The following is a 72,089-nucleotide window of genomic DNA, read 5'->3' as shown; positions in this document are numbered from 1 at the left end:
GTATGACATTGTTCTACATTCTGTCCATCAATTGTTCCTTTTGCAATTGTCACCCTGAGTGGGGAAGGTATCCCCAGATATGGGTCCAATGCTCTCCCTGCCACTGGAGTCAAGCTATCTTGGCTGATGAGGATTGAAAGCCCGAAATCGGTCCTACGATGCTTGTTTTCAGTCCAGGAAGGACCTGACCTGGCAGTTCGGGCTGGACTATTCCCATTCGGTGCAGGGTCAAGACTGATTTGCATATGGCTGGGTCTAAACTGGAATGGCATGATGAGCAAAAAAACAATGGATTTAGGCCCAGATCTCTGTAATGGGGTGAATGTAAGACATTGTTCTGCATTGTGTCCATCAATTGTTCCTCATCATTAGGGGAGAGACATATTTACGAATCCACCATGATGAAAGCCCAGGACCTTTTTAGGCTGTGAATATAGGGCTGAAGCATGTTTGCAATTTAGGGTCATAGGACCATTGCATCCTAATACCTCTACAGAGTTTCTGTTTTTTACCTTCCCATCCACCCCACTCATAAAGGGACACTTTCGAAGTGGATGAAAATGTTTACCTTTAAAGTTATGCCCCTTGTCGAACTTTCATAAGAGCTCCCTGAAATACGGTCGGGCCCACCATGACCTTTAGGAGTCAGGGTTAACCCAATGAATAAGCACGCCACTATTAGAGTGAATGAGGGTTTATGTTATATGTTATATCCTGGCTTTTATGTATTCATGCAGTCTCTTGCTCTGCCAGTGGAATGTTCATTAGATGATTTGCTACAGAATGTTGGGAGCCAGAGATATCAGTTGAGAAGGGCTGAACAGCAAGCTGGCTGCTCCAGGTAGGGTCTTGTATTGGATTTAACTGAATGACTTATGACTATCTACAAATAAACATCTAAAGATCCTCTACACGTCTGGACTCAGTTACTACAGTTATGTATAAAAAAGGGTAAAAGGGTTCCTTTCCCTTCCTTGTGGAGGCACCTGAACTACAGAAGTAATGCTCTTTGGTTAGTAGTATCCCCAAGATTTCAAAGTGTTTCTTTTACAAATCAACATCAAACAACCAAAGGGGTATAAACTCTCTGGCCCTAAGCCAATGCTGTAGTCGAAAGATTTATGGGCACTTTCAAGAGGGTAGCTCAACGAACATTCATGGAAGGTATTCAGTTTGAACCAAGCTATATGCCAGGCCCTCTGGACCTATCGATCAACCCCTCACTCCACAATGGGTGAGAGCCCAGCTACTTTGTTGTTTGGGAGAAGGATCAGAACAAAAGTACCTCAATGGACATCAGATTGATCAGTGAATGCTGGCAAACCTCGTAACACTGACGCAACTCATAACGGTAAAATGAAAACTTATGCCGATCAGCTAGCCACACCCAGTAAACAGTCTTCGGCAAAGGTGACTGGTGGTAAAACAGAGATAAAAAAGAAAAATGAAGACCCCTTTCCTCACTGACCTTTTGCAGGTGGTAGCGTTCAAGGGACACATGGTGACGGCATTTCGTCCTGGGAAGTTAATCACTCGGAATACATCACACTTTAAACACCTACTTCGAAACTCCGCAGCACCTAAAACTATGTCGGAGGCAACCCCACCTACAGGTCCAGCTCTCCAGTCTGTATCTAGGTTGCCTGACAGGGGTGAACTTCAATTACCTCAGATCACCAGAGCCAGGAGACAAGTGCGAGCTCCTCGTCAACCAATTGAGGAGATTTGAGTTCAAACAATGCCTGCCACTTTTTATTTAACAAAGGAAAACATGTCGCACATTTATCCTATACGCACTTGGGCTCTTGTGGTTCAGGGCGGACTCTGAGAAGTAACTACGTGATATGCGGGGGAGGTGTTAGGGTGTGGTTATGGAAAGTATGATGTAATGGGCAGTGTGTGAATGAATGTTCGGGAAGAAAGACATGTTCAACCACTGCTCCCGTGAATAGCATAATTTCTTTGCATGCTCCATGGTTGGGGAGGGCACTACATCAACTATACTTTTGTTTTACTTTTTCTGTAGCATAGCTCTAAAAGTCTAAACGTTTTTAAAATACCAGCTTGTTTTTCAGTAAGTAGTTATCACATGAACAAACACTGGGAGCAAAGCCAAGAAGAGGAACATGTCGAGCCTAAAAGGAGTTAGCAAATTGATGTGCTGAAATTCTCCACAGGTAGTAAGTATATGCCAGGACCCTCTAAGCCCTTAGTTGCTAAATAGGCTTTTACTGAAAATATCATTCGGTCTGCAGTTTCTGTTTCAGCAGGGTTTCTCACCACAAAATAAATCAAAAATCCAAGACTTACAAGTTTAGGCTGTTTACTACAAACTGGTCTACACACCCGGTACTGGGAATGAGTATTGATAAGGATGAGGAAAGGAATGTACTATGTAGTCACTGGTTATGGGGTGAGTACGAAATGCATGGTATTTTGTCCAAACAGAGACCTAGAATAACAGAAAAATATTTATACTTTTTTATTTTAACGTTATTGAAAGTCTTTACATGACTGCAAATACAACTATATAACACAACACACAATCAATTCAAATAGCTCATGATTAGCAGAGATGTGTAAACAATTTAATATCACACGTCTAAGAATGATTAAAAAACATTCATTAATTATACAACATTCCTTTAGATTTCCAACTGAATATTGCAGTTACTGCCTTCCTATCTGACCTCATAATTGCTGAAAATAAGTATTTAAAATTATTTTTTAATGTTTCTTATCTTATATTTGACATATTCTCCTAGTTATGGGCAATTCGGATTGCTTGTATCTTTAGCACAGAGTTGAGTTTGCTTTTTGTTAAATCTTGCATCACAACGCAAAATAAATACATTTGAATTTGAATCTAATACTGATATATGACAGAACATCAAAATGAAATGTATATAATTTGCTTGATTAAAGCTCAATGAGCTCCACTATCTTAGTTCGTATACTTAACAGGCAGAGGCAAAAGCAGTACGTTTCCCTTGTGACATCTATTGGTATTGCTTTTTTTTTTAACCAAGATAGCCTCCATGAGTGTGCACATGTATGCAGTGGCCATTTGTGAATAATCTTTCTTAAAAGGCCACTGCTCAGGTGTGGACCTTTGCATTCATCTTTGAATGATTTTTTATAAAGCAAAAATAATATTAATTACAAAATGACTGCTGTGCATGTGCACATGACCATTAAAAAATTGCCAACTTTCGATGTTTTAAAATCCTTTTAAAAATGGCCAGCCGCTGCAATATTAGTTTGAGCGCAAGGGGGTTGCGGGCAAGCGGGTGCTGGGATGGTTAATAAATAGACCAGAGACCCAAATGAAGGTGAGGAGCAGGGAAAGACACACAAAAGGAGAGTACATTGTGCACTGCAAATGAAGGATATGACATCAACAGTGGAAGGTTACCCCTCATCCAAATAAAGTATTGATGGAGCAAGGTTGCACATGTAAAGTGACTTGCTTGTATTCAACCCTCTCAAAAATATTATTAATGTACTAACTAACATGTTTTGTCATATTAAAATTGCATTACACGACATATTAGGTATCTAGGGGAAGCTTGACAATGTGTTTTTACTAAATATAATCCGCTTGAATTAAAATGGCTGCTTCTACGCGGATTGTTCTACTGACCATGCGTCTGTCCCACTCACGTGACATGCTTGGTCGGAAAACTTTTGCTTCTGCGCACTAGAACTAAAATGTCTATTCTGTGTACTAACGTGCGCGAAACTTACATCGCTGCTTTGCTAAGCTGTTTGCTTTGCCATACATCTAATGCAATAGTTAAAATAAAATAATGGGAATAGAGTAGAAAGAAGTGGCATACAGTGCAATCATTTTATTCTGTGTCTCTAAAACTGTTTCTTTTCTATTCTTGCATGTATCGTATTTGGGACTAAATGTACTGCTGAACTCCATCTTTGGAGAGACTGTGCTTGTGCGAAAGAAGCCCGAGCCACTGAAGCTGTGACATTGAACCCATGCCAATCTGACATGGATGGCAAGAACTATGAGAAGAGTGAACTTCTCACCCTGCCAGAGGACGCTGAAATTGAATAATTTGTTGAATGTCTTATTGTTACATTTCAGTACCGGGCAAAATAAAAAGTACATGGGAAGATAAAGTTATGGGAGGAAACATTTGAATACATGATTGACAAGTAACCTCATATCAATATGGTGTGATGACTTCCCCTCGTCCTTTGTCCAATAAAATTGTGGGATTCACACATTTGCAACATTTGGAGGCGGTACACTGACCTGGAAAATAGTATAACTAGGGTAGGCTTAGCTAGTTAGATTGTCCGACTTGTCCGAATAGCTGACCTGTCACTGGCCCAACGTACTCAATAGGTGATTGAGAGTAGAGTTGCTGGCGAAGCCCTCTGTCAGAGGATTGGATAACCCAATCGGGGTTCTGGGAAGGAGTTTGATGACCCAATTGTGGGTTTGTTAGCTGCAGAGAGGGTTTACAACGCTGGCGTTTGAACTTTAGCTGTGGTGCTGGTCTTAGTCTGTGGTGGTCCGGTCCTGATCCAATTTGGTCCGAAACCTGTCCTGATTCTGATCTGCACCTGTTCTTTCCTGCTGGCACCTGTACTTTGGGAGTCTTATCTTTTGACTCAGCCCGTGGCCAGGGTTGGTCACCACACCGTTCTAGGTAACTATAAAGTGTGGGTATGTCATTGTACTGTTTTCCCTTTTCTCTTCACCCACCCTTTGTCAAATTATTTTTAAGGATATTTCTTTCACAATTATTGCATATGTTGTTTTGATCTTCATCGTTCTAAAATAGAATAAGAAATTATTAATTATATGGTTTCAAACATTCAAAAGATTTTTCTTAGATAAAGAATTTAAACATTTCCCGAGTCTGTGGTTATTTATAAAATGCTAAATGTTATTTTACTGCCTATTTTCTTGCTAACTCCCTTGATCCTTTAGGACTATATTTATCGATGACTTGGATTGGTAAGACAAACGGTATGATTGAGTGTAGGTTTACCTGTTTAATATATATATATATATATATAGTTTTATGGGCCCATGTGAGTATGTTGAGCAGGTGAGCTTGCGCTCTATCAGTTATTTTGGTAGCAGAGGTAAGGTTAGGGATTAGTTAAGATAGGTAGTTAGTTATGTATTGATTATTTATCGATTATTGATTGTATTAATTTTATGTATTAACCAAAATTGTTAGTACCTGTTTTATGTTTTGTCTGGAAACCCCGGTGGCAGAATATCAGGTGGTAAATGAAAGCCACTCTGTAGTGAGGTCACTTGCCCGAGGAAGTAAGTGCATGGTTAGGTAAAACCGGAAGGGGTAGTAACAACAAATTGAGAGAGAGGGAATTGTAAAGGACACTCTCAGTCCCCCCGGTCAATCTTTTCAAACAACAAAAGAGTGTCATGAAAAACAAATGTATGAGCACAGAAAGCAGAGAAGGGAACATCAACCTGAATGAGTCACATTGGAAATCATTAGGGATTTCTAAAGAAGCCCTCACTCACCACCCTGGGTGGTGACATGCTTCATCATCGGGCCCACCAGGAGAAGCCGAATGCCTCACTGGTGTGCTACAACGCCAGATTACTGTGGAGCTGGTTATTCGTGGCAATAGTGTCAAAAGAAATGTGATTTTAAAATGTCAAAGGCTGTACCATACAAGAGATTTATTCAATGGTCAGTCCGACATAAATAAAAATATATGTGTGGAAAATTTACCAAATAATGGTTTGTATATTTCCACCTAAAGTGGGTCGACATGTTTCTGCCCATCTATGTGTAATTTTACTGGGCTTTCATCAGGACCGTAAGTAGTGTACCTCGGTGGTATGGGCGCGCTACGGCCCACCCTTCCCAGAGGACGTGAAAATTAAAATCAGGTGTGAAAATTAAAGGGTGCAAAAAACAAACCATCAAGTTGTGAGTTTTCCCTCAATTGAGAGCAACATGTATAGTCTGAAAACAAAAAGACATATACAAAGAAGACAAACAACACATAATTAGTGCAATCCATCTTTAAGGTTTTCTGCAAGAATGATCTCTGCGTGGACGTGCTAAAGGCTAGTCAATATTGGTGACTATGGTGCCATAACTGGTATGTTAGTGCAAGAAAATGCTGTTGTGAGAATCAGATACGCGTGTGAACATGCACTATGACAAGTAGAAATGGCCGTATGACAGAGAGGCTAATTATACATCACTCGTGGTTAGCGATCAAAGCGCCCGAATGTAGGGCCAATAGTGATGTAAAAAACGTCAAGGTAGTATAGATAACTGACGAATACTGGGAAGATTTCTCACTTGCAAATAAAAAGATCCACACCCCATAGGTCCCGGGAGGGGGTGGAGGTGACAATGGCACACCCTGTAGAGGGATATTAAAATTACGAAATGAGGTTTAGACACATGATATAAAGCGGACTCGCAGGTTACTTATCTCTTTGGTGGAGAGTAGGAAGGAGGATCTTACGCCCCCAACGCTGGACACCCGCTCGGCACCCAGCATCTCCTACTAGCGGACCTTGTGGATGTGGTGCCGGGGTCGGAGAGCGCTAAAGAATAGAGCCGACGGGGGCGGAGTTTGCTTGTGGGGGTGAATGGGCCAATCCAGACACGGGCATGAAAGAGAGGCTTGAAATGCAAGCCACTGACTAGAATAGACAAAACTACCCAGAATAAGACTGAATCGTTGCATGCATAATATGAACGCCTCTTACAAGTTTTTAAACAGTATAGTGGTTTAGAAAACATTGACACTAAAGACATGCCACATTTCATTTATCGGTTTGTGAATGGATTAAAACCAGAAATTTCACAATAGATTAAAGATCATAAGATCTGCTGGCAGGTCAAACCTATTGATGAAATACTCAAATATGTAAAATATTGTGAAGATGAATTGGACAATAAAAGAAAGAATTTAAAGGAAAAAGTAATGTGGGCACAAGTAAAATTAGCACAGCAACAATAACTTTAAATGAAAAATATTCAGACTCAAGGAGATGGAAATGGAGGTAAACCTAGGGGAAAATATAACCGTGATGAAGCTAAAAAGAAATTTCTTTGTCACAGGTGTGGCAAGTTGGGACATTGGAAGAACGAGTGTAAGGATGTATTAAATAATAACGTGCAAAATAATAATTTGAATTCACAGACGCAGAATGAGGTATCGAAAAAGCAGCAACAACAGGTAATACAAAACCAGTTACCATTGGCGCCTAAGCCGACCCCTGGGAGTCAGCCTACCTACAGTGTAGATACCACAAGTTGGGAAGGAAGTGGTAAGAGAGGACACAGTCACACCCCAATTTCTTTTGAGTGACTCATACTTTGATGAAGACAGTTTCTGACGGTGACTGAGGGGGGAGGACCAGGAGTGTGTACTTGGCGCATCCTTGCAGGTAGATCAGTCAGGTCCATACATTGAGGAAAAGGTTGAAGGAAATGATGTTACCTTTCTGTTGGATACTGGTGCCTGGATACTGTGAGAACAGCAGATGTTCCAAACCTACCCCTCTCGGGAGAAGTGATCCAAGTAGTGGGCATTTCTAATAAACAAATTAGTACCCCAGTTACAGAACCAATGGAAGTCAAAATAGGTAATTTTAACGAAATGCACACATTTGTTGTATGTGACTCCAGTCCGGTAAACCTGTTAGGCAAGGATTTGCTGTTCAAAATTAATTGCACTATCTTTTGTACACCAAATGGTGTTGAAATTCAAACTCCAGATGAAGATAGAATTTATAAAATTATGTTAGCAAAGCAAGAAACTGAAAAGAAAAGTTTACCATAAAAGACTTGCCAAAAGAATTACAACATATGGTAGATCCTAAAGTGTGGGATTTTACAGGAAAAGATGCAGATGTTGACCCAGTAAAAGTCACGGTAAAAGAAGGTGCAGTTTACCCAAATATTCGACAGTACAAAATGAGCCCAGAAATAAAAGCAGGTGTTGCACTAGAAATAAAACGTCTAGTTGAAGCAGGAATTTTGCAGAAAATAATGAACAATCCATGTAATTCACCAATAATTGGCATAAAGAAACCGAGCGGAAAATACAGGGTCGGACAAGACCTTCGCTAAATCAATAAAATTGTTGTCCCATGTTGTCCAGTGGTGCCAAACCCTGCTGTGATTCTGTATCAAATACCGTGGGCAGCAGGTCTGTTCACTGTAATAGATCTGTGCCACGCGTTTTTCTCCATACCATTACATCTAGATAGCAGGTATCGACTACCATATCTACGTTTGGAATTGCGTCCCTCAGGGGTACACGGAAAGTCCATCGATTTTTAATCAGATTTTGAAAAAGTGCCTTGAATCTCTAATATTGCCTGGACAATCACTCTTGGTGCAATATATAGATGACCTGTTGGTGGCATCTAGAATCGAAAAGACTGTGTTACTGATACTATCGCTTTACTGAATCATTTAGGAAAAGGGGGACACAAAGTATCATCTGAGAAATTGCAATATTGTATCACATCAGTGAAATATCTGGGGCACCAGATAGAGATAGGGTTACTTCTGAAAGAATCAGAATAATTCAAAACATGAATCTACCTCAAATGCAGAAAGAAATCAGGATGTTTCTAGGAGTTGTAGGTAATGGATTGTGTGCTTTGCAGTCCTAGCACAACCATTGATACTAATGACAAAAAAAAGAGCAAAAGACCCAGTAGAATGGGATGATAAAAGCATGTCATCTTTTCTGAAATTACGAGATTATCTGTGTTCAGCACCAGCATTAGGGATGCCTGATTATTCAAAAGATTTTGCATTGTTTTGTGATACACGAGACAATTGTGCACTTTCAGTTCTGACTCAGACCCATGGTCTGAAGAGACGTCCTGTTGCATATTTTTCTTCTACACTTGATCCAGTGGCAGCAGCATTGCCAGGATGTTTGAAAGCAGTAGCAGCAACTTGCATTAGTCTTGAGCAAAGTGAGTCCATTATTATGGGACATCCAGTAACAGTATACGTCACACATGCAGTTGGAATTTTGTTGACCAGGACTAAAACTCAGTACCTAACACCTAGTGGGCTCACTAAGTATGAACAAATTCTTGTAGGTGCAGAAAATGTAACTATTGCTAGGTGTAATATTTTAAACCCAGCAACATTGTTGCCTGCTTCACACTTTGCAGAAGTTAAAGATGAGATTGAACACAATTGCATTGATCTTACAGAATATTGTACTAAACCTCGCCCAGATATAAGAGAAGAGCCACTAATAAATTCAAAAAAATGAGCTATTTGTAGATGGTTCATGCATGCGACATGAGGAAGGAGTTTTGAGTGATGCTTATGCCGTTTGTACTCTATGGGGTCAAGTTGAAGCATCATATTTACCTGGAGTCAAATCTGCACAGGTAGCTGAACTAATTGCATTGACAAAGGGTAGGAAAATTGGAAAAAATTTGAAAGTGACTATTTATACTGATAGCCAATATGGCTATGGAGTTGTGCATGATTTTATCCAACTGTGGATGCAGAGGGAGTTTCTGACTTCATCAGGCACTCCTATTAAAAATGGAAATTTTGTGAAAGATTTGTTACAAGCAATCCAATTACCAGAAACAGTATCTGTGGTCAAGTGTGCTGCTCAAATATCTGGCAATGACAGAGTGACAGCAGGTAACTGATATGCTGACCAATTAGCTCAATATTGTGCCTAAAATAAAATGGCAATAAATAGGAAAATTGAAACAAATGGAAACAGCTGCCAACTTATGTTGCTAGAGAAAGTGAAAACTTGGGAAGAAGTGAAATACTTGCAAAATGATGCAGAACAGGACGAAAGGGAAGGATGGGTGAAAATAGGATGTCAGAGAAGGGCTGGAGATGGTGTCATTGTTTACCTTGATAGAAGGCCTGTGTTGCCAAACTGTATGCTTGTTCCTATGGCTAGGATGTACCATGGTGATTCTCATCTAGGGCGGGATGCCATGACTAGATTATTCAGACAAACTAGGTTCAATGCAAAGTTCAGGAATGTTGCAGAGAGTCTTTGCCATAGGTGTTTATTTTGCCAACAAATGAATCCTGGGAAAAAAATGTAGTGTTGCCAGGAAAGATTGGAGAGCAGAAGGTCCTTTTATTTGACTTCAGATTGATTTCATTCAGTTACCCCCATGAAGAGGAATGAAGTATGTTCTTGTCATTGTCTGCATATTTTCAAAATGGGTAGAAGCTTACACTACACGCAGGAATGATAGCATCACAATAGCAAAACTACTACTAAGAGAGCTCATACCACGTTTCGGTTTTCCAGTAACAATTGAATCAAACTAAGGAAGACATTTTAATAATGAAATAATTGGTCTAATTTGTGAAGCATTTAAAATTGAGCAAAGGCTGCACTGTGCATATCACCCAGAGGCTTCTGGAGTGGTAGAACAACTGAATGGCACAATCAGGTCAAGGTTGGGAAAAATATATGAATCAACTCGTTTAGAATGGCCAGATGCTTTACCTCTTGTTCTGATGGGACTCAGAAGCATCCCAGACAGAAAAACAGTCTTGAATCCTCATGAAATACTCATGGGAAGAGCAATGAGGCAGGCATGGGTGCCAGGACATAAGTTGATAAACATATCTGATGATTTAGTAATAGAGTACTGCAAAGAACTGGCTGATCAAGTGCGTTCTATCTCTCACCAGGTTGGAGAAGACGCTGTCACCAGGCAAACAACTCCAGCACATGATCTGATTCCAGGTGACTGGGTTGCAATACAAGAACATACACGAGAATCTTGTCTAGCTCCGAGGTGGGGAAGGCCAAAACAAGTGATATTGGTTACCACTACAGCAGTAAAATGCGAAGGAATTCAGAACTGGATCCATGCAAGTCATACTAAAAGGGTGGCTGAACCTGATGAAACTGAAGCTGAAGGTTGTGCAGCTGAGGAGTCCCAAGAAAGTGATTCCGAAGTAGTTGATGATGAACAACCGAGCAGCAGTCAGGATGAATGGATTCCAGTGATTGCCATTCCTGCACATATTGTGAGAACCAGAAGTCAGACTTATTAAGATCGACAGATTGATAGTGAGGATGAGTCAGGAATATAAGAACATACTCAGATTACAGAAATCAAAGCCAATAGTAATTCTGAGGAGGAACAGTTAAGGAGGGATCAATATACTCAGACATTCCAGATTCCTATCACAGTTCCAGAGTCTGAGGAGGGACAGATAGGTAATAGGGTGAAGGCTCAGGAAGAAGAAAAAAAAAGTTTGAGATACCTGAGCAGGATCACATAGATGTAGAAAAACGTGTTCAGGAAGGAAAAAGGGAACCAAATTAAAGTTGATTACAGAACACTCCTGAACAAGGCCAGATTAGCATCCAGGCAGAGGAAACAGAAGCAAGACCTGGACCAAGTCAGATAGAGAGGGATACAGATGACGAAGATGTACAAATTGTGACACAACTGAATGAGAATAAAAGAGCAATTGAAGAAAAACAAAGCACAGTGCCAGCTAAAAGACTCAGAAAAGGAGATAAGTGGCCTGGTTTTGTCAAAAGATTGAACTTTTGCCTTAAATCAATAAATGAAGAACCAGAGCAAGTAAATGAAATGTCAAGTCAAACTGGGCTTTCTACAGAAGAACCAAGAAGGAGAAGTCCACAATTGAAAAGACTAAATAATAAGTTTAGAGGCCCTGAATGGACTTATGTCATCCTTGAAGATTTTGAAAATCTAGAACTAAGTGATGAAAATGACGACAAATTAATTGATGATCCAGCAGACGAAGAAGTAAGACCAACTTGAAAATTTCACAGGTTAAAATTCTGTGAAAAGTCTCAAGGATGGGCTAAGTCTCCTTAATCAAAAATGGCTGATCATACTGTTAATGGTAAACCGAAAATAAACTGCTTAAAAACATGCTGTAGAATATGCACATGTAGTGTAGTGATACTACTCATATTTTGTTTAGGACTGACAGTAGCTATTCCTTACCTAATTGATAAAAGTGAGAAGAATAACACTACTATTCATGAGAAAATAAATGTACCTGAAAATTTAAATATACATGGAAGAATAGATAGTTCTAGACAGCAAAAGATAAAATTAGAAACATCACATGAGGAAGAATTGCATTACAATAAAGTTAGAAATAGAACACACTTGAACGTATTCGCAAATCTGTTAGTACATTATGTAGAGGCAATGGAAATAAGTGATTGCTATGTTTGTATGAAGCTACCATTGTATGTAGCAGAAGGCGTCACTTACCATCATTTTCCGCTAACTTATGGTATTTTATGTAGTATTTTAGCTAGTTTATTTTACAAGATTGGACCTTTACAATATTAATATTCTAATTCAAATATGATTTTCTCTGAACTTCCTATTCATAGTAACCTGAATTCTGTACATACTAAAAGTGACATAACTCGTTATATGGGAGAATATTTTCTATCAATAGGTACAATAGATATAGCTGAAGCACATACGAATAACGTACCACACATTTTATATGAAGAAGAAAATATACTTTTGAATTTAGTTGAGAAAAGGAGAGATGATTTCCAGAGAAAAGCTACAGAACAGAAACGAAAAATTCCTAAATGGGCAGAAAATAAAGAATACACCTTGAATGGCAAATCCCATGCTGCTATGTTGCTGGACTTTAAAAAGAAAGGGAAACACTGTCTCCATAGGGAGAAAACAGGTTATTATAACAATATATTCATTGGTTCTAGTGAATGTGAACACAATTATAAAGTAATTGGGGATTAAAGATGGAACTGAGCCGGTGTTTCCTGGAATTTGTTATATCTGTGGGAACAAAGCACATTTCAAATTGCCTGATCATTGGTATGGGAGTTGCTAATTTGGAATAGTATTCCCAAAAGTATATCATGTAAATAAAATCACTGAAAGCAATGAAGAAACTAACGGAATAATACGTAGTAAAAGAGCTTGTTTTGCAGAAATTGTAGGTGATATATTTAGTGCATTGATACCTTCAGTGGAAGTGGTTCTGAATACTCAAAGAATTTGCTAATTGTCAACAGTGGTGGGGGTCTCTTTATGATCAATACTGAACTATTTGCAGTAAGGTTAATGGTTTTACAAAATCGACTTGCTCTTGATACATTGTTAGCATAACAGGGCGGAATCTGTAGAATGCTGAAAGCGCAACATTGTTGCACTTGCATACCTGACAAAAGTGTAGAACTGAAAGGGTATGTAAGGAATATTCCATATTTAGAAAAAGAACTTAAACCACTGGAGGTTGATAGTGCATGGAAGAGATTAACAGATGGTCTCTCCTCTATAGGTAGTTGGTTTTCTAACGTAGGAGAAAGTTTGCTATGTAGAATACTGATGCTAATGGTGGGAATAGCCCTATTTATTTTAGGGATAATAACTTGCTGCAAATGTTGCAAGCATAAAAAGACATATACAGTGAATAAGAGAGAAAAGAAAAAAAAATATTAACGAAATCGGATTAGAAGAGCATAATGGACATTTGTACAAGAAAGTGAAAGACCTTCATATAAAAAATAAAAATTATTTTAACAGAAAGTTTGAAGAAATTGAATTGGGTTTAGTGTAAAAGTTGGCAATTGTTTCATTAATTAGTGATGATATAAAATATCATCAAGAAGGGGATTGATGGAGCAAGGTTGCACACCTAAAGTGACTTGCTTGTATTCAACCCTCTCGAAAATAATATTAATGTACTAACTAACATGTTCTGTCATATAAAAATTGCATTACATGACATATTAGGTATCTAGGGAAAGCTTGACAATGTGTTTTTACTAACTATAATCGGTTTGCATTAAAATGGCTGCTTCTACGGGGGATTTTATACTGCACGTACGTCTGTCACACTCACGTGACAAGCTTGGTGGGAAAACTTTTGCTTCTGCGCACTAGAATTAAGAAGGTTGTTCTGTGTACAAATGTGCAAGAAGCTTGCATTGCTGCTTTGCTAAGCTGTTTGTTTTGCCTAACATCTAATGCAATAGTTACAATAAAATAATGGGAATAGAGTAGAAAGAAGTGGTATACAGTGCATTCATTTTATTCTGTGTCTCTAAAACTGTATCTTTTCTATTCTTGCATGTATCGTATTTGGGCCTAAATATACTGCTGAACTCCATCTTTGGAGAGACTGCGCCTGTGCGAAAGAAGCCCAAGTCACTGAAGCTGTAGCATTGAACCCATGCCAATCTGACATGGATGGCAAGAACTATGAGAAGTGTGAACTCCTCACACTGCCAGAGGAAGCTGAAATTAAATAATTTGTTGAATGTCTTATTTTTACATTTCACTACCAGGCGGAATAAAAAGTACATGAGAAGATAACGTTATGGGAGGGAATATTTAAATACATGATTGACAAGTTACCTCATATCAATATGGTGTGATGACTTCTCCTCGTCCTTTGTCCAATAGAATAGTGGTATTCTCACACATTTGCCACATTTGGGGGTGGCACACTGACCTGGAAAATACTATAACTAGGGTAGGCTTAGCTAATTAGATTGTCCGACTTGTCCGAATAGTTGACCTGCCACTGACCCAACGCACTCAATAGGTGGTCAAGAGCAGAGTTGCTGGCGGAGCACTCTGTCAGAATATTCGATAACCCAATTGGGGTTCTGGGAAGGAGTTCGATGACGCAATCGGGGTTCGACTGTTAGCTGCAGAGTGGGTTTACAACGCTGGCGTTTGAACTTTAGCTGTGGTGCTGGTCTTAGTCTGTGGTGGTCCTGTCCTGATCCAATTTTGTCCGAAACCTGTCGTGATTCTGATCTGCACCTGTTCTTTCCTGCTGGCACCTGTACTTTGGGATTCTTATCTTTTGACTCAGCCCGTGGCTAGGGTTGGTCACCACACCATTCTAGGTAACTATAAAGTATGGTTTTGTCATTGTACGTTTTTCCTATTCTCTTTACCCACCCTTTGTCAAATTATTTTTAATGATATTTCTTTCAGAATTACTGCATATGTTGTTTTGATCTTCATAGTTCTAATATAGAATAAGAAATTATTGATTACATGGTTTCAAACATTCAAAAGATTTTTCTAAGATAAAGAATTTAAACATTTCCTGAGTCTGTGGTTATTTATAAAATGCTAAATATTATTTTACCGCCTATTTTCTTGCTAACTCCCTTGATCCTTCAGGACTATAGGCATCGATGACTTGGATTGGTAAGAAAAATGGTATAGATCCTGAATGGTAAAATCTAAGTTGATTGAGTGTAGGTTTACCTGTTTAATATATACATAGTTTTATGGGCCCAGGTGAGTATGTTGAGCAGGTGAGCTTGTCAAATGCTCCTTGGGCATGACAAACACTAGAATAGGAAGCGAAGCCATTAATTGCACACAAAGCCCACTGAAACTCTTTATTGGACGAATAGGTATGATGCCCAACAGACAGCCTAAACCATTTGTATGTGAGACCTAACAATGCCCATAATAGATGGTACAATATACCCCAACTGGCTGCATGGTCAGACTCTGACAGTTTAGGCTAAATGAGTAACAGAAAGATGATATTATTTCTAAGCGGCGTACCCTGATTTAAACATTTTTAGCATTTGAAATTCATAGGGCACAAAACGAGGAAAAAAGGAATTTGAACTTAGAGATGCTAGAACTAGGGACCAGTTTTAGGGTTTGACACAAACTCATCAGAGTAGCCCTTCCTTCATTTTGACTGTCTGCCCAAGCTATTCAGACTCGGCACAACATCATGCTTCGACTGGCATTGCTCCCTTTAAAACGTTACACCGACCCACCGACTGATTTTTGGACGTTGGTGTATACACATCTGGCTGTCCTACTGTCAGTGTCTGATGTACTTTTTTTCTCTACAGCACTCACCAGACATTTAAATGACCCAGACACCCGGTAAAAAAAGCCTGGGGTGTCAGAGTCATTAGATATTGTTTTACTGGAGAGAAGTAGCCTCAAGGAGATCGGAAGCTCGAATGAACATTTGAGAACATATTAAATTACTATGTAGCCAGAGCATTTCCCTTGCTAAATCTTAACACAACTGTGACTGTTGTTCGGAAACTTCCTCAGCTTAATTGAATAGACACATACAATGCTTTCTCTGTGATTTGAAAGAAAATGACACTCAAACCCGAATCAACTCTTCTCCTCCGCATGATTTTCCATAACAAATTTTTATAGTAAAGTGAAAAATATCAATATTTCCTGATTTTAGTATACTTAATTGTTGTCAAAGTTAACCAGACACATTGTGAACTGCGATTACATTGTTTCTTATTGTGCTTTAAAACGTATGAAAAGATCTTCCGTTCTGGCCACTGGCCTACCTCCTTTGGGTGCAAAAGGAGCAGCGAGAATCTTCCCACATTCGTCTCGCTAAGTTCAGCTACTCGCCTGGCAATATTGGATTGAGGTGGCATTACGGGGTGAGCCCAGGACAGGGCCCCAGCGTAGGGGACACATGACTAGGGGGACCGTAAACCTGCGGTAGATGTACTATAGGTCCCTGCTGCTGATTATGTTTAGGCCTCAGGTAAGCCTGATAATGCCCACTGGAGATAATGTTCTACATAACAGGCTCCATTAGCGCACTTTAATGCTATCCTTCACCAGTAGTTACTGGTTGTTGCATTTTGTGTATGCCATAGTGTGAGGGGGGCTGTCTCTATGATGCTAATGTGTGCACTCCATAAGTATTAAGCCACTGTGCACTGCTGATCATGATTATGCCTAATGTCTGCACTCCACCATTGTAATGTGATGCCTAATGATCATGCCTAACATGATTGTGATTGCATAATATGATGTATGTGATGTGCTTTATGCGCCCTGATTTAGGCCTCTAATGTATTTATGCTTGTAATGTCTATTGTGATGCCTATTGCGTAATGTGGTGCGCTTGTGGCGTTTGGGCCTAATATGTTTTATGCCCAATGTGATAATGCTGAGGTTATTATTGTGCCAGCAGTCACTGGTTGTGTTTTATATTTACTTACCTGCATTCTGATGGTTTGACCGTGGCCCGGGCCTGTATATAATCCCCTGTGAATATTGCCTGTGCCAGTTGGCACAGTGTAAATGTGTGATTATGTTTCTAATGTATTTATGACAATACAAAGGTTATTTTTTTAAATACCCTTGTGTGGAGTTCCTTCTGTGGTGTACCTAGGCTGTTGCTGCTGTCTGTGTGTGTTGCACAAACGCTTTACACATTGCCTCTGGGATGAACCTGACTGCTTGTGCCAAGCTACCAAGGGGGTGAGCAGGGGTTATCTTGGCGTGTAACTCCCTTGCCCTGACTAGATTGGTGGTCTCTGCCTGGCTTTGGCGCAAGCCTTAGCCAACCAGAGATCCCATTTCTAACAGGGTTGCACTTCCATAGTCCAACCTAGGAATCGTAGGACATGGGCCACTGATTTGAAGTCATCTTGGCAGAGAAAGGTTTTTAATTTCCTCATGAAACCCGCATTAGCAAGTGATTTTACTGATTTTGCACGACTGTTTCTCTATGTGTTGGGTAATCTTTTTTTACCACAAACTGCTTTTAATTGTTTTTAAAGAATTCTGTTTTCTTGTTACTTAGGAGGTGTGAGCAAGAGTTATTTGCCCAATTTCCTGACTGATGGACATTTTGTTGTGCCGTTAGTCTGCGGTGGTTAGCAGTCTAGCAATTGCATGCCCGACCCTACTTCACGCGGCCGTGGTGCAGATACGCACCGCACTTGCCAGTGTTTTTACTGATTTCACTGGGTTGTTTTTCTATGTGTTGGGTCATCTTTTTTAAACCAAACTGCTTTTAATTGTTTCTAAAGAATTCTGTTTCCTCGCCATTCAGGAGGCGTAAGCACGAGTTATGTGCCCCTTTCCCCGACTGACGGCCATTTTGTACTGCCAAGTCTGCGGTGGTTAGCAGTCTAGCCATTGCATGCCCAGCCCTACTTAACACAGCCATGCGCAGACACGTGCAGCGGGTGCATCATTGGCACACTGAAGGCTTGCCTAAGGCAAGCCCATCTGCACCCATCTGCTCCAGACCGTGCCCAAAACCCATGAACTCTGCCTTTCAGCAGCGGTATGTTTTAAGGTATAGCTCTTAGCAATCAATATCACTCCGCCCGGGCTGTTTGGAAGGCTGCCTAACTGACATGGACCCGATGGCAGACTCTGCTCTGCACTCAATGTTCATTGGCACTTTCATCACAAGACCCTCAAGTCTTAATAGAAACATGTGCTCATTCTTCCCCTAGTCACGTGCACAATAGGGGTTAAGGAGAATAGCAGGGACTCCGTTCATTTTTACAGTATTAACCACCTCTCTCTACCTAGACGTCAACAGGACCTGTTTGAATTTCTGGAGTAAAAGTCCCCAGATGCACTGTTTCTCTCAGACACCTGGCTAAATGAGTCTTCGATACCAGATATGATTGTGACCCTTCCTCCAAGTTATCTGATGGTAAAAAGGGACAGACAACATAATTTTTAATCAGTAATACCTATTAATAACTTTCTGGAGCCATTAACACCTAGGGAAATTATGTGAATTGTCTTGCGGCGAGACGCCTGTGGGTATTCGTTCGCGCTTTATAAATGGTAAAATTAAATTAAATTAAATTAAATAAGATAGGTGGTGGAATTGCAATTCTTTTTAAAAACTGTTTTAAATGCAAATTTCAAAATCTTTCCATCAAAGACTGCAAAGTTTCCTTTTTCTCGTTATCCCTGTCATACAACTTTCCAATTTCAGGACATGCTGGTACCTGGAGTGGAAATATTATAGATCATCGCTCCCCTTTTATTCTTAGATGTCCCCTTGCTGGGGGATTTGAATATTAATCTAGAAGACCCCTCCTATGTGCTAGGCACCACTCTTATTGAAGATTTGAATGCTCTCAATCTATCTCTCTGTAACTCCACTCCACGCATGAGGAGGGGCACCGGCTGGATCCCATCTTCTCCAACGTGTATGGTCTTTTTACAACAGCACTGCTTCCACTCACTTGGTCTGACCATCTGGTCGTTCCTTTTCTTATTAGGAAACCTCATCAATTCTCAACTGGCCCTTCAAAACTTAGGGCAAAGTTTAGAAACTGGTGCAAACTAGATGCCCCAGCTTTTTACACCTTACTTTGTAACTCCAAACCTAATCTAACGCAGAACATTGATGTTGATCACCTCTTAGTTGATAGCTGGATTAGGCCTTAGAGTCTTCTCTTCCTTTGACTGTTAAATCCACAAACAGATTACGTTCACTGGCTCCCTGGTTTAATGATACGCTTCATCTAGAGAGGAAAAAATGTAAAGTCCTGGAAAGACTTTGGAGGAAAACCTATGAGCTGAAACCGTCTTTAAGAAATATTATGCCCTTTTTAGAGTAGCAAAAGCTTCCTAGTACTCAGATATAATCAGAAAAGGCACAGAACTGTGCTAAGACTCTTTAATGTTGTTAAAGAATTGTCTGACCCTAGTAAACGGCCCCTTGCCTTTCTTTTGTTTCAGTCCCAATACTCATAATTAGCAAACCTTTTCACAGATAAGGTGACTACTATTCAAACGCAATTAGAGGCTGTCGGAGGGATGATCGGAAGCAGTAGCGAGGAGGCCATTTGGGGTTATTATTGAGAGGTTTATTGGTGGTAAGTAACACAGTTTGTCAACAAAAAGGAATTAGATTCCGGATGAACATAGTATTGTTTGGAACAAGGCCTGTTTGCGGCACAGGGTTTAGAAGTAGGAGGTCTTTTGCAGAATCTTGCTTGGAGGTCTGTCTACTGGAGCATTCAAGGAACCAGCTGCAGGCTTCTGGGGTTCAGTCGGGATCCCATAATATGCTCCAAAAGAAACAAGAAAAAGGCAGCAGTCAATAGGGATGTCCTACTCTAGGTTTGGTTACCGTCACCATACCAAGTGAAAAGAAAAGAATGCACGGAAAATTGTGAGGGTTTAGGGAGAGTTTAAGAGGGAGGTCGCAAGGGTTGATAGGGATGGAACCTCTAATATCTGTATATTGCTCCCAACAGCTGTTTGATATTCTGGAATTCTGCTCACCTGTGGCTGGCTGCTGGCAGCCTGCTCACACCAGATGCATGTGATTACTTAGAGCTCTTGTGAGCCCCAGCTCCCTTCAGGCCAAGGTTGGTCATTGTAGCTGTTTACTGGTGAGACTGATCCTTGTTTCCAGTGCTCCCTGAGCTTTTGCTATTCTTGTTTTCAGTGTTTCCTGAGCTTTAGTTATGCCTTGTTCCTGACCTGCTGCTGTTTTCCTTGTTCCTGAATTAGCACTGCCTACAGTGCTACCTTGAACCCTGGGCCTTAGTATTCCTTCTTCCTGAACTGCAGCAGTTTCCCTTTTCCTGAATTAGCATTGCTTGCAGTGCTAACTTGTTTCCTGAGTTCCTGCGCTATAGCTATTCCTTGTACCTGAATTAGCACTGCCTGCAGAACTCTTGTTTCCTGAGTTCCTGAGCTATAGTTATTCTTTGTTCCTACTCCTGGGCTTCAGCTCTTTCTTGTTCCTGATTTGCATTGCTTGCAGTGCTCTCTTGACTCCTTGTTTCCTGAGCTGTAGCTAATTCCATGTTTCTCACCTAGCAATGCCTGCAGTGCTACCTTGACTCCTAAAGCTTTAGTAATTCCTTATCCCTGTACTAGAACTACCTGCAGTGCTACCTAGACTCCCTAGCCTTAGCTTAATTCTTGTTCCTACCCCAGCACAGCCTTCTATGCTACTTTTTTTTGATTCCTTAACCTGCACTATTCTAGTATACCCTTTTAGCCTCCCCTTCTGTATATCCTTTTCCAGTCCCTGCCTTTCTTCCCATTTCCTTGGTTCCAGTTCTAGTTTGTTGTCTTTCTATTCTGCTGTCTTGCTTCTGTTACCTTGTATGTTTGTTACCTACTTTCTGCCAAGTGCGCCCTGTGATTTTCTTCCTTTCCTGTTAAGCACTCCTCCTTGCTAGCTCCTTGTCTATTGTGCTTGTGTTTAGTTCTACCCCCTTGCTGTTACTGCCTTGCGTGTTCCTGTTTGATCACCGGGATACATGGGCACAGCTGACTTCCTAGGTGGTGTTTCTTGTTCACTGTGAATATTGTCTTTGAGTTGCATTTATAACATCACCATATGTATAGGCTCCACAGACCCTGCCTTTGCATGCATATCCTATATGTGGGTCTTGCAGTCAGTATCTGTAACAGCAATTGTGGGTGAGAAACTTACTGAGCTTCAGTCTTACCGTGTGGAGCTCCTGAGTACTTTACCCCACACTCCCCTTTATTGTTAATGTTGTATTATATATATGTCTTGCACGTCTGTACTGGGTGTAGTTAGTCTGAATGCTAAATTGCCTTGTGAGTGCCCTTACTTTCTGAGTCTTACGCATCTTGTTCATTTCTACAGGCTTCCCCTTTTGGATCCCTTTTTCTCCTCTGACTCCCTATATGATCCTTGGCCGCACTGTACTCCTCTTTCTGTGTATGTTTTCTACCCAGTTTCCAGTCCTTGCCCAAGTCCCTGACTGTGTTCCCCACATAGTCCCGGACAGTCCTTGACACTAGATACTACAGTTACAGTTTCTGTTTTGCGAGGGTATTGGGCTGGTCGAGGAGGAACTGTTTGAGGTTTATTTTCTCTAGGATGGCCTCTTTGGAGGTAGTTAGAGGTTTCAACCACAGATCTGCGGTGTCTTTTATGCGGTAACAAAGGGCCCTGGGATTCTCCTGAGGTCCTTCTTTAATATGCAAATCTGAATGCAGGTCCCCACTTAGAAGGGGTCTGAGATATTGTCCCCACCTGTCCTCTGGCCATTGGGCGGCCCTTGCCATCCTCTCAAAATTAGCGAGAAAGAAATCTGGGTTCCTCGAACATATTTCTGTACTACTACTGAAGGAGAGGCCGTGTTACCCCAGGGCTGTCCAAGTGCTTCTGCCAGTTTTCCCATGGTGGCTTCTTGGGTTTGTCCCTGGCCTGTAAGGGTTTTGTGCAGGGCTTCCCTCTCGATTTCTGCGGTTTCTAAAAACTGGGCCATGATCTTCTCAAGGTGGTCTTGTCCCTCCGCCATCTTTTTTACTACGGCCTCCATTTCCTCTGATCCTACATTTGACACCAAATGTCGGAGGGAAGCGAGGAGGCCATATCGGGTAATATTGAGAGGTTTATTGGTGTTAAGTAACACAGTTTGTCAACAAAAAGGAAATAGAGTCCAGATGAACACAATATTGTTTGGAACTAGGCCTGTTTGCGGCACAGGGTTTGGAAGTAGGAGGTCTTTTCAGGGATCTTGCTTGGAGGTCTGTCTACTGGAGCATTCAAGGAACCTGCAGCGGGCTTCTGGGTTTCAGTCGGGATCCCAGAATATGCTCCAAAAGAAACAAGAAAAAAGCAGCGGTCAATAGGGATGTCCTACTCTAGTTTTGGTTACCATCACCATACCAAGTGAAAAGAAAAAAAGCACGGAAAATTGTGAGGGATTAGAGAGAGTTTAAGAGGGAGGTCGCAAGGGTTGATAGGGATGGAACCTCTAATATCTGTATATTGCTCCCAACAGCTGTTTGATAGAATATGGGCAGAATGTGGGGTAGTCAGTAGAACAACGGGTTGTGTGGAAAATGGGAGAAAACAGATGTGTACGAATGCAGAACCATCACCAACTCTCTCACCCTGTCCTTTATCTCCCCCTCTCCCCCTTCCCTGGATTTCCCTGCCCCGTCAAGTACCGTTAAGAGTCACAACTCTGCTGAATTGTGGTGGCTCGTACGTCCTCCGGGATCCACCACTCTTCAGTCCATGTCTCAGGAGGGCCCGGATCCTCTTCTTCGGCTTCTTGTCCTCCGGTGTCAGCGTTACTCCTCTACAGCGTCTCGGTCTCTCGGAAGTCTGGTTTTGGATTCTACTCCACTGGCACACCTGACATTGCGTCTCTTCGCCTTTTCTGCTGGTCTTGACCAGACGTCGGTGCTCCTGATTGGGTGAATTGGACTTCTGCCCCGCCTCCCTCGGGATGGATTACGTCCAGGTCACTTCCTGCGTTCTGTGTGAGGAGGAAAAAGTGGTCTGTTAATTCTGATGTTCCGGGTACTTCCTCGTCTTCATTACGGTAGGGAATTCACGCTGGATATATTGAGGTTCCAATATTGGTGGTGGGTCAGCCCCTGGGGACTCCCTCACAGAGGCTTGTTTGAAGTCTGGCAAATCTAGAGAGGAAATGGATAGTACTCTCCAACTAACTTCCACTCAGAATATATCTTCTTCCCCTGGTATGCCTAGCATGGCTCAAGGATTGGAGATTTGGCCATTGTTGGAATGCGATGGCTTTCTGTCCATCCTACGTTCAATTATATCAGGCTCTCCTCTAGATCCGCTTCTCCTGGCAAATAGTAGTAGATCTACTCAAGTGCTTGATCAAAGATGGCCATATTCCACAGGCATGGAAACATGCTATGGTCCTTCCCCTTTTTAAAAAAAACCTGATCTTGAACCTACCGTATGGGTAAACTATAGACCCATCTCTCTGCTGCCCCTTTTTGCTATCATTTTAGAAAAACATATAAAAACATATAAATGAATGTCTCACTACCTATGCTGAAGCCCACCAACTCTTTCACCAGTCTCAATCAGGTTTTTTCAGAAGGGGTGACAGCACTGAGACCACCTTATTAGGGACCACAGAGCACCTGAGATGTCTTCTGGATAAGGGCAACACTTCTGCCTTGATACTGTTGGATTTAAGTACGCCCTTTGACACAGAGTCCCACTCTATCCTGACAGACAGACTGAGAATTATTGGCTTGGAAGGTACTGCCTTTTGTGGATGATTTCATTTCTGAAAGCAAGATCTTTCCAAGCATTTTTGGTTGATTCTCAGTCTGAGTCATGCACTATGTCCTCAGGAGTACCTCAGGGTTCTGCACTGAGGCTCTTGCTGTTTATTCTTTTTGTGTGCCTGTTAGCTGATGTGTTGGAGAGCTGTGGTCTGACACTACTTTCGCATGTGGATGATACCCAAATTATTTTCTCATAGTCGTCCCCTCAGAAGCACCACAATAAGTTAATCAACCGTGGTCTTAGACGGATTGCCTCCTAGTTGGATGGAGTGTCGCCTGCATCTTTAGGAATACGTCCTACCCTTTCTACCAAAGTGAAAAGCCTGGGCATCTGGTTAAATGATCATTTGTCTATGCGCCCTCAAGCTGCTATAGTAGCATCTACCTGATTTGCAGTTATGAAAAGGGTGAGGAACATTATTTGGAATATTCCTCACTCGGCACTGAGAATGCTAATTTATGCCCTTATCCTTTCAAGACTTGATTATGGGAATGTTCTCTATCTGACAAGGCAGTTACCCATCGTCTTCAAGTGGAGCAGAATTCCTTGGCTAGGCTTCCTATTCAACTTCCAAGAAGTACTGTGGCCTTCCCCATTCTCTGAGAGCTATATTGGCTACCTATCAGAAAAAGACTAGAATTTAAAGCTCTCTGCTTTATGTTTAAAGCTAAAGCAGGACTTGGCCCGAAACATGTACAAGAGCTGGTTTTCTCTAATTTCCCCTCCAGAAATTTGAGATCTGCCAACCAGGTCCGATACTATGTGCCCAGAATCCACTGGGCTCGATCAAGCGGCGTTCTTTTGCTTATTTAGGGCAGACACTGTGGAACGCTCTGCTTCAGTATATAAGAAACTGCACTTTGTCAGTGCAGTTTCGCAAACTTTTAAAAACATGGCTCTTCTAAATATGGTGTCTTTAGGATCTCCTTGCAGTTGCTCAGCGCCTGGAACCAGGATGGATAGCTGTGCACTTTACAAATGGCAATTAATAATAAAAAAATTGCTGGAGATTTTAAAAGTTCCACCTATAGGCTTGATGAATAGATTGAAGAGAGTAGGTGGAAGAGAGGACCCCTGTGGAACCCCTATTGTAACCGGTGTGGCATTGGACAGGGACCGGCTACCCTTGATTCTTTGAGTTCTGTTGTGGAGAAACAAGGTGAACTAATTTAGAACCGATGCTGAAAGTCCCATTCTCTATATAAGTAAATCTATGGGACTGTTATGTTTGACTGTATCGAATGCAGACCATAAGTCTAGGAGGATTAGAAGGAAGTATTCATTCTGATTCCGCATTTTTACTTGTCATCCACTATGTGCTTGAGAGCTGATTCAATGCTGTGGCCTTGACAAAAGCTTGTTTGGAATTGGTCTAGAAGTAGTATTGCTCTATATGGTTGCAAAGTTGGACCTGACACATTTTTGAAAGAGCTTCACCAAAGTAGGAATGTTGGAGATCTGGTGTTATTTGTTGAAGTCCGATCGATATGCAGTGGGGTTTTTCAAAATAGGGGTTATCTGCCCTACTTTTAGGCAGGCTGGGATAGTGCCTTTAAGAAGGAAGGTATATACCACCTTAGTACAAAGTGGGAATAAAAAAGATTATATCTCCTAGAAGATATTAAATGATAACAAGTCTTTGAAGAAGTGTGAAGGTGTCAGCACTGTAAGAATGCTGTGAATGTCGCCGACATTCACAGCATTCTTACAGTGCTGACATCTATTATGTTGCTTTTATTGAAGTTTTGAATGTATTCCAAGACAGTTTTTTTTTTGGAGGGGTTGCGCTGGGAGACCAGGGGGCTCAGCTATCCAAGAATGAGGGAGGTTCATATGTGGTATTACCAGAAGGAGGTTCTCTGCTGTCTGCAGAGCCTTTTTGATCATTTCCGTCTTTCTCTGGAAGAAGCAGGCAAAATCCTCGTAGTTTGGAAGCATATTGGATCCATTTATAAACAGATTATTTTGATTATTTGATATTTCTTTTACAAGTCTGTTTGTGGCTAGATCGAGTTGGCTTCTACAGAAATTAGCTTTCAAACATCTGATGCATTTATTAAAGGTGTTACTCACTGATCTAAAGCGTTTTAGGTGTTTGATGGATGGAGAAAATCTTAATGCTCATTCAGTTAGTCTCATATTGCTTCTTTCTGTATTTGGAATGTTCTTATCACTATGGAGGTGGAGGGAAGACTAATGCCAATCAGGGTCTGACATGTGGTTAGGACGCTTTGAGTCATTGTGTCTGTAAATTTTCGTTTTCGGAATAACTCGGTGACATATTGGCCTCAGAAGAGGTCGGAGCAGGGATTTCATTCTCAGGGTTGTTCTGAAGTATCTTCCCTGTCCCAGAAGCTACATTGTATGGGGGTGCTCTTGTCGTCAAGAGTTAATCTAAAAACGATTATTTTAATAACTATCTGGGCCTGTCTCTTCCTCAAGATACTTTTTTTGCTGGGGGGTTTAGCCTTTCTAGCATCTCTCTGTGTATTACAGAGTATGCACCTACCTTCTTGATCACCTTCTCTCACCACCTTTTCTGTCTTTCCTTGTCCGGTACATGTAACCATGAATAGACCTTATTGCGAGTCATTAGCACAACTCTTCCTATGCCCTGTGTTCTCTTCCTTCTCTCAAAGGTTCAAAGCCTCAAACTGGATTGGTCTAGGATGTGATTTAAACTCATACATTCTCCTTCTAAAATCTCACGTTTTGCTGTGTGAAATGTTCCATACAATGGGAAGCATAATTCACCATCGTTCTCTGCATATTGTGCCAATGTTTGATCCACACACATGTATAGCTGCCTTTGCACCACCCTCTCCCTAGCAGGTGTTCTTTCAGGTCGGAGTGTATCCTCCTTACTAGGAGGCATCTTCAAGGAGATATTACCCATTGTTTGTCTCAAATTTCAACAATCAACCCACATCTTGCTCAACACACAAGCTTCTTTCACTCATGAGCTTACAAATCCTCCACCAATATCAGTGGACACAGTCAATGGTCAACCAATCACTGCACACTCCTGGCTTCTGCTGACCAATCCATGTGTGGCACCTTATGAGATGTCTAACATAGCGTACAATAAAAAAAATGTGAGCCTCAGGTAGTAAAGTCCTCTAAGCTACCATTGTCTGTTTCTTTTTTTAAGTTCAAAGAGGTTTTATTAATAGAGAATACAAGGTTTCACAACATAGTTCGACATATTAAATGCATGTCATACAGGGATGAAAATTACATTATAATTAATGGATTGGGCTTGAGGATAGAATTGAGAGTTATAATATACCATAAAGAGTCATGTATAGTGCTGAAAAAATCAAATATTGTAGGAACAAGTAGGGCATTTCACAGGGGTTTTGAGACTTCTTGTTGAATTGGATGCATTTGAAAAGAACGAGTAACACAAACATCTAAATAAATTGTGACAAGTTCCCATAAATCCAGCCTTTTTGATGCCATATGGATAGGGTATACAAAGGAAGTATCTAACCTGTGATTATAGCAAACAGCATACCACCATGCTTTAAAAGAAATTTTTGAAAAATCTTTCCAATTTGATGTGATTTGCTGAAGTGCGACTGCTAGTAATATGTCAACAATTTTAACATTAAGCATGACATTCTCCCAGCAAGGGAATAGGCGTCCAAGAAAAACATGAGTGTAAGAGAAAGAGAATGTGGTGTGAAAAATCAAATTATTTTGAGACCATACTTGTTTCCAAAAATTAGATACAATAGGATAAGAAAATAGCATATGGAATAAATCAGCTTTTGGGGAAGAACAGGTCCAACAAGTGTCAGAAACAGTAGTAAAACTCTTACTTAATGCACTGGGCGATAACAAGAGTCTATTATAAACAAAAAACAGCGTTTGAGTTGTGCTTGCGGCTCTAGGGGTTTTACGAATCTTGGTCCATCATTTATTCCATATAAGTATTGGCCAAGAGGAATTAAGATCCTGTTCCCAAGCCTCTTCAGTTTTAGACTTCTGCCGGACCTTTTCAGTGCTGTGTAAAAGATCATATATTGTGGACGCTTTGGGTGTTGTTTTAATAGGGTTTGTAGTTGAGATGATGAGCCTGGAAGAATGGAAGCATTAGGTGTCGCCATTAAGTTGGTGTATGTATTCCTCACAGCATTTTTTTGTAGAGGGTATTTGTGAGTGAATGAAGCTGGTAGATTGAATGAATGGCTAAGTGAGGAAAATGGTAAACAATCTGAATGGGAAAACAGATGATGAACCCAGACTAGACCTCTTTGATGCCAAGTTTTCCAGTAAAATGGTTTATTTTAAATGAGTAAGGTTGTATTGTGCCAATTAGGAAAGGAGTCAATAGTAAAAGGAGGAGAAGAGAGTAAAGGCATTAGATGTTTAGAGGTTAGTTTAATAATGGGAGTAGATAGGGCTTGTGGTTTACGTGTAAAAGAAAGGTATTCATCAAAGGAAAAAGGGGATAAAAAAAGACGTTCAATTGTGGTCCATGAAGGACAATCCTCTTTAGGGTCACATAACCATAAAGAAGCTTGACGTAAAAGAAATGCTTTTTGGTATGCTGAAAAATTGGCTTTGACTTTGGCGCGACTTCGGCGCATGCCTGCTGCGCGCGCCCGCTAAGCGCGGAGAAAGCCATAGAGCTTAAAATAGGGTTAAACCTGAGTGTCGCGCCCCTCGTGACCCTCTGAAGCCAATGGGAGCAGGGAAAGCAACTGTTTGCCGGCGCCCTCCACAGCAATCGGGAAAACCCGTGGTGGACCGGGGCGCTGGCAGGGAAGGCATGAGACAGGTAAGAGCCAACAAGGAATTGTGCAAAAGTGCAGAGTAACACAGTTTTAAAATGCACAGCAGGGTTTAAAACAGCAGTATTAACATTGAGGCATCGTAATCATGCACTCGGTAAAAAGAGACAAACAAGCTCTATTCCATCCAAAGGGACTAAAATAGGGTTGGGCCTGAGTGCCGCACCCCACGTAACCCTCTGAAGCCAATGAGGGCAGGGACAGCAACTGTTTGCCAGCGCCCTCCACAGAAATCGGGAAAACCCATGGTGGACCGGGGTGCTGTCAGGGAAAGCATGAGACAGGTAAGATCCAACAAGGAATTGTGAAAAAGCGCAGAGTAACACAGTTTTAAAATGCACAGCAGGGTTTAAAACAGCAGTATTAACATCGAGGCATCTAATCATGCACTCGGTAAAAAGAGAAAATCCTTAAAAATGGTTGCCAAAAACAGTGTATCATAGCTAACAGGAATGCAATTCAAGAATATGGTATGGTGGTTTTGGCGAAGGATTGAAAGGGTATCTGGTTGGTCCAATTATCTACTGTTTGAGGCGAAAATATGACAGAGAGAATAAACCAATTGGCTATATCTTCCTCCAGAAGATTGATAAAAAAGGTAATAGTGTTCTCAGCTTAAGATAAAATGTATAGTTGGGCTAATAAAACCACTAGCGCTCAAACTTGTATGGCATTGAGAAGCAATGTAGTGCTTCACAATTAGATAGTCCATAAAATAGCTGCTAGAGTCACTGTTGATGACTGACAGAAATGTATTTAAAAAAAATAGAAGTTGAAGGAGTTAACATAAGAGAGAGGACTTTGATATATGAAATTAGCCCCATTAGCTGCCTTTGGAGGTGAAAATGCGGCGCACATGTGAGGCAGGCTTCATCGTTGTTAAAACTGCGTGCGCTGCAGAAAAGAAAATGGCGGCTGCCACAGAGCAATATTTTCCACTTGTAGAAAAGAAGGTAGAAATGCTTCTTTTCAGCATTCGCACAAGAGCGGTTCAGTGCGCGACTCCAACTTCAGACCTTCCGACGTGCTCCGGTGATGGAAGGCTTCGCGGTAGGCTGCTGAATGCGCGGCTTCGACGAGTTGAGCCCGGAGCTTCACTCGGACACCGCCATGTCCTTGGGTGCCAAGCCACGCCCCACCCTTGTCTGTTTCTTTTAATATGAAAGAATCTTTGCAATCTTTAGAGTAGTTTTAAGACACAGAAATCTTTCTTACAAAAATCACACTCGCATAACAGCTGATTTTTGACCAGTGTCAGGGTCTCGTGCGCACCACGCAGCGCCCCCAGTCGCAGCACGGTAATGACGGACCCCAGGACACACTCTTGGTCTCCGCGTGGTCCGGACTAGTTCCGTGACCACGCCTTCCTTTATTTATAGTACGCGCGGCCGTGACACGTCACGACGCGCTAGCGCACTGCTACGTGCGTAACCACTAGACCGCGTACATGCAGTCTTCAAACATTAAACTCCTTTCAACCTTTATTAACTCAAAAAGAGAAAAAGGAAAAACCACAACAGTAGTCTGTCTCAGAGTCACTGGGTTAACCAGGGACAGGTGATAAATCAAAATGGCCGGCAGGCCTGTTACCAGTCTGATGAGCAGGTACCACAGTCTTAGCCCACGGCAAAGTCCGCCAGCTGCGAAGAGGGCGCAGGGTTTCTTCTCAACCCATAGCCAGCAGCTTCCCCTCGGAACAGGACCCTTCGAGGAGTGTCTTGTCGGGCGGGGGTTGGTGATAGCCCGTCGCCGGAGGGGTGGAGGCTATCTGCATCTGACCTCCAGGAATCCTGAGAGTTCGCCACAGTGCTTTCCTCGGGGCTTCCTTGCACACTCCCTGGGGGGCCAATGCCGGACGCCGTGGGGCTTGAGGTGGTTCTGTCCTGGTCTTGATTTTGTTGTTCTCCAGACGGGGTGACTGCTCACTTGAAAAATGATATGTTGCGTGAGAGGCAGTTACCATCGTGCCCGACCGGCGAGTGACTGTCCATGGACGGGGCTCAAATGGGAGCCTGAACTTGCTCCCAGGGAAACGGTCCCTCACGTAGACCCAGTCTCTTTCCTCTATGGGTGACTGTCTGGCCCGGCGTCTAAAGCTGGCATACTCATTCGAGCGTCTTCTGTTTCGCAGTGTTTGCTGGGGGTCTGCCTCACTTGGGGTCCAGGTGCGATGATGAGGAATGGTGTCTCGGACAATTCTGCCCATAACGGAGGGTCCGGGGGCGGTAGTAGTTGTGCGATGAGGCGTTAGCCGGTATTCCCTCAGGAACGTGTACAGGGCCCTCTCGACTGGTGTCCCTTCTGCCTGAGCGATCCTGATGACTTTGTTGAGGGTCCTCATGAACCGCTCCACCTCGCCATTGGCTTGGGGCCATCTGGGGGTGATCTTCCTGTGCTGAATCCCCCATTCCTGGAGTTAGTCGGCGAACTCTTAGCTTTGGAACGGTGGCCCGTTGTCCGTCTTCATTTGTTCGAAAATGCCATGTGTGGCGATTATCTTCATCAGTTTGGCAGTCACTTCCCTGGCGGTCAAAGATGGTATTATTTCTACTCGATGACGACGAGCATGTAGCGGCCATCCGGAAGGTGTCCAAAGTCGGCGCTTACTTGTTCCCAGGGCCTCGTCGGATCATCCTCAGTGATTACTGGGGCCGGAGGCTCGGGTGGACCTGCCGCTTGGCACCAGTGGCATCCTTTTACCAGCTGTTCGACCTTATCGTCCATCTCCGGGAACCAAACTTTTGCTCTGAGCCTGCTTTTTGTTTTCACGATCCTTTGGTGGCCGCGATGGGCCAGCTCGACGGCCTGCTGTGTCAGACTCGCTGGCATTACAATTCGGGGTCCGCAGAGAAGGCACCCTTGGGCATCCACCGACAGTTCATCCTTCACTCTGAGGATCGCCTCTAGGGCCTTCTTTGCCACGGGAGTTCTCTGACCCAAAGAATTCTGGAGTGACTTCCAGTCGCTGTTTCGTGACGCCTCTATTGCTAGCTGGAGGACCTCGTCACTGCGGGTCGCTTCCACGATCAGGTTGATGCCCATAGGTAGGGGTCGTGAGCGCTCCAGGATGATCCTTACGTACTCTTCCGTTTCTTCCGCATCTTCCCGTTCCTGTGTGGTAGCCACTCGGGGATGCCGGGAGAGGTAGTCGGCCGGGTTGTTTGCGCCGGGCTTGAACTCCAGCTTGTAGTCATACTCTTGGAGCTGTAGGATCCACTTCTCCATTCTAGGGGGAGGCTTGGAGACTGATCCACGGAAGAGGGGAAGTAGAGGCTTATGATCAGTGGATACGGTGAAGGGATGTCCATAGACATACACGTGGAAGTGCCTGCAGGCCCAGTGGATTGCGATGGCCTCCCTTTCAATTTGAGAATATCGCTGTTCGGTCTCCGTTAGGGAGCGGCTCGCATAGGCTATAGGCACCCAGTCCTCTCCGTTTTGGCTCTGTGTCAGTATCGCCCCCAGTCCATACGGGCTGGCGTCAACAGCAATGTTGGTTGTTTTGGTGGGGTCAAAGTACGACAGAGTGGTGTTGGCGGACAGGGCGGCTTTGGTGTTCTGGAACGCCAGCTCTTGTTCTTTTCCCCAGTGCCATGGGGTGGTGGATTACGTAAGCTCCCTTAGTGGTCTTGTGAGGTTGGAGAGGTCAGGGATGAACCGCCCGCAGAAATTCACCATTCCGAGGAAACTCCGCACTTCTGACGTGTTGTTTGGGGCGGGGGCTGCTTGCACGTCTCTCACTTTTTCAGGGTCTGGCGCTACTCCCTTGTCGGAGAAGGTGTATCCGAAGAAGCTGATGGTGTTCTGTAGGAACTGACACTTCTCTCTGTGTAGCGTAAGGCCTGAGTCTCTGATCCTTTGTAGTACACTCCTGAGCCTCCGGTGGTGCTCTTCCACGGTGTCGGCGTATATCAGCAGGTCGTCGCTGACATTGAGGACTCCTGTTATTCCGCTCAGTACCTCTCAAATCGTGTTTTGGAATACTTCCGCTGCACTTGATATCCCAAAGTTGAGCCTAGATAGCGACGGAGTCCGACGTGAGTGGAGAAAGTGGTGATATATCTTGAGTCCGGGTGCAGTGGCAGTTGGTGATATCCTGACCTCAGGTCCATTTTGGAAAACCACTTCGCTCCATTTAACTCTTCCAGAATGTCGTCTATTGTGGGCGTCAGATGTCTTTCTCTTCTTACTGCAGCGTTGGGCAGGCGCATGTCGACGCAGATGCGCACTTGCCCTTGTTGTTTGGGTTTTCGCGCCACCACGATTGGCGATACTCAGGGGGTGGGTCCACTGACTTTCTCGATTATTCCCTGCTTTTCGAGGTTCTCCAGCTCCTGTTCCACCTTCTTTCTTAGATGGAATGCTATCCGTCAATGACGCAGGGCCACCGGCTGAATGGACCGGTCGATGTGTAAGGATACTTCCTTTCCACGGAGACATCTGATGCCTTTGAAGACGTCTTCGAATTCTTCAATGATCGTTTCGAGTTCTTCCTCTAGTACTGCCATTGCGAAAGATATTAGATGCAGTTCTTCGGCTGTTTGGCCGCTAAGTAGCATTCCACTACCTTCTTTGGTGACATAGATGGTAGATGGTGCTCTCTTGTCCTGGTGTTGTACTTCCGTTTGGAAACACCCGATTAGCGGTATGGGTGTCTTTTGGCCATAAGCAAAAGCTCTGATCTTCGCTGGTTTTAGACTCGGTTTGGCTCGCAGTTGAGCATAAACGTTTGCCGCCATAAGTTCGATGGATGCACCTGTGTCGAGGGTTGCTCTCACCTCTTGGTTCTGTATCATTATTCTGCACTTCGGGAGTCGCCGTTTTTTCCTCAGCGGCTGATCTATGGCAAACACATAGTGTACCGGGTAGCTGTGTGTGTCGTCATCCATGTCTTCGCTCTCGGGGTCTTCCTGTATGGCGTGGGCAGGTTCGGGTTTTGGCTTGGACGACCTGCATACAGATGCGAAGTGATTCATGCGCCCGCACGACCCGCACTTTCTTCCTCGGGCTGGGCAGTCTTGTGCTCTGTGTTGCGCACCACCGCAGTATCCACAGTCTTTGCGGCGTTCTAGCGGCCTTCCTCTCCCCGCCGGGCGTTGTTTAGGCCGCACCACGTTGACGTGTTCCGCTACGTGCACCTGTTCTGTTTTAATTGGTCTGTGGAGGGCTGCTTCCATATGAGACGCCCTTGCCTGGGATAATTCTTTAGAGCGTGCCAGCTTTAGGATCTCCACTAGTGGTTTGCCATCCTCTTGGAGGATTTTCACCCTCAGGTCGGAGGAGTAACAGCCTTGGATGATTTGTCCGCAAATTTCTTCTTGCTCGTCGCGGAATCCGCACGTGCTCGCGAGCTCCTTCAGGCGGCCATGGAAAGCGTCGAGGGATTCTTCCGCTTCCTGTCACGCTTGCCGGAATATGAATCGCTCGTAGTCCTTACTTTGCATCGGCTCAAAATGGGTATTGAGCGCGTTAAGGAGCGTGACATATGTGTGTGGAGTAGCTTCCATCAGGGTCTTGTAGATCCGATAAATATCCTTCCCACCAAGATGTAGTAGGAGCGCCCTGCATCTCTCCCTCGCCGTACCTGCGCCTTCGAAGTAGAATTGTAGCCTTTCAACCCAGTCCTTCCATCTTGGGGCAAGGGCAGCTGGCGCGCCGTCGACGGAGAAGGGCTCAATTGGCGGAATGGACGCCATGGTGGGGGAAGGTGCTGTCTCTCACTGCCTCGGGCACACGGGGCAAGTAGCCGCAGGGCCGATGTTCCACACCGACTGGGCCGCCGAGATACTCCTGCAGGGAGCGTGATGCTAGGCCGTCCTTAATAGGGCCCCCTCAGGACACTGTTCATGGGTGTGCTTTACTGTCTTCCTGTGCCACTGGTGGTGCGGGGAGCACGTAGGACAGCAGTGCAGGATTCTCTGCTTGGACCTGTGCACCTCGGGGGCTGTGTAAAAGGTTGAGCACCCCACTGACCTTCTGGCAGCTGAGAGGTTATGCGCGTGCCATCATCCACTCGCCCTGGGGCATCACACCTCACGTGGCACTGTCAGCGGGGCCAAGCCAGGCACAGGACATCGCCGATCAGTTGAGGGGCGGGGCAGGTAGTGCTTCAGGGCACACCATGGGCTCTCTAGGCCCTCGTCGCCATTGTCAGGGTCTCGTGCGCACCACGCAGCGCCCCCAGTCGCAGCGCGGTAATAACGGACCCCAGGACACACTCTTGGTCTCCGCGTGGTCCGGACTAGTACCGTGACCACGCCTTCCTTTATTTATAGTACGCGCGGCTGTGACACGTCACGGTCGCGCTAGCGCACTGCTACGTGCGTAACCACTAGACCGCGTACATGCGGTCTTCAAACATTACAAGCAGGTAGTCTTGCCTTGAGCACAAAAGAATGAGCAACTATCAACCTTAATTAGTACATTCACTCTCAGTCATGTTACATCTTTATTTTGTTGCAATTGATAGTGTTAAAAGTTTTTCACAGTACACCTTACTCTAGCAGACAGCTTAACAAACCTCATTAGATCTCGAGATTAAAACTTCCACAAGGCCTACCACGTTATTGCTATCTTATATATGAAGTTCTTAACAATAGCAATCATACTGTACTGTTACTCAAACTCAAAGAAAATCATTGAGAAAATAATGATCACAGTCCCTAAAAGCCCAAAAATCATAGCCAAGTAATATGTCAATTCAAAGCCCGACCACTGCATCTCAATAGTCTCGCTCAACTACAAATCCCAGCATGCACCATATTGCCCTGTGTTCATTCACACATTCTTGTGCACTTTCATTCCTATAGATACTCACTTTGTTATCTTTGGGTGGCTGGATCAGCTACCTCACTTCTCCAGAGTCAGCAAGATCGGAATGTGGACTTGGGCAATTTGAATCTCGGGGCACAACCGCCTGTACCGTAAAGGCACAGTTCTCGGTCTCTAAAGCCGACTTACCTCTGCAAGTTCCATCAATACCCAATGGATCCAGTCGGACCCTCAGCTCTGCTACCAGATCTGTCAGCGCGCAAAGCCATCGAAATTCCTTTTACCCTGTGCGTGCAGATCTTCCAGGATCGGGAGCAGTGTAGTCGCAATACGGACCTTGGTGGTCCTCAATGGACTCATCTCTATTTCTTATGAAAAGCCGATAGTTCCTTGTCATTCAATCACAATGAAGTCTCAAAAAGGAGAGACATGAAAGTCTAATGTTTAAAGTTTACTTCAAAAACATGCAAAGTACAAAGGCACAAATTGGAGTTAGTGAACTCAGGAGAGTGCAGAGACAATATTAACCGAGATTCGTCTTCTAAGAATAGGGCAAGGATTCTTCCTTACATTGTAACATTACACTCTTTTTTAGGATTTCAGACAAAACGTTCATACATTCACTACATTAGTACCTGGTTCTCATACTAGTAGCCAATATAGCAGAGAACGAAACAGCAAAGTTAATCAAGTGGTGTAGCAAAACCTCACGTCAAAGTTGTACAGCAGACGATAAAAACATGGTTCACAAATTCTGCAGTTATCAACTAAAGCCTCTATACATTTGCGTTTACAGTATGAAATTAGAAAATACTGCCTACCAACGGGTGTAGCCAATTGCTAAAAAAAAAAAGATCAGACTGCAGAAGTATTCCATTGATAAGCACATGGAATCTGCGATTTTTATATGGTAATATCCTTGATTATAGCATATTTCTTACTTAATCAAATTCTCTATGGTAAATAGTCCGGGTTCCGACTTCCACTGTTATTATGTTTTTAAGCTTTCCGGCAATGACATCATATAAAACTTGTAGGCAATTGTTTCTATGGCATTTGCAAATTATTTGATACTCCTCCTGCCAGCTTTCATTGCAATTATACCAGTTGCCATTCTGATAGACACCGATTACACTGGGATTTGATAAAAGCTGGGAACGGTAACATTTTCTATTTTGTCAAGGTAAATGTTTTCCATTAGTCAAGGCACTATTTCTTGTCACACTATTGAAGTTTCAGTTTTATTACAAGAAAGACCTTTTCAGAAAATAGAGTAAAATGATAAATTCTGCTGCATATTTATTGTCAACTATTACCATTTTAAATGCAATGTGATAAAGCAAAACATCCATAAAAATAATAGACGTAATTCATATTGCAAGTTCCAGAGTAGATTTGGGCTAAACACTCCATACATTTTATGCAGAAATACAATAACTGCGGGACAGTGTGGCCACATGCAGTTCAGGAAATTATTGTGATAATGATGTAGATGACTGCTCCTAGTAGTTCTTCCATATTAATGTTTCTCATCTTGGTGGGAGGTGGGGAACATACACATAATGAACATATGAAGAAACAATAATGAGAAAGCATGAAAAAACCTAGATCTTCAATATTTTGGATAAAATGTTGATCCCAGAGACTTTAAAGCACGCACATCATTTAGGGGTTGTCAGGGGTCTCTGCCTTGACCCCTGGGTTGTCCCCGATACCCCTAGCACTGCCTTTGCAACCCCTAGCACAGGGGCAGCACTTCCTTATGGCCATCAGCTGGGGCTCAACTGCCCTTTTTTCTGTATATTTTTTATTAAACTAATGGGGAATATTACCTTATTTGCTATCAGTGGGATAAAACATGGAGTAGAAATAGCTGGATATTTACCTTCCTGGCAGCTGAGGTAAGTAAACTAAGTTTTTTTTAATGTATTTTGTCTGTGTGCTTGCAGGTTTGAGTGTGCTTATGTAAGAGACTGTGGGGCATATTCTCAAGGATTTATTGCAGAGTTATAGGCACTTTATCGCAGCCAAAGTGGCGATAAATGTATCAATCAATCAATCATAGGATTTGTAAATCGCGCTACTTACCCGCAATGGTCTCAAGGTTCTACGGGGAGGGGGGGCTGCTACTGCTCGAAGAGCCAGGTCTTGAGGAGTCTTCTGAAGGCGAGTAGGTCTTGGGTCTGTCGCAGGTGGGTGGGGAGAGTGTTCCAGGTTTTGGCGGCGAGGTAGGAGAAGGATCTGCCGCTGGAGGTGGTTCGTTGGATGCGGTGGACAGTAGCGAGAGCGAGGCTGGCAGAGCGGAGCTGGCGGGTGGGGGTGTAGAAGCTGAGTCTGCTGTTTAGGTAGGCTGGTCCTGCGTTGTGGAGTGCTTTGTGTGCGTGGGTGTTGTAGCAGGAGGAGGAGACGGAATTGACTTGCTTGGACATGGAGAGGGAAGAGTCGAGGATGAATCCCAGGTTGCGTGCATGGTCGGTGGGGGTTGGTGCTGTTCCCAGTGTGGTAGGTCATCAGGAGTCGTCCCAGGCTGAGGGGGAGTGTCCGAGGATGAGAACCTCCGTCTTGTCAGAGTTCAGTTTCAGACAGCTGCTCCTCATCCATTCTGCGATGGCCTTCATTCCCTCGTGGTGGTTGGTTTTGGTGGTATGGGGGTCCTTGGTGAGGGAGAGGATGAGCTGGGTGTCGTCGGCGTAGGAGATGATGTTGAGGTCGTGGTGGCGGGCCACTTGTGCGAGGAGGGCCATGTAGATGTAGATGTTGAACAACGTCGGGCTGAGGGAAGAGCACTGGGGAACGCCGCAGATGATGTCGGTGGCTTCTGAGCGGAAGGGTGGTAGTGGGACGCTCTGGGTTCTGCCGGAGAGGAAGGATATGGTCCAGTCTAGGGCTTTTTCCTGAATTCCGGCTTCTTGGAGGTGTGTCTTCAGGGTGTGATGGCATACCGTGTCAAAGGCGGCTGAGAGGTCCAGGAGGATGAGGGCAGAAGTTTTGCTGTTGTCTAGTTGGCGCCTGATGTTGTCTGTGGCGGCGATGAGGGCGGTCTCGGTCCTGTGGTTCCATCTGAATCCAGATTGGGGAGGGTCCAGGATGTTGTTGTCTTCAAGGTGGCGGGTTAGTTGTATGTTGATGATTTTCTCGGCGACCTTCGCCGGGAACGGGAGTAGGGAGATCGGACAGAAGTTTTTGAGGTTCTTGGGGTCTGCCTTTGGCTTTTTGAGGAGGGCGTTGATTTCGGCGTGCTTCCAGCTTTCCAGGAATGTCGCTGTTTCAAAGGAGACGTTGATGATCTTACGTAGTTGGGGGGCGATGACTGTGTCTGCTTTGTTGAATATATGGTGGGGGCAGGGGTCTGTCGGGGATCCAGAGTGGATGGAGTTCATGTATCGCCCCATTCACAAGCTGGTGCTAACAGCCCATATCACCAGTTTATCTGTGATAGCAGCCGCCAAAAACATTGCCACAGACGACCTCGGCAACTATCGCTACTGAGATGCAGAGTAGGCGTTCCCGTGCCAAAAGCTGCAACAACACCACTTTGCAACATTCTAAACGTCCAGCCAGATCGGAGAAAAGATCACGAAACATGCAATAAGGTGTGTTAGCACCAGGAAACTAACACCTGCTCTGACCTGGTGCAAAGTCGTATGACAGCTTGCCCCACAAAAAGTGGGCCAACCCAGAGGCACACCTGAAGAACAACAGATGTCATGGAGCCACTGAACATGCAGGCGGGACAACCAAGAGGGCCACAACACCCACCACCACCACCTCCAGGACCCCCCCAAATGCCCAGATCCCCACCGCCCCCTGGACCAACACTGAGTCAGCGCAGACAAAGACAGCGACCCTCAGAAAATGCACCAACCTCCATACCCAACATTCCTCCTCCGCATCCTGACCACCATTGTCCACAGGCTGACGGTACCAACACAGCGGACAGCCAACATCCCACCTCAGACCAAGCTGCTGGCTGTGCTGCACGTGTCGGCCTCTGGTACCCTCCAACCAATAACCGCCTGAGATAGAGCAGTCACACAGCCAGGCCAAACCAAGTCCCTCACAACGGTCATGGAGGACACCATCAGCTTGTTACACCACCATCCATACTTCCCACACACTGCACAGGAACAGTCGGAGAGCAAGCAAGGCATCCACTCCACAGCTGACTTTCCGCACGTGTCAGGGGGCAATTTACTGCACACATGTCCTACTAGTGGCCTCTGGCAACACTGCAAACAATAAGCTCAACAGAAAGCGCACGTATCCCACCACTGTCTAGGCAAATTAGGACCACAGGGGAATCTCCGCCAAAGTTGTCGCCAACCACCCAGGCAATGTGCATGAATCTTACACCTTCTGCTATTCAATCATCAAGCTGTGCTACCAGGATGGCACCCAAGGAAATGCACTGCTCCTTGGCCAGTACCAAATGAACACACCACACACCTCAACTCTACAATCATGCAACACACAACACAGGAAATGCACACGTCACAAGCTCACATACAACATGCACAGACACAACAGCACAACTTACTGTGGGAACCTGTGCCAGGACTGTACATTTGCCATCAACGGCATGGCACCTCAGCCACACAATAGCAGAATGTGGGAAGAGGTGGGAACCAGGCATGTGCGAGGGAGGCAAGTGACCGATGATTAAGAATGTACACCATGCCAAGTGTAGCGTGGATGTGCTGACAAGACTGCAGTATGCAGACCCCACACATATCCATGTCCACATACCCTGCTGGTCTATGGAGTGTAGTTGACAGTGGAGGCAACCATGTCACCCCAGCCAGTGAGGAAGATCACGGAAATGTAGCTTGCTACGTTCCCCCAGAAGCCCGAGTGGAATACGCCAGGCCACGGTAGGGGTGTGAATAAATGGCAAGTAACTCTGGGCATCGTCCTCTTCCGGAATGACCAACATCTCTGCCAGGGCGGTGCCTCTCACCCCACACCGAGGCCATCTCCGTCGCCATAAGTGGAGTTGCCTTTGATCCTGTGTGCCTGCTGTACCCCGGGGTGCTGTTCCCGAACCAGTCTTGACCGCCTCTGCGCACCCAGGCCTCAATGCCCACCTGCCGACACCGATGTGTGTCGAAGAGGGCCCACCATGTGCCAGTGCAATCTCCAATCCCGAGGCCCGCGACCTTGGCAGCCTCCTCAGACCATTACGGCCTCCACAACATATGCCTGCAGTACTCCTTTCTCGTTGATGCACTCCACCGGCATGCACAGCGGACAAGTAGGTCACACATGGCAGAGCACATAAATTATGTCTGAGTTTATGTCACTATTCTCCCTTCAATGTGGTGCCATCAGGTGGTAGTAGTACATCACAACCGCAAGATTCTGTCGGCCCACGCAGACTACTGCTTTCACCCTACGCTGCGCCCGAGTAGGTCACAGAATTGGAACTGAACATTGATTATTTTAAGGCAAAGTACATATCATTGCACGCAAGGAGAGACGTAATAGGATGATGTGTTGCATTGGGCAGGAAAAAAGGATCATCGTTATGAGGTGATCGAACACTACCGACAACTGTCCTGATGTCACTAACTCTGTGCATCGTGAGCTAACCACACGTGGCTGTGGGCCACTGCTAACCGCTGCCTCCCGCCTACACTGCGGTCCAGTAGGTCACAGAGTCTTGATTTGGCATTGGCAGAGTTCATATCAGTGTAATTGCATCATCGCAGACTGCATCCCCTCTCAGCCCCGGTGCCACTAAGTCTGTTCCCCGACATTCATGGACACTTTCTGGTCATACATTGTTGGCGTCTGAGTCTATAGACTAGGGGTAGGTTTCATCCTCATGCAGCTGATACCGAATTGGTGGTGGTAATAAGGCTGTTGCTTTCCATTCCTCCATTTGCTGCTTCCGTATGGCTTCTTCCCTCTGCAACATGCCCTTGTGGTCCCCTTCCACTGTCCCCGACAACCCTCCACCACATTCACCTTCGACATCAACGGGGACCCACTCAGGCCCTACCTTAGTGGACTGCAAGTCACTGTCCCATGACAGTATGCCTGTGCCGGCCGCTGTGCATCTGGGGCCTCTAACTATGTGCAGCTCAAGCCAGGGACCATGTCTGAATGAATATTGGATGACCTCTGTGACGGTGGTCTTGGGGTCATTGATGCCATGTGTCTGTGGCCCTGAGCTGTCCACTGCCTCCGGCCTCAACTGCGGACCACCAGGGCTCACACATCCAATCGAGTCCTGACCGACCCGGACGTGGCATCACCGCAGGAGGCACATGCCACAATTGCCAGGGCCAACTCCAATCACCATCTGCCAGAGTTGAAACAGTGGTACTGGCAGACAAACAGAGTTGTTCAGACCTGTCGTGAATGCAATATGCCTGATCCCCTGCTCAGCACTCCAGGTGCCACTGACTCAGTGCACCGCAACCCATGATCCGTTACTGATTGAGTTCTGTGCTGTGGAGAAGTTGTGCAACAATTTCACCTCAGGCAGCGTGGGAGACCTGGGACGTTGATGAGGCAGATGATGCAGGTCTAACACACTCCACTGCATTTGCATCAGGAATATCCAGAATGGACACAATCATAGTCATTTTCATCACATGAGCGCGCTCAACTCTACTGCCCCAACCTCAGTGCACTGCAACTCACAGACCCTTCTGTTTGTAAGTTGGGTGACCTCTGTACTTGCTCCGGCTCCCTCCATGGTGCTCAGCAGTTGACTCTGTTATGCAGGTGTTTTTTGTTTCCATTGCACTAATGTCCACTATTCGGGTTGTTGCCAGCACCAACCACTCTGTGCGGGCTGGCTTACACTCACTGATCACAGATCCAGCACAGGCATCACTGTACATGTGGCCCTGCCAATAAAGGGGCCGGGCACACGTGCCCATAGCCAGTTCAACATGATATCTGCATGTGTCTCTGTGGTCTTGTTGTATACATGAGGGCCCTGGGGCCTACGACATTACACTGTTGACTGTGGCCTCAGTTTCCTCTAGCTCCTCCTGTGGCACAGGACTCCCACCTCCTGTCACAGTTGCTGCCTTACTGTTGGCTGCGACTTTGTGTCTTGTTTATATTTTCACATCATGCCAGTGGCTCTTGGCCTCCTCAACACTCTGACTGCATTCCCAGTAGTCTAATTGTGGGCCAGTTGATGGTAGTGTTCTGTCACCTCTGTGAGGCTGATCTGGTTTTGCTGCAGACTGCACCCTTTCTTCCTCTCCCTATTCTCCCTGGCCTTCCCCGACCCCGTTGTTCCTTGCTGGTGGTCTGTGCGGGTTGTGGGGTTTGCGTTGGCCTCTGCGCTTGGTCAGGGTGCATCCATGTTGCTACGCTCTTTGGATTGTTTTGGGTGTGTTGTTTTTGTGGCTTTTGTAAATGCATTTCCCCGCCAGACGAGTGTGATTTGAAGGGCTGCCGCTGGTTTTAGCTGCTTTTTGTATCACGATTGGCCTGATCCGCAGCTGTTTTTGTGTTTTACAGCTTGGCGTTGATATTAACGCGGCCATTTCATGCGTTATCTGGTGACTATCGTATAGTACCGCCATGTGGTGAATATTTTGTTAACATGGCGCAATTTTCCCGCGATAGGCTGCGAAGGTGAAAGTTGCGTTAAGTTACTTTTGTGATGGTTATCACACGTTCTTGAGAATATGCCCCTGTGTGTGTGCATGAATGTGTATGTATGTGTAAGCAGAAGTTGTGGATGTGAATGCAAATGCACGTGTGTGTGAAAGAGAATATCAAAGGGCTTATGATGTCACGTCAGCTACCCCAGGCATTTTGATGTATTGACATCCGTGCTTCCAATTAAACAATAAGGAATTATTCTATGTACTTTTCTTCATTAGATTTTCCACAATTACTTATCATGGATTAACGATAAACAAGCAAATTCTAATGATTAATAAAATGAGCCATCTGGTCAAAACCTTATGGGGATGAAAAGGAACTAGAAACAAAGTAAAGCGCAGCGGACGAGTGCAGCGGGCGCGCCGTAGGCCCGTCTGCGCCCGTCCGCGGCAGGCCGGGGCAAGGGGCACCTCCTTATGTCCCTTTGCTCACATATTCTCCCTCCCTTCTTTTTTCGTACTGGACTCCTGGCTCCATCAGCTTGTCTGTCTCCGAACTTCTGATACATCTAGGTCTACTCTCCCGTCCACCTTCTACTCCCCCCGCTGTCATATCAGGAGTGTCCCCCGTGCCCTGCATTGTCCCACCCACCCCCCCCTTCCATTTGTCCCCCACATCCCAGCCTTTAACAACACGGCCGCGCTCCTAAACACCAGATCGGCAGTGAGCCATCAGTATGAGCTATTCGACTATATCGATACTCATTGAACCAGATCTCCTGTTTTTAACGGAGACCTGGTTCAAGGCCGACTCCCTGCCCAATGTTTTAGCTGCACTACCTTCCTCATACTCTACCATCCGAGCGGACCGACCGGAGGGCAGAAGAGGCGGTGGAGTGGCCTTGATAGCTCGCACTGATCTTCATTTCCAGACTCTTCCCTCCCCCCTATTCCTGAAGTCGACTGCTTGATAATCCGCTCTAGCTCTCATTCGGCTCCCCCAACTTCTGTTCTTATCTACCGTCCCCCCCACCCCACTCCTACTTTTGTTTCTAGCCTCCAAGACATCCTTGCAACACTGGTAGTAAACAACTCGTCAGTGTTAGTCCTAGGTGACCTAAACTTTTGGCCTAATGACCCTGCCGAAAGCCCCCTCTCCAAAGAGTTCACCGATCTTATGCTCAGTCTTAACTTTACCCCCCACGTCCACAGCCCCACTCACGTACAAGGCCACTCGCTCGACCAGGTCTGGACCCTGAACATCCCCATCACACCTCCTATCATTTCCCCTTGCTCCTGGTCTGACCACTTCTTAATTTCCTTTTCCCTTGCTTTAGCCCCAGCCATCAAGCCTCCACTCCCCAAGAACACCTGGGTTAGAAAATGGGGCAAAGCTGATATGCCATCCCTCTGCTCATCCTTGGCCAACTCCAGCCCCGACCTTTCCGGCCTCGCCGCCCCCGTCCAACTCGCCACCATTAACAACTGGTTGACCCAAGCAGGCAACGTTTTTGCCCCCTTGAGGCGGATCACGGTCAAGCGAGCCCACGCTGCTAACCGCTGGTTCACTCCTGACCTCAAGGAGAAGAAGTTGGCCGCACGTAGAGCAGAGCGAGCATGGAGAAGAGCATACTGCCCCGCCCAAAAAATTACTTATCTCTCTGCGCTCAAGTTATACAAGCAAGGCATCCTCGATGCCAAGACCCTATTCTATTCCAACAGGATACTGGCTGCAGAGTCACAATCTAAAGAAATCTTCGCCAAGGTGCACAAGCTTGCCTCATCCAACAGAGCTACGGCCTCGATCCCCCCTTCCCAACCTCTCTGCGACTCGCTCAACGATTTTTTCGTTGATAAGGTCGCAAAGATCAAGGCTAACATTCCTCTTCCATCCCCCACATTCATCAACCCCTCCCCCCCTGCCGCCACCTCCAAATTAACCTCCATCCCCTCCTGACCAAAGCCACTCTCCTCCCTCTGCTTCAAAGGGTGAAGTCAGGTTCCCCCCTGGACTTTGCCCCTGCTCATATCCTGAGAGAAATCTTCCTAGCATGTCTGACTCCACCCCTCACATTTCTGAGTGACTCACTCAGCAATGGAGTGGTTCCCACCCCCCACAAATTTGCGGCTGTCATCCCTACTTTAAAAAAGGCCGGTGCTGACCCTTCATCCCCTTCCAACTACCGTCCCATCTCCCTCCTGCCTTACTTGGGTAAGGTCTTAGAAACTCATGTAACCAGCATCCTGAGCACCCACGTGGAAACCAATCACTGCCTCTCCCCCCGGCAGGCGGGCTTTCGCCCCCTCCACTCTACGGAGAAGGTAGTGATCTCAGTGATGGACAGCCTACGCAAGGGCATTGATATCAATCTCTCGCAGGCCCTCATCCTTTTAGATCTGTCCGCCGCTTTGGACACGGTGGACCACTCCATCCTTCTCACCCGTGTCAGGGCGGCGGGCATAGTGGGCCTAGCCTTCGCATGGCTTGAGTCCTTCCTGAGTGACAGGGCTCAGGCGGTCCACCTAGCTGGTTTCACTGCTGCCTCCCGTAAGGTTGTGTGCGGGGTCCCCCAAGGTTCTTCACTCTCCCCTCTTTTGTTTAATTTATACATCTATCCCCTCATTTTTATGTTGCAGCAGCTTGAGGTCACGGTGTTTAATTACGCCGATGACCTCCAGCTAATTTTCAACCTTTCCCACTCCCCCTCATCCTTCCAGAACGTCCAATCTGTTATGCTGTTCATCCAGGATTGGATGAACTGCAACCACCTCAAACTCAACCCGGACAAGATGGAGTTAGTCTTGACCGGAGGTGGTTGCAGCCCTTGGTCCCCGTCTCACTGGCCTCTCTCACTTGGTGTCCCCCCACTCCTCGTTCCCAAAGTCAAAACTCTCGGTATCCTCCTTAATCCCTCACTTTCTGTCCACTCACAGGTTAGTTCTGTTGTTTCCTCTTGTTTTTTTTCCCTCAGAACTATTAGGAAGATCTCTCGCTTCTTTTCCCTTCCTACCCTAAAGATTATAGTGATGGCAATGGTGCTCTCGTTCCTTGATTATGGCAACATTATCTATAATGGCGCGCCGGCCTATGCTATTCACCATCTGCAACTAGTGCAGAACCAGGCTGCCCGCCTGATCCATGGCCTGCCTAAATTCCATCGTGCAACTCCTCTACTGCAGGCACTGCACTGGCTGCCGGTGAAAGAGCAAGCCTTGTTCAAGCTTGGCTGCCTCACTTTCCAGGCCAAAATGGGCACCGCTCCGGCGTTCATTTGCTCTGCTTTTAAGCCTTACACACCGGGTAGAGAGCTTCGCTCCACCCACATGGCACTCCTGACCATCCCACGATTTAAAAAGAAAAAGGCTGGCGGAAAAAAAATTGCGGTTCTCGCTCCTGTGTTTTGGAACTCCCTCCCTGTGGAACTTCGCATGACACCTTCCTACACAGAGTTTCGAAAAAGCCTCAAAACCCTGCTTCTCTCGAGCCTTTGCTGTCTAACTTCCTCTGCTCCTGCTGTCTCCTCGCAATCTGAAAAGCGCCATGAAACCGCGTGGTATAAGTGCGCTATACAAATGTTTTTAAATTCAAATTCAAATTCAAATTCAAATTCATAATATTAAATGGAGAGATAGCCGAAAGTATAAGTTGAAATAGGGAGATCACACAGCCAGACCTAGTTTACCGTTTAACATTAGGAGGTACAATTTTACACTAAAAAGAGAAACAATATTTAAACATGTTTATATAAATAGGCAATCCAAAGTATGGGTAATAGATCCTTTTTGTGTTCCCTTTATCATTTTTATTCAAGTTCTTCATCCCAAAAACAAAAGCGCAGCCAAGGCGTTTCACCTTGGCGCAGGCTTCCTCAGGGCAGCTTCATCCATCTACTAGCATCTGTCAAAATTTTACAATGGGCTCCTGGGGGTGACACTCGCAGAGTGTTCACCCCGGGGGATTTCGGGCGATGGTACGCCCCTCGGGTGTGTTGGGTCGGGGGGCCGCGGGGATTGGTCAAGAAGCGCGAGACGCGAGCGTTAGGCTCTAGCGTTTTTGCGTGGTGCACTTTCCTCAGCTAGGTGAGGTAGGGAGGCAAACATTTTGGCCGGCTCTCATTAAATTATTGTGGCACGTTGTTTTCTTTGTCATGAAGCACGCCTCCGCTTCCGTCAGGGAAGCGCTTCAAATGCCGGCTGCGGCGGGACGGGAAGATTTGCTTATGCCGGGCATGGTTTCACAGGCGTGGGTCGGCTTAGAGAGGGGGGGGGCACCAAGCGGCGGACGGTGTCTTGGCGATAGTGGTCGCGTGTGTATCGAGCGAGGGCTCACCGACGCCATCCACGGGGGCGACCTCCGCATTTGACTAAACTACAGAGTGAGCACTCACCTGTTGCACCGGTGCCGGCTCCTGGGTCCCTGCCTGCTCGCAGAACTTCAATGTCGTCACAGGAGGAGGGCAAAAGCGCGCACACGCGCAGTACCCTCTTTCTCTGTTAAGAAAAAAAGCAGTTTTTAGAAAACGGCAAGTACAGAGGAGAATTCAGGCTAATAAAGCCTCTAGTAGCACAAGTGTGCCATTTAGTGCATTAAAAGGGGTATAAGCCCAGCCTGCATTGTAAAGAAATTACAGCCAACAAAGATATTTGTATTTTTGGCAGGCATAGGGTTGGAAATGTTGTTAGTTCTAATGCATTAAAAGTTGATAGAGGTTTATCACCTGTTATATCTACTGCAAATGGAGATTCTTTTGCGTGTAATACATTTTCCTCACCAAATACTGATGTTGTTAAAACTTTGGCTAGATACAGTTGTGATTTGTCCAATAAGGTCGACGTAGGCGGAGGGGATTTAAAGATTGTTCCTCCTTTGTGTGATGTTTATAATCAGATGGACAAGGATCAATATAGCATTTCCAAGGGCCCTGAGGGACATGGCAAATGGGTGTGGATACCTCAAGAAATTACTGACGAACACAGATTACTGCACTTACAAAGAAAAACTACAGTTTCAACTGCGAAATCTAGCGTTTTGCAGTTCAACAAGGGCAAAATACTGCCAGTCACAATAAGGGACAGTGGGAGCGTACCAGTCAGGCGTCAAGCGTCCTGCACTGACAGAAGCGAGAAGAAGGGGACATTTTCAGTGCAATTTCCCACACCACTGGACGTCAAGAGAGTTGAACCATTCAAAAAAGTTGTTAATTGGAGGGACTATGATGGTGGTATTGGGGATGGGGAACAACCTAGTGGCATTGACAGGGGTGGTAGGCAACGTTACACCGGACAATGACAATGACTCTTTGGAAGAAGGGGAGCTTTCAGAAAATGATGAAATAGCTGGCGGATTGCCTAAATTTGGGGGGAAACCGGGGGGGTACACTAAAGACTTGTCCAGATTATATTTTTACAGAGTAAAGGAACTGAACCTTACACCTACGAAGCCAGCATAAAGAAACAGAACAAGGGGGCAAAGCACGGTTTATTGGTTGAATACCAAGTACAGAGCACACCAGGTGAGACTCTAATACGGACTTCGAAACGTTTAGAGGGTGGATATAGGTGTGGGTACTGATGGGGGCACAGACTGTATAAGATTCTCTACAAGATGGCACTCGTGACAGTAAAGAGGGGGGTGCAGGGTCTGCCACAGTTCAAACATTAGCAGTGGAAGAGAACATAAATAAAGCAGATTCTGTCAATAAAACAGCTGGCATTTTTAAATGTTTAACTTATAGGGGTGTTTCCATGCCTTTGGATGCTCATTTAAGCAAGGCCATGAAAGATAGGATATGGAAACGGGAATTCATTGACGTTTTTAAGCTTTCTTCATAGGGAGATACAGGTGAAAGAGGGTTCCAAAAAAGATTCTTGGGAACTTGGGAAAGCGGCCGAGGGTCCCTAAAAATAGAGACTCGTGGACTTCCGTCTTTCTCATAGTCGCTAGCTTATATTGTGAGAAATTTGCAGACAGATCGGTATCTCTTTTTAAGTATCTCGATCTCATTAGAAAGGCAGCGACTGAGTTTGGGGGATATGCTTGGCTTCATTACGATGAAGAGTTCCGAGCACGTTTAACATTAATGCCGGACAAGCCATGGGGGGAGGCTGACAATGAGCTTTGGATACAGTGGATGTACCCTCAAAGGCCAACCCCATCTATGCACACAGCCAGTGGTCTGGCGGTACCTTATCGGCCCTTTCAGTTTAGGCCCTCCCTACAGACAAATTGGGGGAACAGTTTCCCAGGCAGAGGAAGAGGGTTTACAACACCGTTTGGCAACAAGGGCTTTTACACCAAACAAGCTGGACATTTTATGTGACTGGTTGCAGTTCTACCCAGACACACAGGATGCTGCTCTACTACATTAGGGTTTTCAACAAGGTTTTAAGTTAGGTTACCAAGGCCCACGAAGCCCCAGATTTGCGCAGAATTTAAAATCTGCCAATAATTTTCCACACATAGTTAGGGAAAAAAATAGTTGATGGAGGTACAAGAAGGCAGGATGGAAGGTTCTTTTATTCATTGTCCTTTGGAAGATTTGATTGTGTGTCCGCTGGGTGTAGTGAAAGAAGGCTGAGGGTGAGTTCAGGATGATTCAGCATTTATCATGGCCACAAGGTTCATCTGTTAATGATTTTATTGCCAAAGAGGACTCCATGTACCATTTTGAATCTGTGGATTCGGCTTTAGTTATGATCAGGGAAACGGGGGCGAGGTCGCATTTAGCCAAGTGCGACATTAAGTCCGCTTTTCGTTTATTGCCAGTACATCCATCAGATTTTTCATTACTAGGCATACTTTTTGAAGGGCAATATTTTGTTGACAAGACCCTTCCCATGGGCTGTGCCATCTCTTGCAAACTATTTGAAGCGTTTAGTTCCTTTCTTAAGTGGTGTTTTTCTTTTCTCACTGGACATAAGGGCCTTACACACTATCTGGATGATTTTCTTTTTATGGGTGCAGCTAATTCCCACCAATGCGACGCTGCTTTACATGATTTTAAGCTTTTTGCAGACACACTGGGAGTACCCTTAGCAGAGGATAAAACTGAAGGCCCTTGTTGTTGCCTTACATAACTTGGCATTGAGATTGACACTATCAAGATGCAAGCTAGGCTTCCTCAAAAGAAGATATTAGAAATAACAAGGCTCTTAGATCATGCACGCACTGCAGACAAACTGACTTTGTTGAAAGCACAGTGTTTACTGGGACATTTAAATTTTGCCTGCAAGGTCATGCGTGCTGGCAGGTCTTTTTGCCGGCGCTTGGGTTTCTCTATGTCAGGCATTAAACTTCCAAACCACAGAATAAGGGTATCAGCACATATGTGAGCTGATTTTGAGGTTTGGTCAACATTTCTATCAGAGTTCAATGGCATAACACTTTGGTCTTTGGACGAAGATTTTGTCTGGCAACTGCAACTTTTTTCTGACGCTACTGGTGCCCATAGTTTCGGCTTATTTTGGGATGGTAAGTGGTGTGCTGAGAAATGGCCGTAAAATTGGGTTTCTGAAAAGAAGAGTATTGCCTTCTTGGAATTTTTTTCACTCATAGTGGCTCTTTCAGTATGGGGTCACAAATTGGCAAATAGAAAATATCTATTCAATATTGGCAACAACACAGTGGTGGGTTTAGTAAATGGGCAAAAGGCGAAAGACAAACAGATGTTAATGGTTGATGCAGATATTTATGATTGGATGTTTAAAGTTTAACATTGTCTTCAAGGTTAAACACATTGCAGGCATAGCAAATAATATTGCGGATGCCCTGTCTCGTTTTCAGTGGGAGAGATTCCGTGGTTTGGCGCCCGGAGCGGATTTGCAGAGGACTCCCATTCCCAGCGAGATATGGAATTTGGGAATATGAATGCTTATCAGCACATCGAGAACTCTCTAGCAAAGAGCACTAAATTGGCTTACAGAAGAGCTTGGCTGGAGTTTTTAGATTCAGGGGCTACGTTTAGATTTCGCAATGGTTTGGGTTTCCAACAGCGTAGAGAGGACGTAGTACGATTTATTATGCTTAATATCAAAAAGAATGTTTCCTCTACCACTATAGCTGGTAAATTAGCAGGTATCTCCTTTTACGGGAAATGATTTGGGGGATACGAACCATCAGCAGGCGAGATGGGAAATATAATGCTACAGGGTTGGGCTAAGTCAAGAAAGAGGGGTTCATACCAGAGAGATCCTATATCCCTAAAATTGTTAGCCAAAATTCTTACAATTTTGCCCCAGATTTTTTAATCTGAATTTGAGTTCCAGTTGCATAAATTGTGCATGGTATGGCTATTTTGTGGGGCTTTCAGGGTATCGGAGCTGCTGGGTACTGCCATTAACGATGACTTGAAGAAAATACATGTATCACGATTTCATTCACCCATTGAAATTTTTCTAGAGCACTCAAAATCTGATCAGATGGGTAGAGGTACCAGGGTAAGCTTGCAGGCGATGGGCGGTTCCTTTGCCCTATACAAGCATGGTCTGAATTTTTAAACATTGGAGGTGCATTTTCCAGATTTCTTTTTCGTCATCAGATAGTTTTTTATGCTATATCAGACAACTGGAAGAAAACGTTTAAGCTCAAGGATATCAATTGTTATTTCTTTCTAGATGCTGAACCCTCACCCAAGCAAGTTTGGCTCATTGGCCATTCCTTCATCAAGTAGGCAGCCACCCAGGCCAACAAACTACATTATGGCAGGATCCTGGGTTTTTCATAAGATGCGGTTTCTTTATCGTGGTGGGGGAAGAGCGGGATGAAATGGAGCCAGTTTTTGCCGCTGATTAGTGAGTTTTCCTCTAAAAGAATGCCTGATTTGCTTTTGATTCACCTTGGGGAAAATGACCTGGTTCAATTGTCAGGCTTGGGGCTGTTGATCGACATAAAGACTGATCTTGAACTTTTCTTGAAGACATGGCCAAGATCTCGACTCATCCTGACAGCTCTTCTGACCCGAAGAGTATGGAGAGGGGCGGATAGTTTCACTGCTGTAAAAAGGGCGCGAAGGAAAGTAAATCGTGATTTACAGCATTTTTGTTTGATCAGTCATATTTATTGGTTGTCACATGATGGGATTAACAGGGCGGATTTTAAGTTTTTTAGACATGATGGAGTCCATCTGTCTTTCTTTGGAAACAAAATGTATCTGCTGAACATAAGGGAAATGATTGCCGGGATTTTGAGTATCAATCCATGGTGTTGAGAATGTGCTGTTTTAGCGACATCATATCTGTATTGTTTGGTTTTCAATAACTGTGCTCATTTTGTATAACATTTCACCCTTTCTGTTTTCCCAATTCTCACTTCCCCTCACCCTCCTCCCCTCCTCTCTTTTCTTTCTCCTTCCCCTCCCCTTCCTCTCCCAGAAAAATTATGTAAACAGTTTCCATTAGTTTTCTCATTCTAATTAAATGTCAGAATTCGTTGGGTGGTGGATTTTTGCTGTTTATATATTTTTTGGGATAACGTTTATTTACTGTTATTGCGACAGTATAGTTTTTTCATGGTTTTTCTCACTATTGTTCACATTTGAATAAAGATTTATCCTGTTTGGAGGCAGTGGCCACATAAACTATTTCTATCATAATAAGCTGACAAACTGGGGAGGGGGGACAGGAAAAACACCTGTGATAGGGTTTTCACTTGGCAGGTTTGGAGGAAATCAAGACAGGCAGGAAGGGTTGGGGGCATTAGGAATAGGTTTGTGCAAAGGGAAGCAGGGTAGAGAAGTTGGAGTCAAGGAGTAGGCAGGAGATTGAAATAGGCGTTTGAGGAGGAGGTTAAGGGCGAACAAGGTGGGGAAATGGTTGACAGGGGGTCATGGCTTAGGGAATGGGGGTGTTAGTTTGGGAAATGTTATAATATGATCTGTTATGCATTTATATTGTACTGCCTACTTGTCCAATAAAGCTGCCTTTTACCCCGTCTTGGTGTGAGGCGTTGTTATTGCCCGATGGGCTCCTGGGGGTTACACTTGCAGAGTGTTCACCCCCGGGTGATTTCGGGCGATGGTACGCCCCTCTGCTGTGTTGCGTCGGGGGGCCACGGGGATTGGTCAAGGGGCACGAGATGCGAGCGTTAGGCTCTAGGGTCTTTGCGTGGCGCACATTCCTCAGCTACGTGAGATAGGGAGGCAAAAATGTTGGACCGCCCTCCCACCCCTTTGTTCTAATTATGTACTGTTACGTTCTTTGTTTTTTCTATGCTACAATTTTTCAGTACTGGTGGTTGTCGCTGGGACAGGCGGCAGATTTGGAGGAAATCAAGACAGGCAGGAAGGGTTGGGGGCATTAGGAATAGGTTTGTGCAAAGGGAAGCAGGGGAGAGAAGTCGGAGTCAAGGGGTAGGCAGGAGATTGAGATAGGCATTTGAGGAGGAGGTTTAGGACGAACAAGGTGGGGAAATAGTTGACAGGGGGTCATGGCTTAGGGGATGGGAGTGTTAGTTTGGGAAATGTTATAATATGATCTGTTATGCATTTATATTGAACTGCCTACCTGTCCAATAAAGCGGACTTTTACCCCATCTTGGTGTAAGGCCTGGTTTTTGCCCGACATACTATAAAGAAAGCAGGGGTTCAAGGCATACGAATGCAGGTGATAGATGTACTATGTGGACTTCAGTCAATATATTCCTTCCTAAGTTGGGTGGCGCATTACTCCAAGGTTTTTCCGTTAGTCATTACAACTTTCTATGTAAACTAAATCCAGAAAATTCCTCCCAGAAATTCCACACGTTATGAAGGCGGGAGGTGTCATTTTCCAAGGCTCAGCGCTCATGCATTCCAGCTGTGTATGGCGCAACCAGTCTCAAGTCCAAAAACGACTGCTAGGCCTTGGATAAAGACGCCTCCCGACTTCATGAGGTGTGGAATTCTTGGGCGGAATTTTCTGAATGAAGTTTGCATAGAAATAACAATTACCACAATATCTGCAAATTTGTACCCTTCATGCATGCATCCCAGCTCCAATAAGTGCCTTACTCGTAATTTTACGAAACATGGGCCTAATGCAACACTTGTGAGCAGAAGATATATCTTCACAAATACAAAGCAAGTGGGGCAAATCTTCCCACGCTGCACTGCAGAATTGGCAGCACGACCATTTAAAACTCTCTTCCGTCTCTGATTTCGACACATGACTTAAACAAATTAAAACACATGAATATATTTCTTACTGTTAGTGAAGGTGCTGACTAAGCAAAATTGCTGCTTCAGAGCTGTATTGGCTCTAAGTGTATATTTAGGTTTCTTATACTGTTCGTCCTGTCACATCATTAACCAAATAAGTTTCTGACGTTTCGGTTTTAATTGCAAATGTAAAGCTACATTTAAGACACTGACACCCGCGCAGGCCCCCCTCCTCCTCACTAGCAAATTATACAGTGCTTTCTCTGGTTGGTCCTGTAAAGAACTCCTAAACTCTGCCTCCTGTAACCTGAGGTATAGTGGTCATCTACCTACTAGAACATTCAGTCAATATATTTCCTTGAGTTGTGATTTGCAGTACAAAGTAGACATTTTTAAATAGTTTAGAATCCATATTGTCATTGATGTCTGGGTGGTATTTGAGGTTCTCTGAGGGGTATTGATTTTCACTAGTTGGATAAATAAATGGGGTGGTTTGTATGTGTAAGTGATATTTTAAAACACTCCTTGTCACAGATTCGTACTACAATCACCCACCATCCTTCTCTAACATATTATGCACAACTTATTTCCAGTTGCAGAATTGCCAGATACCTACTGGTACTCTATAAGGGGAACTACATATGAAATTAAAACAACACCAACTTTATACCTTTCCTCCTATGACAAAGGGACCACTTTTCTGCCCTTTCGACTTACTTCTTAGAGTCATGTTAAACTGAATTTTGCCATGCAGACATTCTAATCTTCCATATTACCGGTTCACTCACCTCTAGAGTTTGACAAATGTTGCTGGCAGAAAATCTCACGCCGAAAAAAACTCATTGCTCACTATCATATCGAGGCTGAAAAAAACCCATTTCTCCTATACTGAAGTACTACTACTTTCCTGAAATGCAGGCAAGACTGACGTGCCTCACTGACAACTGGTGAGATCAGCTCTCATGCTTCGTGCCTGTCGTAGTCGCCAAACCTACATTGGGAATCTGCATTGCCACCAGGAGCAGCTGTCTCACCTGTTACAACTGCATTGGTGGTGCCCACAATATCCTCAGATCATCTAAGAATGAGGAGGTGGGGATCGACAGGAGCTTAGCATTTGTGGCTCCCAAGGGATGCCTTTTAATCTCTTCAATAGAGGTAGGGACATATGTACAATAATTGGGGATAACTATTGCTAATGCTAGGTAGCAGCAGTTTTTTTATCGCCTTGTACCGCAGAAAACTATTGCGTTGATAGCGACGTATGTACAAGACATCTGAAGTCGGGATTGATCTAAATAAATGTGTATCTCAAGAGTAACAAAGAAGCACGGGTGCACAGACCCGACTTCGGACGCATCCGTCCGCATTTCTTTCCCTTGCCGGCTCATCCTCCAGCAGGGAACCCATCACTACTTGAACCTTTGCCCACAGCTTCTACGTGTCGCAGCTGGTTTGGATTTTCACCGGTATTGCGTCTCTGCATTCAACTTTGAGAATATACATGCCCTGAAGAGTCACATCCTCCACACGATGTGGTGAAACACTTGTCGGCTGGTTTTCACTTGTACTGATCAAGATCAAATTATAAATACATACTCTACGTAACTCTGGATTTTGACCTTCATTATGTTGTCTGCATGAATCTTATCCTACTCATTGGGTTCTGACACTAGAACCAGACATTTTGATACATGTGCACAGGACTTGGACTTATATGAAAGCATTTGATGTTGCCTTGGAGCGTTACTTCCCATTGGTTAAGCAAGTGAGAAAACCTTTGCCCCTATATGAAGCATACAGAGTTTGCTTAAGCGCAGCCCAACCTGATGGACCTTTTATCTCATAAACCGTCCCATTCAGGATATCTCTAAAAAGTGTGGTGTAATAAGAGCCAAATGAGGCCTGCCTGAATGCCTGATCAGTGAAACACGTTGCCTCTGCTAACCTGATGGAGGACTGCCTGACAAATGTAGGGAACACTGATAGTCAGGCAGGATGTAGGTGCCTTCAGAAGAGTAGCTGGTACTTCTACTCCCCTGAAGGCACTGAACTTTGATTAATGGGGTACATGGGGGTTTTGCCTGCCTGGCAAATACGTGTTCCATTAAAAAAATACAAACTTCCAAAGCAAGAGTTTGTTTCAGCAAAACAAAAAACAAGGGCCCTAATGTGCAGGGAATTTTCTCATTCTTCATCAGTGGCATTGTTCATTTTCCCAGTGTTCACTTGCACGCTTAACATGGTGATCCCGGGTAGGGTAAACGAGTTATGGTCATCTCACCATTAATAGTAGTAGTCAGCAGTCATTGTGACCGAATGCCCCTGTAGCCCACAGGCCACCAGGTCAGATGTTCGCGCTGATGGAGCCAGATAAGATTCTGCGGGGATAAGCCCAGTGCTTTATCTGACTCTAAGTAGTGTGGTGAGACCTCAAAGTTTAGCTCTGCCACACTGTAAATGACCAAAAGTGGAAGAAGGCACCATATTTGAAAGATTAACTTTCCATTATGTTGAAATTACAGAAAAACTCAGAGTTTTTGGTTGTGATAACTTTTGATAGCTTTGGTGATATTGTTTTGCTGGTGAAGGTTTGGAGGTTAGTTTAGAGGCAGCTTACCATTATTGTACTTTGGACTTACGACATGCCCCAATAGCAACCACAAATATATCTCTACATACATTCTTGCATCATCCCACTGGGGTAGTAGCAGGGTCTGAGGGCTGAGTTGTGAGCCTTAACAGAAGAAGTAGAACACTGTTCTCTTCTATTTTGGAATTTGTGAGACTGAACTTGTCTGCCAGAGTTGTATCAGCAAATTCCCCAAGTTATAACTGGAGCCAGGATGGTGCTCTTATGCTGCTTTGTCATATTTGACTATTGTGAGAGGCAGGCATATCGGTATGTGTCTTTGCTTGGACTGTTTTGCGACCCAAGGAGCTAAAGTAGTTTGGTTGGTATGCGCACACACACACAGATGGTCGAGAGCAAAATGCTTTCCTAGGTGGCGTCGATTTGTATGAGAAGGCATAAAGGGGTACAGCAAGGTGTCAAAAGGAGGGGAGGAGAATGACGCTTTCATAATTGGATGTCTTTGGCATTGTGGTGACTGTAAAGGCCCAACGGGGATGCAGGACGTTTGGTCTGCTACCAGCACACAGGTTTATTGGCAGGAGGAAAGGAGAACTTGAATATATTATTGAAACCCCCTGTTTTCATTGCGGTGACCTTTTGATGTGAATACAACAATCAGGTTCATCTGATAACAAATCACTCCTCCTCTAAATCTCTTACTCTTAGGGCAAAAGATTAAATGATGAGTGTCCGAGATGTGGAGTAGGTCCTGCCACCCTAGTACACATGTTCTAGGCATGTGTCAAATTAACATCATTGTAATAAATGTTATCAGAATTCTAGGAGGAGGTGTTTGGCCATAAAGTGGCGTAATCGCCCATCCTTTTTTTTTTCTTTTTTTTATTCTTGTCCTCATTCGCCTTCTCACTGCCCAGCATTCCACGATACCACCCTTGGGCTGCTCATCTCATCTGTTGACTCAGCTCTTAGGAGGAGCTTTGCCACACAGATTGCAATCGGACACCTCCTCCGGGCCAGGCCCCTTAAGTATGCTTGGATGGAGGGACCGTCTTGAAACCTTAACCAGCCTTCCTCAAGTCCTCCCCTGACCGGGAAGGGCTAGAAGCCAACCGAGATACGAGAAAAGCTTATTCATAGGACTTATCTCACATATTTCTCTGCCACCCAACCCTTCACCCAAAACATAACAAAAAGGGAGTCCAAAATCGATATCTTTTTTATGCCGATCCAAAATATCCAGCTTAGCAATGGCTCTCATAGATCTTATCCAGTTCAATTCTGTTGGGGGGTCTTCAGAAACCCAAAGTTTACAGATCTCTCTCCGAGCCAGCAATATAGCATAAAACACAAGTTTTGTATTGTCGTCTCTGCACTTACCTTGTAAATCCAATCTTCCCGACATAACAAGTTCAGGGCTTACCTTGATCTGCCGGCCCAGAGCTGTTGACAAACACGTACTTACAGCCTCCCAAAATTCTTTTATCGCCGGGCAGCCCACCCTTTTTATTCTTGTGTAGGATAATACTCTCGGGCTCAGCACCAAAGAGGAAATATGTCTATTCTTGGGTACAGCAGTTTATAGAATAATACTGGCAGCCTGTTGGAAGGATGCGGATCCCCCAAGCTTTCAAATGTGGCTGACTCATTTTCTGGGGATCTATAATCCAGAGAAAACCATCTATGCGACTAGAGGGAGAAACTCTAGGAAACGTGGTATTAAAATTTGGTCTCCAATTGCTGCCTGGAGTAGGGGTGTAAGAAATGTTTAAAGATGAGCTGATCCTACTTTTATATATATATACTAGGCGTCATGGTTGGTGTTAATAAAAGTAAGGAATCACTTTCTCTAATTAATTTTATGAATTATGAAGGTTTTTAAATATTTGATACTGATGTACATATACATTTCTACTGTATTTTTGTATGATATTTGGAGTTGTTTAATAAAAAAAGAAATTAAAAAAACTCTTACTCTTTCACTAAACATAAATTGTAGCTGATTTCATCTAATTTCATTTTTGTCAGTAACACCCTCCCACTGATGGCTCCAGGATTACACTAGCATTGGGAGCAATAATCCTGAAATCTCTAAAAAAAACACGCACACAAATTATATATTCTATTTTTCGATAGATTTATGAAGTTATTTGAATGTTCATAAACAAAAAACATTTAAATACACAAAAGATGAGAACACAGTATGTTTGCAAACTTGCAAAATTACAAGCTGGACGAAGCAATTGGGGTTATAGTTTTTTTTTAATTTCAAGAATAGCTTTTTATTGATTTTGTTACATAAAAGAGAAAGACCCATGTTGCTAGAGAGTTTACATGTTTACACATTTGCCACATAAATGTTCAGATAGAATGATAGGCTGATTGCATTTATTTTTAATGCGCCTTTTTAGTTTCTCCCTGACCATGAGAATATTAGCAAGCAAAGCCTTCTTGCAGTGCCACAATCAGAGCTCGGAAACTAAAAAGCCTCTTTCCTTTTCCTACTTATGTTACTGCCTGGATGTTAGTCAAGCATTTAAATGTCATTAGATCAAGCACATAATAAAGTGACGTTCTTTGGCTATATTCGGTGTTAAGTCCGTTCTATTAATTGCATCATTACCTGAACCAGCAGGAGATTTGCAGTTGCAAATGGAATAACTGAAAGGGCAAAGAAAACCCTGACTGAGTCCATGCTGCAGTATTGCTAGAACCGCACCACAGCCTTAATGTTATTTTTCTATAAAATTGAAAAGTGATACATCAATGCCAATAAAGATCCGAAACTATATTGTGAATTTGCCAAGCCACCTGCACAGAAAATAAAAAAAAACTTGATTTACTCAATCTAGCATGGGCTCTTCCTCATATCGAACCCTTTAAAATGAATCTCCACTGACCTCAATAGCTGGAGAGAACACCCATGTGAATCATCCTTCAGGGCTATTTATCTCTTGAGGAGAATTTTCTCTGAAGCAAATTTTCTTTAAATGGAGTTAGCCTGTATTTTCCCTCAGTAACATCTGAAGTGCAGAAAGCTTCAAGCAGGCAGAGCCAAAAAGGCATATATTTTCAGTTAACACGCATCCGAATTAATGCCAACTCTTTCACTCTCAGTGGCATCTTCATGAATAAATGATCAGGTTTCATAAGTATGCAAATGTATTACAGTTCATTAGTTTTCTTTCGGGAACACTATTAATAATATACATTTTCATAGGGACTGGAGAAATATTATCCTGTTAGTACTGGGTAGAATATTAAAGGTAAAGGGGAGACATGCATGGAGTAGAATTGGCTCAGAGAAAGATGCATGTAGGCATGTCCAAATTACATTTAGATGTTAACTTCAGAAATCATCTATTTTCTCTATACCCACTAACTCAAAACAAATCTATGGTTTAGAGGAAAGAAATGAAATAGATTGCCTTGATATGAGCTGCGAAATAGCATTTTTATGCTAGGAAGCAGCTAGGTGCTACCTATGGATACGTTTAGTAAGGACATTTAGAACACAACTGTGCATATAAAGCATGAATTAATATATACTAACAAATATTACAAATGATGAAATATTCATTATGTATTTTGTGCCCTTTAGCTGTCAAGCTAAGAGCTTAATTTTAAGTTTGATGGACGGTTCTCCATCTATCAGGGTGGCGGAGGACATTGCCTCAACCATTCTGACAGGCAACCAACCGTCAAATTTAGATATGACCGGCACCCCAAAGTGATCTCTGTACCTTGAGGAGAACTGCAGTCGCAGCAGTTGCCTGCAAGATACAAACCCATTGCTGAATGGCCACCATCAGTTTTGACGGCCATCCATCAAATGTTTTTAAAAAATTGTTTTTCAAAATAAAACTCCCAAAGTGGGCGTTTGACTTTGAAAACAAAAAAAATCGAGCTAACCCCACACCTTGGGAGTTTTCTCTCAGGGTGTGAGGGACAATATTGCTTTTTTCTGTCTCTCTCCTCGCTATGGTCTTTCTTCTGGCAGTGACAGACAGAAAAAATGGACATTAGCCCATGCAGCCTAAGTAGGGGGACAGTTTAATTTAATACCGTTCCACTGGCAACCTCCACGCTGCCAGCCTGAAAGAGGAAGTTTTAAATGACGTGGGCAGACTGAGAGTTTGAGATTGGTGGACCGGGTACTCTGTTGTGTATGCGAAAGAGAACCCCGTCCACCAATCTGTAAATGAGGCTAAATGTATCAAATCAATGCACAGGTAGGAGAAATGGAGTTACATTTGGCAGACCAAACACGTTCCTGTTCAAAGTGTCAGTGTGTGAGAGATAACACGTATTTCTGACAGGAAGAATTTAGGTCCTGAATGGCTTACGTCATCACAAACATGAATGATATCCCATCCTCCTTATTACAAGTGCACAGGATATAATGACCTTGTAATGACATGGACAGGATGCCTATCCTGTTTGTGACGGTGTAACCTGTCTTCCAAACTCTGAATAAGGACCTGAGTGTTCATTTAGACTCTGGAGGATGGTCCACCAGGGTGGGGGCAGTCCTGGCCTCCACCATCCTGGTGGAAGACTGGCTGCCCAGTTTAAACGTTCCCACCTGCCTGGCAGAGACCTCAGTGCAGTGAAAGGAGTCACATAAGCTCCGCTCACTGCAAAGCATGTTTCCTGGGCAGGTGCCATTTTTAAAGTACCCGCTCAGAACTCATTTTTATTTATAGAAAACATACTCTTAAAAAGGTTTTTCTCTAAATAAAACGAACAGCTTCAAATTGTTGAGCTGTGACACAGCAGTTATAGAGATCCAACAGTGAATGAGAGGCCTATCATGGAAACACACCCTGGCTTGTGGACAGAGTGGGAACTGCTGCTGAGTCCTGCTAGAGGAAAATCCTGTGACCAGGAGGCAACAATGAATACTGATGGTGAGTCTTACTAGGGAAGAGGCAGCCATGACTTTCTGCAGTGAGGTGTAGCAACAACGATATGCCAGGGCTCAATGTTGAATGCGATTTAGGGCATAGCAGCCTCTAGAGCCTGATGCAGTATGTATGACCCACTAAGGTGGTTTCTGGACTTTGGAGAGAGGCCAGGTTCCACTGGCATGGAACAACAGAATTACAACCAGGACCATGGATGAGTGAGGTGCTATATTATGAGTCATCTAAGCACAGAAAGATGGGTTCTGTACTCATACTAGTGAGCATGAAAAAACTTTGGGCCCAGTTCGCAAAGGTAAACCTGGACCTGAAGTGTAAGTTTAGACCCGAAGTCTCAGTTTACAACTGGGGCCGTATTACTGATGGTGTCCCAGGGGCGCAACAGCCATTTTCGCCCGCTTTGTGCTACCGGGAAACTTTGGTATTATAGAAGGGGACGCAGACACTTGTGCGTCCCCTTTTTTTATAATGCCAATAGCGCTGGTGCACTTAAAGTGCCAGCGCTATCAACAGAGGGTGTTCCCTCATTTGCATAAGGTTGTGCCCTGTGCAAATGAGGAATTTCCTTTGACTCTGCGCCCGCGCCATATTACAGACACGGGCGCAGAGTCAAAGAAGCCCTTAGGAGGTGCACTGACAGTGCGACATTTAAAAGCTGGCACACTATCAGTGTGTCTCCTGACAACATCCCTCTTTAGGGGGTATAGGGGGTCCCATGGACCCCTCAGACATCCCCTTGCAGGCACCCGCCTGCAAGGGATTTCCAATCTCCTTGCACTGCCGCCTGCACTGTGAAAACACAGAGCGGCTGCTCCTAGTTTTCACATGAATGCACTGCCCTGGGGGCAGCGCAAGTTCGTGGCTGTCCTGGGGCAGCGCACACACCATAATGGGGGCACATTATCACTATTTGCGCTCAGCGCACCTTTTGAAAGGTGTGCTGGGCGCAAACAGTAATAATGTGTAATACAGCCCCTGAAGTCTAAGGGCTCAATTCATTAAGGCAAACTTAGACTTCAAGGCTAAGTTTACTTTAGTGAAATGGAACCTTAGACTTGAGGTCAAACTTTAGACCTGCAATCTAAGTTGAAACCTGAAGTCTAAGGGCCCAATTCAGAAAGGTAAACTTAGACTTCAGGTCTAAGTTTAGTTTGCGAACTGGGCCCTTAGACTTCAGGTCTGAACTTAGACTACAGATCTAAAGCTAGACTTCAGGTCTGAACTTAGACTTCAGGTCTAAGTTTACCTTTGTGAACTGGGCCCTTAGACTTCAGGTCTGAACTTACACTTCAATTTTAAAGTAAGACTTCAGGTTTAAGTTTAGCTTTGTGAATTAGGCCCTGTGCTTCTGAGGCATTAGAACACTGCTCAAAATCTATTTTGGGAAACCATTCCTAGCGTCTTAAACTGTGACCCTATTCTGCTTGCAGCCCAGAAGGACAGCGCTCAGATGGTCTGGAAGGGGCCATATTGTACTGAGCAAGTAACAGAAAAATCAGTGGGCATCTTTACTTCTAATCTTTACTTATAAAAGAAGTTCAGAGGTGGAGTACATACCTCACAGTTAGACACACTGAAAATTCTATAAGTTAATTGCTTGTGAGGTATAGCCACTATACATATTCATAAGTAAACTGTGGCTCCTGTTGATCAGATGATTGATTAGTATGGATTGGCTGCAACTCTGACTGTGAAGAGACACAATGTGATGCCATCAGTAGTTGTGTGCTGCCTATTGAACTATTCACATTTGAGATGTCATCAGTGATGTCACTGACCATGTCATGAATTATGTAATATGTGACCGCATCAGCAGTGCATTGCGAAGACGCGAGTTATAGTTTGCTTAACTAACAATAATGGCCCGAATTTCTCTGGTTTTGTACGAGTGAAAATTCCAACTAACTATAATGTCCCTGAAACCTGTGTTTTTTTTCACTGAATTTCAAATGTTTTTTAAATGATAATTTCTAACTATAACGTCCCCAAAACCTATAATTTCTTTAGTTAATTTCATTTCTTTTTTTAAATACTCATTTCTAACTTTGCCTACAGAGGTAGGACATGGGCAGAAAGAGGAAGAGAGGTGCCAAAATAAGCAAGAGAAATGAAAAAGAGGCAACAGATGTCCAGAAAGATGCAAGAGCTATGCAGAAAGAACCAACAGAGGATCAGAAAGGGGACTTGTTGTAAAGTCATCCTGTGCCCCCAACTTTTTGCTGACTCGTACTGCTGGTAACTGACTCTGACTAACCAGGCCTGGAGCCAGTGCTATGCTGAAAGACTCTTAGAATACAGTAAAAACACCTACATATACTAGGGTACACTATGGGTTGGGGTACCCCTGTGATTGGTATGACCTCCCCTGCAAGGTCCTAGTACATAATAGGGGAGGGGGATTAAAACTACCTCTAACTCAGAGGTGCAGAAAGAGGAAAGAGAAGTGCAGAACGTAGCAACAGAGGAACAGAGAGAGGCAAGAGAAGTACAGAAAGAAGCAACAGAGGTGCAGAAAGAGGCAAAATAACTGCAGAAAAAGGCAAGGAAAGTGCAGAAAGAGGTACATAAAGAGACACCAGGGGTGCCGAAATAAGCAGGACAGGTGCATAATGAAGCATGGAAAGTACAGCAAGAAGCAACAGAGGTGCAGAATGAGGCAATAGAACTGGAGACAGAGGCAAGAGAGGTGCAGAAACAGGTAAAAGGCGTACAGAAATAGGCAAGAGGGGTGCAGAAATTTGCAAGAGAGGTGCATAGAGTTAAGAGCAGTTCAAAAGAAACAACAGAGGTACAAAAAGAGGCAAGTGAGGTGCAGAAGGCGGCAAGAGGACTGCATTAAGATGCAAGAGAGGTGCAGAAACAGGCAAAAGGGGTGCATAAAGAGAAAATAGGTGGGAAGACTTAGGCAAGAAAGGTGCAAAAATAGGGAAGAGAGGTGCAAAAAGAGGGAAGAGAGGTGCAGAAAAAGGCAAGAGGGATGCAGATATTTGGAACAGAGGTGCAGGAAGAAGCCAGAGCAGTACAGAAAGAACCATCAGAGGTCTAGAAAGAGGCAAGAGGGTTACAGAAAGAGGCAAGTGAAGTACAGAACCAAGCAAAAGATGTGCAGAAAGAACCAACAGAGGTGGAAAAAGAGGCAAGAGGGGTGTAGAAATGGGTAGGAGAGGTGTACAAAGAGGCAAGAGGGATACAGAAAGATGCAGGAGGGTGCAGAAAGAGGAAGAGAACTGCAGAAAGAAGCAACAGATGTGCTGAAAGAGGCACGAAGGGTGCAGAAAGAGACAAGACTGGTGAAGAAAGAAGGAACAGAGGTACAGAAAGGGGCAAGAGTGGTACAGAAGGAGGGAAGATAGGTATAGAAAGAAGCAAGAGAGTTGCACGAAAAGAGAAGAGAGTTACATAAAGAGACAAGTGCAGTTCAGAAGGAGGCAAGAGAACTGCAGAAAGAGGCAATAGAGGTACAGACAGGGGCAAGTGAGGTGAAGAAAGATGCAACATAAGTGCAGAAAGAGGAAAGAGGGGTGGAGAGAGAGGCAAGAGGGATGCAGAAAGAAGCAAGACAGGTGGAGAAAGAAACAAAAGAATACAGAAAGAAGGAACAGAGGTGCAGAAAGAGGCAAAAAGGGTGCATAAAGACGTAAGAGGGGTACAGAAACAAGCCCATGAGGTGCAGAAAGAGGCAACAGACATGCAGAAAGAGGGAAGAGAAGTGCAGAAAGAGGCAAGAGAAGTGCAGAAAAAGAAAGAAACGTGAAGAAAGAAGACACAGAAATGCAGAAAGAATCAAGAGAGGCGCAGAGGGAAGCAAGAGTGGCTTTCACACCATTAGTAGCAATTTAACACCCACATTTAGCAATAAGTAACAGATAAACATTCTAGGTTTGCAAAGGGCCTTCCACCACACTGTAACACTTATTGCTGCATTTTTTGGTAACGTTTGAGCCGTTTGAGCTAGAAGCCAGGCTTTTTTTTGTACAAATCTGCAGATTAAGGAGCAGATGATGAATTATGTGGCTAATGCAGAATATGTATAATTGTGCGAAAGTCGGTGCAGCCAAACAGTTACATAATTGCAGTGGCCCTGCTCATACCTCTGACTAGGTCCACAAGTGCTCCTAAGTGAGTCCTTCCTTTCTGTCTCACTGAGTTCTTAGTTAAGCTTCTATGGAAATGAGGAAGACTAACCCTGAGGTTACCACTCCACAACACAGACTACCATAGCACATAATTACTCTCCATAACACATAACCCTATTCTACATAATTACTATACACTAAATACTACACATTTTCTATCCACATAATTTGACTGCATAACACACCACATAATTACACTACCCACAACGTTCATCCACTCCACTCTAAAAAACATCAGTAAAGAACTTTTGCACTTACAACGCCAATATCTCTAATTCGCACAAATGCAAAACCTATGACATTGCAAACACTCCTTAAACTAGTAGTCACTTTTGCAGTGTGGTAGAAAAGGGTGCTGGGCCTCCAACCAGCACTCAGGAATTCCGCTGCGTAGGACTTACAGCAAGTATCAGGAGGGCTTTTTGGCCCCCAATGTCCATCCGGAGTAAATTGGACTTCATCTCCAATCCTGTAGTCTGCCAGGAGGTGCGTTTGCAGACTGGGTGAGAAAGGGGGGCATGGCCTCCGAAGACGTTTTAGCAATCCCATTGTGTGGGACTTACTGGAGGTAACAAGAGGGGTAGTTGGCCCCCAAGACATCCTTGGGGGGCAACTACCCCTCCTATTACCTCCAGTAAGTCCCACACAGCAGGATTGCTAAGTTCTCATAGCAGACCACGCCCCCTTTGCCCACCACTCTGCAAATGCGCTCCCTGGCAGGCTCTTGGATGGAGATGAAAGTCCCCTTCACTGCTCGGGGTCCTTTGAGGACCAAATAGCCTACCTCTTACCTGCAGTAAGCCCCACACAGTGGGATTGCTGATAGGTAGACAAAGGCCTAACTATAATTACCTACTGGAGACCGGCAGTAGGTAATAAATACCCCTATGAAGCAATTGTCATTACTCAAGACAGTAGTCAACTCAGCCAAGGGCAGCACAACTGAGATGACAAAGGAAGGTAAACCAATTAGATCTGACATAACAGTAATCCTGTCCAGGCTGGATGAATCTGACAGGAGACAGGATGCAGTGGAAAGTTAGTTTGAACTTCTGAATAGAAGGCCTGATTGGGGACAAGACCTGTGGAACATGCAAATGACATTGACTAATATGTTGTTGTATGACTTTATTCGATACAAATATCATAAAAGTGTTCACAATTCGTTCCTCAATTTAAAAGGGCATCAATGTTATAAAAAGAAGGGTATCGTTTTGCCATACATACAATACACAATGGAATTAAAAACAGAGTATAAAAGATATAAAAAGTCCATTAGAAAGTTTCACAGAATTTAAGAACAATTTATATACAATAAAGAGCACAAAAATAAAGGGACATTGCTGGAGCTCCGTAGTCTACAACTTGTTTGCCTGGAGGAGCTTACATCTTGTTAACCAGGCACATCCCAAATATTTTGCTGTCCCACAAATTACACTGGGGACGGAGGTGTCCGTTATGAGAATACGCAATGCCTCCTGTAGTTCTTGGCACCCAGATTGGAGCACACAGGTTTCAACCATCTTCTTCTCGCCTGTCTGTACGCTGGACAGGCAAAGAGAAAATGGGGAATGGATTCCGTGGGAGAAGCACAGCCAGGGCACCCACTTTCCCTCACCCGTGTGTGTTTCCGCCCCACTGTGAAGTCGTTCAGAGGGAGTGTGCCAGACCTCACCTTCCCTGAGTGCCCTGTCTCTCGGGGATTCAATAAAATCTAGGAAGGGTTCCAATTTGGGGGTAGGCTTGAGGTCTAAAAACGTCTCCGTCAGAGAGCCATGTTTTAAATTTCGTATGGCTTCGTTAGACACCCACTCCCAGTAGGCATTCTTGACTACTTGCTTTGGTGGTGGGGTCTGGCTTTCCCAGGTTTCTGCTACACCGATAGCCCCCACCAGCTGTTTCAATTTGGATACCCAGGATATCTTATGGCCTGTATCTGTGCGGACCAGTTCGGTCAGGCCGGAGGCATAGTTGTACAATTCTGGGGTCCTTCTAAGGCGTACCCAGAATAGAAGAGGGCATAGCCTTGCTATATCCCTTATTGAGTGTTTCCCAAATCATGGCGGAGAGGGACCAGAGGGGTCGATGGAGGAAGCGAGTCCAGGTCCCTGTAAAACTTGTTCTCTGATCTCACTAGCTCCATGATGTTCTGGAATCCCAAAAGTTCTGCCCCGTACAGGGACGAGGGCAAGGCTTTCCCCTCATAGACCTTGACGGCTAGAGGGACAGGTCGACTATGGGAAAGGCGCTGGTGCCTTGCAATAGCCCCCGACACACGTTTGTGATTGAGAAGCATCTTTGACAGATGGGAGTTCCATTTCATCAAGTTGTTGACCCGTACACCCAAATAGTCGAAAGCTTATGCACAAGCCTCTGGACTTGCAAAACTTGTTGAACCGATCCTACAGTTTTTGAAGACCCATCGGACTTTTAGAGATCAGGAGGGTATCGTCTGCAAAAAGCAGAGTGGGCGATTTTTCCCCTGCCAAGATTGGCGCGTCGGCAGGGTCCTCCCTCAGGTGCTCCACCACCCCATTGACAAAAAGGGAAAACAAAGTCGGGGCCAGGACACAACCCTGGCGTACCCTTCTCTCTACCGTTACTCTCTCAGTCAGGTGACCCTGTCTGCCCCACCTCACTCTGGCATAGTTCCCCTCATGAAGGCGTACAATCAGATCCAAGATCAAGGGGGGGATGCCCAAGTCAGACAGGACCTGCCAGAGCCTGGCACGAGGGACCAGGTCGAAGGCTGTTCTTACGTCAATAAATGCCAAATAAAGGCTGCCTTTCTCGATTGTTACAGATTTCCAGTAAATCATGAAAAATCTAAAGACCTGGTCCATGGTGCCCACCCCCTGCCGGAATCCTGCCTGGAAATAGGACACAACCTCCTCCTCGTCTATCCAAGACCTCAGTCTCGTTAGGAGGACCCTGCCAAACACTTTCTGCACTACGTCGATTAAACTAATCGGCCTGTAGTTGGCAGGATCCTCCCTATCCCCCTTCTTGTAGATCGTCACCACCTCGGCTCCCTTCCAGGAATCTGGAACAGGGTGGCCACACGCGATGCAATTCAGAACCCGGAGGATGAAGAGGGTCCAAAGCTCACCATCATGGCGTATCAGGTCACCAGGAAGGCCATCTGGGCCCGCCGGCTTGCCCGGCGCGATACTTGCAATGGCAGATTTTACCTCCTGGAGCCCAAATGCATCCCCGGAATCAGGAATCCCAGAGTTGACCAGCCGTGGCCCCTGCTCTGGTGGTGGGTCCCCCCCCCGAATACAGGCCATTGAAGTGCTCAAATTATTGACGACTTGTGATATGGTTTGGAATTTGGGCATCTCCCTTCCTTATACTGATGTTAATGAGCTCCCAGAATGAGGAAGAGTCCTTCAACTGGGCAGCGGATTTGAGCTCCTGCCAGTGCTTTTTTTCCCACGCCCGCTTAGCTTTATCTATGGTCTTGTAGTAGATCTTTCTCGCTAGAGTTATTTTTATCTGATCTTTTGCTCTAAGGGCTAGAGATAGATCCTGTCTCCTTTCCCGACATAGGGCAGTATACCACAGATTTGTTGCTTGTTTGGAGTGTGGTTTGCGATCCCCATTATTCTTTATACAGAAAAACTCCCCTATCTTTCCCGTAGTCTCCTGATATATCTCAATTAATTTGGAATCCAGTGAGGCCATTGGAATAGGGTTAGATAATGAGTCAAGCTCGAGAATCTTCAGCTCCAGTAAATCCCTAATGCTTTCCAGGGTCTGGCCCTGCTTAGCGACCATGTGCCACCTCAGGCGGCGATTACAATTAGATGGTTGTACCTCCCTAGTTGACAGGAGTCGGGTTGTGCCCGTGTCAGTAAATGTGGTGTCTATTGCTCGGATGAGTTGCATGGACAGGAGATTGTGATCACTGTCAAGACTCGGGATGACCTCCATATCAATAAGGTCGGCCCATAGACCCACATCCAACAAAATATAGTCGATACGGGAGGGGGAGCTAATCCTGTTGAAGGTGTATGCCCTACTAGGGTCGGAGTGAGTCCTACCATTAGCAGCTCTTAAGTTGTGCTCTAGGGCCAGAGCATTGATTTGTATGGCTCTTTGGGACCATTTCTTTATTGGGGCTAAATTTAGTGTTGGAATAGCCCATTTAGAATCCTCGTCCCTTGTGCCCAAGATGTCTTCTTCACTCAGGGGTTCAAAGGTGCAGTTAAAGTCTCCTGTAACAATGATCCCTGCCTTTTTGAAGATATCTGACAGCTCTGAATCGAGAACCGATAGGGTGGATGTCGCTTCGGCACCTGGAGACCCTCTAACATGAATGTTGAAGGTCTCCAGCTGGGCAACGTCTTTGGCCCCTCCAATGGATAAGTGCAGAATGGCCTGGGAAGGAGTGTTGCGTTTAAATATCGACCAGTTCAGTCCAATACTAACCCAGATCAGGAGCCCCCCCCGTAGGCCGTCCTCTACCCGAGCTAGTCGCAGGGATGTGATATGTAGTGAACCCCGGCATATGCAAGGGGACCAAGCTCCATGTCTCCTGGAACAAGCAGATGTCATATTTGCTAATAAGGTCACTCCATTCAGGAAGAGCTTGTTTTTTTTGTAGCCCAGCTATGTTCCAGGAGAACAGCTGGATTGCCCCCGCAATGGCAGTACTGTGATCTGCATTTCTCGCCTCTCCCAGCCCAGGTAAGCTAAAATTGACAGGAGACAGGATGCAGTGGAAAGTCAGTTTGAACTTCTGAATAGAAGCCCTGATTGGGGACAAGACCTCTGGAACATTCAAAGGAATTTGACTAATATGCAAAACAAGAACAGGCATCTTAAAGTATTCCTTCTGAGGATTCCTGAGGTGTTGGAGAAGACAAAGTCTCACAGTTCTTGCCTTTGTTTGTCCCTGAGCACCCACAACAATATGTTGCTTCCCTTTTGGAATTTCACTCAGCACATGAGATATAACAGCGCAGTACTCAAAGCCATGTCAATTATGGACAATAACAAGAATGCCTGGTCATCTTGGTAGGACAATGGCAGCATCATATAAAAGAATCACACTACATTTTATCAGCAGATTTCTCAACGGAAACTGCATTAAAACTCATGAAGTTCTTGGCACTAAAGCCACAACTCAAAAAATGGGACATTAGGTTTTGAGTGTCTAACTAGCCACAATGCTGATCATGGTAGGTGGCTAGAACAATGTTAGATAAATGTGAAGACTTTGAGTGCTACTTAGATTAATTTGACTCCGTCATGGATATTTAGCACCTGACCTTTTGATCCAGTTGTAAATGCTACACTTCCATACGTTCAATCTGTTTGATGAAGAGGGCCATCAGGGAAATTACCATACAAGAATGCTCATAAAAAGAAAGGCAGAAGTCAAGATCACCACTGCAAATTTTCTTTTAATAATTGTGAACGTGTATCTTAGTGCATCCTATGATGCCTGCTGTAAATAGTATGGCAAGGGTAGTGTTAATCTGCTCTAATTAATTTATATCTATTGGCCTGCTAACTATGTATCTTGCTGCTGCTGAATTCCCCTTAGGGGGTAACGCCCATCCAGTTTTACGCATGAATATGCCTTACCTGTAGCTGTTGCTATTTAAGTTAACTTATTATGATCACATGTTTATGTCTGGCTATCCTGTGGACAGAGGACGACAGCTTCCATGTAGACAAACTGAGTTCAATAATAAGCTCAGCATTTAAATATTGACTAGTCTTTAATAGCCTGATAAGCTTAGGGCCAACACCCGTTCAGTGCCAGGATACCCTTCAGGATGATATGGCACTCTACAAACCTGCATAACATTACCCCTTAAGATCTACTTTTAGGTTACTGCACCCACCCTTACTCTTTCCCATACCCTCCCAAATCTGTATCATGTGTTACATTCATGCTTTACCAATGTGTACTTTATCCCACTAGCATGCCTCATCACCTGCTTGTCATTACTTGAGTCAACTTTCACACCATCTTCATAGACGTGTCAGCATTCCCTGCTCTCCACTAAGTAACCATACTTACTGAGGTATCTACCCCTACTCAGAAACTGAACGGCCTCTTCATTATGTATCATTATGCAAATGGACTCTCACACTACATTAAACGCAAGAAAACGTTGCTAATGTAATATCAAATTGATTGGACATAACAAAAATGCAGAAATCACATCTAACCTCCACCAAAGTTGACAGCTTAAATGGGACGGGGTGGACCAGTTAACCTACGCCTATCGCAGTGATGAAAGCTGTGCTGGAGCTACCAGAAAGGAGGAGGAGAAATGTCTTCATCAAATTACCCTTAGTGTATGCT

General features: G+C 44.5%; 1 pseudogene; it reads left to right on the top strand.

The window, feature by feature from the left end:
- Window positions 1–40,523: 40,523 nt before the first annotated feature.
- On the top strand, window positions 40,524–48,268 carry LOC147688544 (uncharacterized; annotated as a pseudogene).
- Window positions 48,269–72,089: the final 23,821 nt, after the last annotated feature.

This window comes from Lissotriton vulgaris, chromosome 10, assembly GCF_964263255.1.
Source record: "Lissotriton vulgaris chromosome 10, aLisVul1.2, whole genome shotgun sequence".
NCBI lineage: Eukaryota > Metazoa > Chordata > Amphibia > Caudata > Salamandridae > Lissotriton > Lissotriton vulgaris.
This window is presented reverse-complemented; position numbering and strand designations above follow the sequence as displayed.